General features: G+C 39.5%; 1 protein-coding gene across 6 annotated transcripts; it reads left to right on the top strand.

The window, feature by feature from the left end:
- The first annotated feature begins 23,622 nt into the window (after positions 1-23,622).
- On the top strand, positions 23,623-71,880 carry SAMD3 (sterile alpha motif domain containing 3). 6 transcript variants are annotated; one of them, XM_088840941.1, is made up of 11 exons: positions 23,623-23,718; positions 23,957-24,056; positions 24,703-24,871; positions 27,664-27,771; positions 43,496-43,681; positions 44,135-44,219; positions 47,049-47,216; positions 64,871-65,071; positions 70,132-70,303; positions 70,790-70,872; positions 71,087-71,880. In XM_088840941.1, the coding sequence occupies exons 2-11, from the start codon at positions 23,978-23,980 to the stop codon at positions 71,369-71,371; spliced, it is 1,536 nt and encodes a 511-aa protein (XP_088697067.1). In that variant the 5' UTR covers positions 23,623-23,718; positions 23,957-23,977; the 3' UTR covers positions 71,372-71,880. The 6 variants fall into 6 exon arrangements, with proteins under 6 accessions (XP_088697067.1, XP_088697065.1, XP_088697066.1 ...); XM_088840939.1 differs by having other exon boundaries at positions 23,630-23,636; XM_088840940.1 differs by having other exon boundaries at positions 23,631-23,656.
- Positions 71,881-72,089: the final 209 nt, after the last annotated feature.

Genomic DNA, 72,089 nt, shown 5'->3' with positions numbered 1-72,089 from the left:
TTGCTTCCATGTCCTGGCTATTATAAACAGTGCTGCAATGAACATTGGAGCACATGTGTCTCTTTCAATTCTGGTTTCCTCGGTGTGTATGCCCAGGAGTGCGATTGCTGGATCATATGGCAGTTCTATTTCCAGTTTTTTGAGGAATCTCCACACTGTTCTCCATAGTGGCTGTACTAGTTTGCATTCCCACCAACAGTGTAAGAGGGTTCCCTTCTCTCCACACCCTCTCCAGCATTTATTGCATGTAGACTTTTGGATAGCAGCCATTCTGACTGGTGTGAAATGGTATCTCATTGTGGTTTTGATTTGCATTTCTCTGATTATGAGGGATGTTGAGCATTTTTTCATGTGTTTGTTAGCCATCTCTATGTCTTCTTTGGAGAAATGTCTGTTTAGTTCTTTGGCCCATTTTTTGATTGGGTCATTTATTTTTCTGGAATTGAGCTGCAGGAGCTACTTGTATATTTTGGAGATTAATCCTTTATCAGTTGCTTCATTTGCCATTATTTTCTCCCATTCTGAAGGCTGTCTTTTCACTTGCTTATAGTTTCCTTTGCTGTGCAGAAGCTTTTGATTTTAATTAGGTCCCATTTGTTTATTTTTGCTTTTATTTCCAATATTCTGGGAGGTGGGTCTTAGAGGATCCTGCTGTGATTTATGTCAAAGAGTGTTTTGCCTATACATTCAATGCAATCCCTATCAAGCTACAAATGATATTTTTCACAGAACTAGAACAAATAATCTCACAATTTGTATGGAAATACAAAAAACCTCGAATAGCCAAAGCAATCTTGAGGAAGAAAAATGGAACTGGGGGAATTAACCTGCCGGACTTCAGGCTCTACTACAAAGCCACAGTCATCAAGACAGTATGGTACTGGCATAAAGACAGAAATATAGATCAATGGAACAAAATAGAAAGCCCAGAGATAAATCCATGCACCTATGGACACCTTGTCTTTGACAAAGGAGGCAAGAATATAAAATGGAGAAAAAACAGTCTCTTTAACAAGTGGTGCTGGGAAAACTGGTCAGCCACTTGTAAAAGAATGAAACTAGAACACTTCCTAACACCCTACACCAAAATAAACTCAAAATGGATTAGAGAGCTAGATGTAAGACCAGAAACTATAAAACTCCTAGAGGAGAACGTAGGATTGATTTCCTTTAGGACTGACTGTTTTGATCTCCTTGCTGTCCAAGGGACTCTCAAAAGTCTTCTCAAACACCACAGTTCAAAAGCATCAATTCTTCAGTACTCAGCCTTCTTTATGGTCCAGCTCTCATATCTGTACATGACTACTGGAAAAACATAGCCTTGACTATATGAGCCTTTGTCAGCAAAGTGATGTCTCTGCTTTTTAATACACTGTCTAGGTTTATCATAGCTTTTCTTCCAAGAACAAGCATCTTTTAATTTCATGGCTGCAGTCACTATCTGCAGTGATTTAGGAGCCCAAGAAAATAGTCTACCCAAAAAAATAAAGTGTGACACTGTTTCCACTGTTTCCTCATCTATTTGCCATGAAGTGATGGGGCCAGATGCTATGACCTTAGTTTTGAATGTTGAGTTTTAAGCCGGCTTTTTCACTCTCCTCTTTCACCTTCATCTAGAGGTTCTTTAGTTGCTCTTCGCTTTCTGCCATTAAGGTGGTATATTATGAGGTTATTAATACTTGTCTCAGCAATCTTGATTCCAGCTTGTGAATCATCCAGCTTGACATTTCTCATGATGTACTGTTTTGCCATGTGATTTATTTCTTTTGTAGTTGGAAGTTTGTACCTCTTAATCCCCTTTACATATTTTGTCTGTCCCCTGCCCCATTTCTTCCAGCAACCATCAGTTTGTTCTCTGTATCTATAAACTGTTTGTTTTGTTTGCTAATTTGCTTTGTTTTTAAAATTCCATGCATAAGGGAAGACACACAGTATTTGTTTTTCTCTTTCTGACTTATTTCACCTAGTATAATGTCCTTCAGGTCCAACTATGTTGCTGTTAATGACAAGATTTCCTTCCTTTTTTTGACTGAGCAATATTCTATTGTGTGTGTATTTATGTAGATGGACTTTCCTGGTGGCTCAGACGGTAAAGAATCTGCCTGCGATTCAGAAGACCCGGGTTCTATCCCTGGGTGAGGAAGATCCCCTGGAGAAGGGCATGGCAACCCACTCCAGCATTCTTGCCTGGAGAATCCCATAGACAGTGGAGCCTGATGGGCTGCAGTCCATACACACACACACACACACACACACACACACACCACTTCTTGTTTATATCCTTTCATCTATCGATGGACACTTAGGTAACTTCCATATCTTGGCTATTGTAAATAATACTGTGTTGAACATAAAGGTATATCTATCTCTTAGAATTAGTGCTTTCCTTTTCTTTGGATAAATACCCAGAATTGGAATTCTTGGCTTGTATGGTAGTTCTAGTTTTAGTTTTCTGAGGAAACTCCATACTGTTTTCCACAGTTCAGTTCAGTTCAGTTCAGTCGTTCAGTCATGTCCTGCTCTTTGCACCCCCATGGACTGCAGTACTCCTGTCCATTACCAACTCCCAGAGTCTACTCAAACTTAGGTCCTTTGAGTTGGTGATGCCATCCAACTGGCTCATCCTCTGTCATCCCCTTCTCCCACCTTCAGTCTTTCCCAGCATCAGGGTCTTTTCAAATGACAATTTACATTTCCACCAACAGTGTCCTTTTATCCATATCCTTACCGGCACTTGTTATTTGTTTTGTTTTTGATAACAACCATCCTGACTGGTGTGATGTGGTATCTCATTATAGTTTTGACTTGCATTTCTCTGATGATTAGTGATACTAAGCCTGTCTTCATGTGTCTGTTGGTCATCTGCGTGTTTTATTTGGGAAAAAGTTTATTCAGGCTTTCTGCCCATTTATTCATGCTATATTGAGTTGTATGAGTTCTCTATATATTTTGGATATCAATCCCTTATCAGATATATGATTTATAAATATCTTCTCCCACTCAGTAGTAGATTACCTTTTCATTTTGTTGGTGGCTGCCTTTTGTGTGCAAAGGCTTTCTAATTTGATGTAGTCCCATTTATTTTTGCTGCTGTTTCCCTAGCCCATAGAGACATAAGCGAAAAATATTTCTGAAATCAATGTTAAAGAGATTACTGTCTATTTTTTCTTCTATTATAATTGAATAATGTGCAAAAACTTTTTAATATCAGGAGAAATAAAAATAATAAAAACTGTGTACTATAGTCTTTACTACATTAAAACATATATATAATAGTATAATTATATACATTATACTATATTAAAACATATACATATATTATACTGTATCCCTTTATAATGATAATGTTATCTTTATAGTCATAAATAAAAAAAGGTACACATAAACACACAATTGTCAAGGTCTTCAAAATCTTTGTTTTCTTTTCTAAAGCACTGATAATGCTCTTAAATAGAATGTGACTACAGGCTGAACTGAGGCAACAGACACTGAAGATCTTCCCCCCAGGTTTGATTTTGCCTTATCAGAATTTTTCAGATATGATTATTCTCACATTTAAAAAATTTCTTACTATTTTGGCACCCAACCCATATTTCCATATTTTGATCACAAGATGTTACTAAGACTTCTTTAACCAGAACTGGGCTTCCCAGGTGGCACTAGTGGTAAAGAACCTGGCTGCCAATGTGGGAGATGTAAGAGATGAGGGTTTGATCCCTGGGTCAGGAAGATCCCCTGGAGGAAGGCACAGCAACTCACTCCAGTGGGTTCTTGCCTGGAGAATCCCATGGACAGAGGAGCCTGGCTGGTACATAGTTGGACACGACTGATGGGACTTAACATGCAGGCAATCAGGACCAAATTTGTTTGTTCATTCAACTTATTCAACCAACATTTGTTGAGGAGCCATCCTCCAGCTGAACAGGTAGTGTTCCAGGGTTGTGCATATGAGAGGTGAATAAACCTCTACCATAGCCATGAGCATAGCAGACCCCTGATCCTGGGTGAACTGGAATAGCTCAGACGGTCTTCTGTCCTCCTGTTCCTGCCTGGCCCCAGCCTGCCCAAACTTCCCACCAAAAAGTCCTTTGGGTTTGACATTAATGCTCTATGTGCAAAAAGTTCCACTATTTTACTATTCTTTTAACAAGCTGAAAGGAATAGCTTCAGGGTTTAGGTTCTTAGGAACTCTTTAGGGAACTTGGTTGAAAGAAATCTGCTCTATTCAGTAATTTAATCAACACTATTCTGTATCACAGCTTTGACTACATGAACAAGATATAATAAAATGGAGTCATTATTTTAAACTTTAGTTCCTAAACAGATCACAACTTATTATCAAACATTTGATAACATCTGTATGAATAGATACTTGTCTTATGAATTACAACTAGAGAAAAATAATTTCTCCAGCCATGAAATGTGCCTATATCAGAGTCTGCAGTTAAATCTGTTTAATAATCATTAAAATTGACATTATAGGGGTGTTTTCTGACTCTTTTTCTTTGAGAATCTCCTGTACTAGCTATGTAGGTCATTGACTCACAGGGATCTCTGCATTTTACTAGCTCTGTCTTTTACTAGCTACTCACTTTGCTAGCTATATATTTGCTCACAAGGAGCAATGCAATTTATTACTCATCATTATTCGATGGCTTGCTCTGTGCCAGGCATAGTCCTAAGGGCCAGAACTACAAAGCTGGAGAAGACACAGTCCTTATCATCAAAAAAACACACAATGGGGAAAATCTAGGTCCATTGTTGTTGTTCAGTGTCTAAGATATGTGCGATTCTTTGTGACCTCATGGACCATTATCAAACAATAATATTTCTATGTGATGAGTGTCGTAATAGCACCAAAAAGCATAATAAGACAATATCAGTTCATTTCAGTTCAGTCATTCAGTCATGTCCGACACTTTGTGACCCCATGGACTGCAGCATGTCAGGCCTCCCTGTCTATCACCAGCTCTCAGAGCTTACTCAAACTCATGTTCATCCAGTCGGTGATGCCATCCACCCATCTCATCCTCTGTCATCCCCTTCTCCTTCCACCTTGGGTCCTTTCCAATGAGTCAGTTCTTCGTATCAGGTAGCCAAAGTATTGGAGTTTCAGCTTCAACATCAGTCTTTCCAATGAATATTCAGGACTGATTTCCTTTAGGATGGACTGGTTGAATCTCCTTGCAATCCAAGGGACTCTGAAGAGTCTTCTCCAACACCACAGTTCAAATGCATCAATTCTTCAGCACTCAGCTTTCTTTATAGTCCAACTCTCACATACATCCATGACTACTGGAAAAACCATAGCTTTGACTAGACAGACCTTTGTCAGCAAAGTAATGTCTCTGCTTTTTAATAAGCTGTCTTGGTTGGTCATAGCTTTTATTCCAAGGAGTAAGTGTCTTTTAATTTCATGACTGCTGTCACAATCTGCAGTGATTTTGGAGCCCCAGAAATAAAGTCTCTCACTGTTTCCACTATTTCCCCATCCATTTGCTGTGAAGTGATGAAACCAGATGCCATGATCTTAGTTTACTGAATGTTGAGTTTTAAGCCAACTTTTTCACTCTCCTCTTTCACTCTCATCAATAGGCTCTTTAGTTCTTCTTCACTTTCTGCCAAAAGGGTGGTGTCATCTGCATATCTGAGATAATTAATGTTTCTCTTGGCAATCTTGATTCCAACTTGTACTACATCCAGCCCAGAATTTTGCATGATGTACTCTGCATATAAGTTAAATAAGTAGGTTGACAATATACAGGCTTGAGTTGATGGCTGCAATTCAAGAGGAGGCTCAACAAGAGTGTTTCCATGACTTACCTGGTGGTCCAGTGGTTGAGACTCTATGCTACCAATGTGGGCCGGGGGATGCGGGGGTTTGTGAGGGGTTGGGAGTGTATGAAGAGGGGCAGGTTCAATCCCTGGTCAGGGAACTAAGATCCCATATGCCATACAACATGGCCAAAAAAAAAAGAAGAGCTAGAGAAGTGTTTCCATGGCAAAGTATTTTTTTGTTTCTGGAAGTTTATTCCCTCTGCTTCACTCTACATCATCAGTTCTTAGCTCTGATGCACATGGGAATCTCTTGGAAAAGCTTTAAAAAATGCTACTGCCTATGATCCTTGCTCCAGAAATTCTCATTTAATTGGACTGGTATAGAAAAGGGGCATAGCCCCCCTGGAGATTAACATGTAGTCAAAGGTAATGATAGAAACACTGCTATATCCATCTCCTCCTGTTTCTTCCAAGCTCCATATGGCTAGCCTGACTCTGCTTTTCAAACTTTTCCATATCATGGCATATGGAGAAAAAAAATTTTTTTTAGTGAGCAAAGGGATAAATGCATGAAAATATCTGAAATCTCTGTACACCTGGAAGAAGTCCTATCTATGGCAAAGAGAGATCAGTTCTAACCACCTGTCAACAGATTGGAGGCAACCAGTGTGTTCAGACTGGGTTAAAATAGGCATCTGCCCTGTATTTACAAACTGTATGTCTTCCTTCAAAGCATATTTACACAGTGATTATTAGTGTATCTATGCATTTTTCTTGAAAAGCTATGAGGTCTTACAATGTATTATTAGTGATCAGCACAGGGAATACAAAAATGAAGATAGTTGTCACCATACATGGACTTCCTATCTTTATTAGAATGAAAGTGACTTACAGGTTGGTCTCATTAAATAGAATTCATTTTATTTGCCTTGCTGAACTTGATAAAAAATGCATCCTCATTCAAACAGCTGTGCATCCTTGGGCAAGTCACCTAGCATTTCTGAAACCCCTTTTTCCCCATCTAGGATATGAGAGGGATTTTGCCAGATCTAGAAGATCCATGTAAAGCCTCCACGTCTGCTAGTGGTGTAGCCAGAAGTCAAGGTATGTTGAATAATTATAACCATGAAAATCAGGTTACTGAAACAGGGACTTGAACAATATTTGCACAACCATGTTCAAATCAGCATTATACACAAAATGCTGTAAAATGAGGGGAAACAACCCAAACATTGATCAATAGATGAAAGGATGAATAGATTGTGACATAGACCATGAAATATTATCTAGCCTTAAAAAGGAAGGCTACTACAACATGGAAAGCATTATACTAAGTGAAATAAGACAGATACGTGAGAAAGAATATTCTGATTCCACATATATGAGGTACAAGTGTCAGATTCATAGAGACAGAATGTAGAACAGCGGTTATCAGGGTGACGGATAAGAGTTATTATTTAACGTAGAGAGTTTCAGTTTCAGATGGTAAAACAGTTCACAGTGATGGTTCCATTCAATCTGAACTTACTAACTGCTACTGAATTGCACACAAAAAGGGTTAAGATGGTAAATTTTATGCTACATACGTATATTTAACCACAATAAAAATGTTGAAAAAAATCAGGTTACCACATTTATTTTACATTCTTAAGTTTTATGAAAAATCCTTTCCAGTACAATAGTACTATGTTAATTCCAGTGATATTTACCTGATTATTTTAATAAATTGCTAAAAAGTTTCCCAACAGTATAATTTATGCCTAATGACATGTTGTTGTTGTTTAGCTGCTAAGTCATGTCCAACACTTTTGTGACCCAGTGGACCTTACCCCACCAGGCTCCTCTGTCCGTGGGATTTTCCAAGCAAAAATACTGGAGTGGGTTGCCATTTCCTTCTCCAGGGGATCTTCCCAACCCAGTGATCAAACCCGTGTCTCCTATATAAACAAAGTTTATAAACTTTGACTTAATGGGTCTGTATAAATTGGAAATAAATCTTGATGAATATTTCAATTGTTTCTCAAACTTGGCTAATCAGAAGAACCACTGGAAGTAATTCAAAATATTTATTTCAGGGACTCACCCCAAGCCACCTGAACCAGAATCTTTTGGGAAAAGTTGGGGAATCAATATCTTCATGTAGTACCCCTGGTTGACTCTTATACTGGATAAGTTGGGAAATACACTTCTTGAGTTAAATTCTGAATTCTGAGTTCAATTGAGAGAGAGGTAGGGAATCAGCAGCAGTCAGACACCCCTCAGCGACACCTCTTACCCCTCTCTACCCCGATCTACCTGTTAGGCCCCACCAAGTGACAGCTTCACTAATACCCTTTCCCTGAAAAGCTGATGCTGTGCTGAATTACTGCAGATAGGTTTGCAGCAATGGAAGGAAAATTGTACCAGAAAGAGAACAACCTGAAGTGGATAACTCAACAGGGGATTTGGGCAATTGGATTAAAAGGGTAATATGATCAGTAGTCAATGAAGCTAGGATTAAGCCAATAGCAGACTGTTGACTTAATTCACTTAGGCATCTCTCCTTACAGTTTCATGAGGAATGAGTGCCCAGGCAAGCATTTTTTAAGCTGTATACTAAGTGCCAAGGAATTTGAAATGACCAATTAGTTTTAGGCCTGGTTTCAGGAATACCAACTGTTTTTTCATATTTTAATCTCTTGGAGAAGACCTAATTTCTGAATCCAATTTATTTTTCTTCCTCTTCTTCCAAACTACTCTCACCTTTACCCTGGTGTGCCACATTTGTTCTCAAATGCAATCAAAGAATGGTAGAGCTACCTAGGATAAGAGTTAAGACTGAAATGTACAGAGTTTTACAAATTTACCATGAAACAAATTTTTAAAATTTGTTTAACTCTGCCTAACATGAATGCTTTATTATGTTCCTACAGTCTTTATTTCCAGTATTGGAACAATTATCTTATTGTTACCAAGGAGGATCCTTTGGGACCTTCCTGGTACAAACTCCTCCCCCCACAGCCTCTGCCCTAGCTCATCTCTGAAGTACTTCCATATTAGTATCTGATGCACATTTCCCAAGTTGTTTTAGGGATGTGAAAACCCAAATGAAAGTTGTTAACTATTTGATGATAATGAGCATGTAGTCTCCAGGCTTCCTGGAGCCTAAGGATTGACAATGTTAACCCCTGTTACACAGCCTTGCTACCGCACCATCAGCCAATCAGAGAATGTGCATGAGCTGAGTATACATCCTGGGACACCCCTCTCTCACTTGGCCTTTGAAAAAGTGCTATCTTGGGGAGTGCAGGCTTTTTTAGTATTAAGTATCTACCCTGAACTCCTTGTGTGGTGCCCAGTGTCAGAAGACACTGTGAGTGAGCCAGTGGACCTAAGCTTGGTTTGGTAACAACATTTATTAGTTATCATTCACAATAATCTGAATATTCATTGAAAGGACTGATGCTGAAGCTGAAGCTCCAATACTTTGGCCACCTGATGTGAAGAGCCAAATCACTAGAAAAGACCCTGATGCTGGGAAGGATTGAAGGCAGGAGAAGGGGATGATAGAGGATGAGATGGTTGGATGTCATCATAGACTTAATGGACATGAGTTTGAGCAAACTCAGGGAGATAATGAAGGACAGGGAAGCCTGGGGTGCTGCAGTCCATGGGGTTGCAAAGAGTCAGACACGACTTAGGAGCTGAACAACAAATGATAAACTGATAATCTTTTCTTTTCCTCCTTACTCTAGGCTGGCTAGCTTCCTTGCTTAGTCTTGCTTTCATTCTCTTTCTCTCTCTCATACACACACACACATACAATCTCAAGTACACACACTCAGATTAGCCAGTCAACCATAGATTACCACTTGGTACCACGTTTACTTTTTAGGAAGAGTAGCTTGGTATTAACAAAAAGTTTGAACATTAGAGCCTGTCTTTGGAAAAACCCAGACCTGGCATAAGCATGACCACTGGTCACTCAACCTATAGAAATCTCGTAGGAGAACTAGAGTCCTGTGCCTATTTTGTCCCCACATCTCCCTCCTGTGGTTTCAGTGACACCACATTAAGAAGATCCTCCAAAAAGGGACCCATAAAATCAGACCAACACTTAGTATAACAGATCAAAAGAGCCCAGCTTGGCTCTACCAGCTAAGACTCCTAGGAGGCTTCAGAAATCAACTGTTATGTGCTCTAACAGATGAGTGGTTTTGAAGAAACAGTTTAATAACTGTAATGTTTTAATAGCACCAGCTCTTGCCACCAGTCAGAGCTATAAAACAAACAATTCTCACTTGTACTATTGCACACACATTGAGGTGAGAAAGGTAATAAGAATTGAACTAAGCCAGTGTCTATGATCGGTAAATGTGCCTTTTACTTCATGAGAGTGTGTGTGCTAAGTCACTTCAGTTCAGTTCAGTTCAGTTCAGTCGCTCAGTCGTGTCCGACTCTCCGCGACCCCATGAATCACAGCACGCCAGGCCTCCCTGTCCATCACCAACTCCCGGAGTACACTCAAACTCATGTCCACAAAGTCGGTGATGCCATCCAGCCATCTCATTCTCCGTCGTCCCCTTCTCCTCCCGCTCCCAACTTTTCCCAGCATCAGAGTCTTTTCCAGTGAGTCAACTCGTCGCATGAGGTGGCCAAAGTATTGGAGTTTCAGCTTTAGCATCAGTCCCTCCATGAACACCCAGGATTGATCTCCTTTAGAATGGACTGGTTGGATCTCCTTGCAGTATAAGGGACTCTCAAGAGTCTTCTCCAACACCACAGTTCAAAAGCATCGATTCTTCGGCGATCAGCTTTCTTCACAGTCCAACTCTCACATCCATACATGACCACGGGAAAAACCATAGCCTTGACTAGACGGACCTTGGTTGGCAAAGTAATGTCTGTGCTTTTTAATATACTATCAAGGTTGGTCATAACTTTCCTTCCAAGGAGCAAGCGTCTTTTAATTTCATAGCTGCAATCAGCATCTGCAGTGATTTTGGAGCCCAAAAAAACAAACACGTCCAATTCTTTGTGACCTCATGGAATGTAGCCTGCCAGAATCCTCTGAACATGGGATTCTCCAGGCAAGAATACTGGAATGGGTTGCCATTTCCTCCTCCAGGGGCTCTTCCCAACCCAAGGACTGGACCCACATTTCCTGTGGCTCCTGCATTGCAGGCAGATTCTTTTACTGCTGAGCCATCAGGAAAATGAAAGCCCCAAAACACTAGGGCTTTCTGACTCACAAAGCTTTGAGTCCTTGACTTTGATTTAAGACCTAAATTCTAATATATGTATTATCATATCTGCCTTAAGCATTGGCAGATGGTTTTCTGGTAGATATTATTTCTTTAAGGACATAGCAAAAAGTTAAGAGGTAAGTGTATTCAAAGATAATTATTGTACACACACATATATATGTATATACATGTATGCCATGCTCAATTGCTTCTGTGTGTCCAACTCTTTGTGACCCCATGGTTTATAGCCCACCAGGCACTTTTGTCCACGGGATATTTCAAGCAAGAATACTGCAGTGGGTTGCCAGGCCCTCCTCCAGGGGATCTTTTCTACTCAGAGGTGGAATCCCTGTCTCCTGCATCTCTTTACCACTGAGCCATGGGGGATGCCCATATACATATACATGTATACATAAATATTTATCACTCTTCTCAAAATCTTCTTCTTTCAAGAGTTAACAGACATTAGCTATCCAAGATCCAGCTTGTTTCAAACTTGCTCTATGCTTCCTATACTCTACAATACATCTCAGACTGTTTTACTTTTCTTTCAAGGGAGCAGCATCGACCTGAATAGTTACTGTTCAGAAATATGAATTCAGTGTTGCAAGAACTCCCAATTTTTCAAGAGAAACCAAGATTCCAGATTTATAGGTGAAATCATTCATTTTTAAAATAAAGGAACTAAAACTACTTCAGTAGGCTGGATCTGGTCCAGTGCTCTCTCTTTTAATTTTCTGGTGTGAAAACAGATGGACTGAGTCCACTCTAGCAATGATCTATAAATAACCACTTTTTTCCTTTTATTTTTAAAACCCTAACTTTCCTGAAAATAACAATAACATTCTTCAGTGGAAACAATTTTGAGAGTAGCAAATCAAAAAATAAAACGCACTGATTCCACCAAACTGAGAGAATCACTTTTACCTTCAGGTATGTTCTCCCAGTCTTTATGTTACCTTTGAGTGTTGTTCCAATTTTATTTTCTTTGTACAAATTCAATCATACTATTTTAAACCTATTTTCACAACTATTTCTCTAAAAGACAGTGGTTAATCACTACATAGAATTTTGTTTTAAACTTTAAAGACCACAATTCACTGGTCAATTCCTATTGTTGAAATTTAGCTTGCCTGATTTCCTTACAATTCTAGCTTTTGCTTTGTAAACATCTTTGTGCACATTCTGTGAATATCCTTAGGGTAAATTCTTAGAAATGTTATTTTGGGGCCAAAGTATAAGGATATTTTGATGTATATTAGTAACATTTATCTGTATTTAAGCTGTATTTATCTTTGCATTGTTTTAAAGAATTATTATATTACTTAAAACTACATATAACATATATGTATGTCTACATCTTTTAATTTTTGTGCTCAAATAGATCATTCTAAAGGAAATCAGTCCTGGGTGTTCATTGGAAGGACGGATGTTGAAGCTGAAACTCCAGTACTTTGGCCACCTGATGCGAAGAGCTGACTCATTTTAAAAGACCCTGATGCCGGGAAAGATTGAGGGCAGGAGGAGAAGGGGACGACAGAGGGTGAGATGTTTGGATGCATCACTGACTCAATGGACATGGGTTTGGGTGGACTCCGGGAGTTGGTGATGGACAGGGAGGCCTGGCGTGCTGCAGTTCATGGGGTCACAAAGAGTTGGACACGACTGAGCAACTGAACTAAACTATCATTCTTTATCTTTATTGTACACTCTTACTTTAAATTCATTTAATTCTTTAATTAAGTTTTCTATTAACTTAAAATTAATTTTTTTCTTTTTTCTTATTTTTAAGAATGTATTTATTTATTTTAATTGGAGGCTAATTACTTTACCATACTGTGGTGGTTTTTGCCGTACACTCACATGAATCAGCCACAGGTGTGCATGTGTCCTCTCATCCTGAACTCCCCTCCCAACTCTCTCCCCACCCCATCCCTCTGGGTTGTCCCAGAGCACAGCTTTGGGTGCCCTGCTACATGCATCGAACTTGAACTGGTCATCTATTTTACATATGGTAATATACATGTTTCAATGCTATTTTCTCAAATCATTCCACCCTCTCCTTCTTCCACAGAGTCCAAAAGTCTCTCCTGTACATCTGAGTTTCTTTTGCTATCTTGCATATAGGGTCATCATTACCATCTTTCTAAATTCCATATATATGCTTTAATATACTGTATTGGTGTTTCTCTTTCTGACTTACTCCACTCTGTATAATAGGTTCCAGTTTCATCCATCTCATTAGAACTGACTCAAATGTGTTCTTTTTATAGCTGAGTAATATTCCATTGTGTATGTGTACCACAACTTTCTTATCCATTTGTCTACCGATGGACATATAGGTTGCTTCCACATCCTAGCTATTGTGAAACAATGCTGCAGTGAACACTGGGGTACATGAATCTCTTTCAATTCTGGTTTCCTTGGTGTGTATGCCCAGCAGTGGGCTTGCTGGGTCGTGTGGCAGTTCTATTTCCAAATTTTTAAGAACACTTCACACTGTTCTCCATAATGGCTGTACTACTTTGCCTTTCCACCAACAGTGTAAGAAGGTTCCCTTTTCTCCACAGAATCTCCAGCATTTGATGCTTATAGAATTTTTGATGGCAGCTATTCGGAGAAGGCAATGACAAGCCACTACAGTACTCTTGCCTAGAAAATCCCATGGATGGAGCAGCCTGGTAGGCTGCAGTCCGTGGGGTTGCTAAGGGTTGGACATGACTGAGCGACTTCACTTTCACTTTTCACTTTCACACATTGGAGAAGGAAATGGCAACCTACTCCAGTGTTCTTGCCTGGAGAATCCCAGGGGTGGGCTTCCATCTATGGGGTCACAGAGTCGGACACGACTGAAGTGACTTAGCAGCAGCATTCTTAACAGAGTGAAATAGTTTCTCATTGTGGTTTTGATTTGCATTTCTCTGATAATGAGTGATGTTGAGCATATTTTCATGTTTGTTAGCCATCTATATGTCTTCTTTGGAGAAATGTCTGTTTAGTTATTTGACCTACTTTTTGATTGGGTCATTTATTTTCCTGGTGTTGAGCTTCATGAGCTGCTTGTATATTTTGGAGATTAATTCTTTTTCAATTGTTTCATTTGCTATTATTTTCTCCCATTCTGAAGGCTACCTTTTCACCTTGCTGATAGTTTCCTTTTAATTTTAATTAGGTCCCATTTGTTTATTTTTGCTTTTATTTCCATTACTCTGGAAAGTGGGTCATAGAGGATCTTGCTGTGATTTATGTCAGTGTTCTGCTTATGTTTTCCTCTAAGAGTTTTATAGTTTCTGGTATTACATTTAGGTCTTTAATCCATTTTGAGTTTATTTTTGTGTATGGTGTTACAAAGTGTTCTAGTTTCATTCTTTTACAAGTGGTTGACCAGTTTTCCCAGCACCACTTATTGTCTTTTCTCCATTGTATATTTTTGCCTCCTTTGTCAAAGATAAAGTGTGTAGATTTATCTCTGGGCTTTCTATTTTGTTCCATTGATCTATATGTCTGTCTTTGTGCCAGTACCATACTGTATTGAGGACCGTAGATTTGTAGTATGGTCTGAAGTCAAGCAGGTTGATTCCTTCAGTTCCATTCTTCTTCTCAAGATTGTATTGGCTATTAGAGGTTTTTGTGTTTCCATACAAATTGTGAAATTATTTGTTCTAGAATACCATTGGTTGCTTGATAGGGATTGCTTTGAATCTATAGATTGCTTTGGGTAGTATACTCATTTTCACTATATTGATTCTTCCAATCCACAAAAATGGTATATTTCTCCATCTATTTGTGTCATCTTTGATGTCTTTCATCAGTATTTTATATATAGGTTTTAATTTCTTTAGGTAAATTTATTCCTAAATATTTTATTCTTTTCATTGCAATAGTGAATGGGACTTTTCCTTAATTTATCTTTCTGTTTTCTCAGTATTACTGTATGGTAATGAAAGGGATTTCTGTGTATTAATTGTATATCCTGCAATTTTACTATATTCATTGATTGCTAAGTCAGCTGCTAAGTCACTTCAGTCGTGTCCGACTCTGTGTGACCCCACAGATGGAAGCCCACCAGGCTTCCCTGTCCCTGGGATTCTCCAGGCAAGAACACTGGAGTGGGTTGCCATTTCCTTCTCCAATGTGTGAAAGTGAAAAGGGAAAGTGAAGTCGCTCAGTCGTGTCGACCCTTAGCGACCCCATGGACTGCAGCCTACCAGGCTCCTCCATCCATGGGATTTTCTAGGCAAGAGTACTGGAGTGGCTTGCCATTGCCTTCTCCAATATTCATTGATTAGCTCTAGTAATTTTCTGGTGGCGTCTTTACAGTTTTCTATGTACAGGATCATGTCATCTGCAAGCAATGAGAATTTTACTTCTCCTTTCCCAACCTAGATCCCTTTTATTTCTTGTTCTTCTCTGACTGCTGTGGCTAGGACTTCCAAAACTATGTTAAATAGTAGTGGTGAGAGTGGGCACCCTTGTCTTGTTCTTGATTTTAGAGGACATGCTTTCAATTTTTCGCCATTGAGGAAAATGTTTGCTGTGGGTTTGATGTAGATGGCTTTTATTATGTTGAGGTATGTTCCTTCTATGCTTGCTTTCTGGAGAGTTTTTATCACAAATGGGTGTTGAATTTTGTCAAAGGCTTTCTCTGCATCTATTGAGATAATCATATGGCTTTTATCTTTCAATCTGTTAATATGGTGTATCACATAGATTTATTTGTAAATATTGAAGAATCCTTGCATCCCTGGGATAAAGCCCATTTGGTCATGATGTATGATCTTTTTAATATGCTGTTGGATTGTGTTCACTAGAATTTTGTTGAGGATATTTGCTTCTATGTTCATCAGTGATATTGGCTTGTAGTTTTCTTTTCTTGTGGCATCTTTGGTTTTGGTATTAGGGTGATGGTGGCCTCATAGGATCAGTTTGGTAGTTTACCTTCCTCTGCAACTTTTTTGAAGAGATTGAATAGGATAAGTGTTAGCTCTTCTCTAAATTTTTGGTAGAATTCACCTGTGAAGCCATCTGGACCTGGGTTTTTGTTTGTTGGAAGATTTTTTATTACAGCTTCAATTTCCATGCTTATGATGGGTCTGTTAAAATTTTTTATTTCTTCCTGGTTCAGTTTTGGAAGGTTATGCTTTTCTAAGAATTTGTCCATTTCTTCCAAGTTGTCCATTTTATTGGCATATAATTGCTCATAGTAGTCTCTTATGATCTTTTGTATTTCTGTGTTGTCTGTTGTGATTTCTCCATTTTCATTTCTAATTTTATTGATTTGATTATTCTTCTTTTTTTTCTTGATGAGTCTGGCTAACGGTTTGTCTCTTTTATTTATCTTCTCAAAGAACCAGCTTTTAATTTTGTTGTTTTTTGCTATAGTCCCCTTCATTTATTTTTGATTTATTTTTGCTCTTATTTTTATGATGTCTTTCCTTCTACTAACTTTGGGGTTCTTTTTTTTTTTTCTTTTTCTAGATGCTTTAGGTATAAAGTTAGGTTGTTTATTTGATGTTTCTCTTGTTTCTAGAGGTAAGCTTGTATTGCTATGAACCTCCCTCTTAGCACTGCTTTTACTGAATCCCATAGATTTTGGGTTGTCTTGTTTTCATTTTCATTTGTTTCTATGCATATCTTGATTTCCTTTATGATTTCTTCTGTAATCTGTTGGTTATTCAGAAGCATGTTGTTTAGCCCCCATATGTTTGTATTTTTAATAGTTTTTTTTAAAAACTATAAAACTATTAGATGGTTGACATCTAATCTTACTACATTGTGGTCAGAAAATATGCTTGAAATAATTATTTATCTCATCTGAGGAATTTATTTTGTAGGTGATACGAGGTAGTGTCCTAACAATATCTGTGGAATGGTCACTTCTCTCACCACCAATTTGAAAAAACCATCTTTTTAATACTTCCATATATTTCTGTTTCCATGTTTCTATTCTGTTTCAGTGATCTGTCCTCTTTTTCTTCAATACCATGCTTTTATACTTATTATAATTTAAAACTACTTCTGAGCATCTGGGAGTACAAGTCCTTTTGCCAAGCATTTCTAGCTCTTTTGTGTATTTATCCAATACCAGAACCATAGTAAGTAAAAAACACAAACACATTTAAATATTAATTGGAATTTATAGATTAATTCTGGATAGTTAACATCTATCAAATCTTCTCAGTTACAAATTCAGATTTTGATAGAATTTGACAATGCATCTCACAGCTACTATCTCTGGCAAGAATCCAGAGAATGTAGTTCATGTTGCTGATCCATCAGCTTTGACAGTCAGCTAACCAGAGGCAAGGATGCCCCAGAAGTCTGACTCAAAAGCCGAAAGACTGGGTGTTTGCCACCCAGACATCCCCAAAGACCTCTAACTCTGGCTCATTGCTATTTTTGTTCATTAATTTAATTAAACCTCCCAGATAGACTGCTGTTTAATTTCTTTATAAGTGTAAAAATAAAAAATTAAAGTGACTATTATTGTGCTCACCACTTCTCTCCCTCAGAGTTCAGAGGTGGTATGAATCACAGAGACCTCTGATAAGTATTGCTGAAGAAAAGGAATCAACCAACACTTACTAATAGTTTTCACAAAATCAAGATTCAACCTATAAGTTCCACTATAAGGAATTATTGATCTTAGATTCTTGTATGTACAAAAATGACATTTTGGGGACTTCCCTGGTTGTCCAGTGGCTAAGATTCCATGCTCCCAGTGCTGTGGTCCTGGGTTTGATCCCTGGAAAGGGAATTAGATTGCACATGCTGCAACTAAACGTCCCACATGCTTCAACTAGACCTGGTGCAACCAAATAAATAAATATATATTTTTGAAATGGCAATTTCATCTGGCTTAGCTTAACTTTGGGATTCTCAAGGCAAGAATATTGGAGTGGTTTTCTATTCTCTTCTCCAGTGGATCATGTTTTCTCCATCATGACCCCCTCCACCTTGAGTGGCCCTGTATGGCATTGCTCATAACTTCATTGAGTTATGCAAGCCCCTTTGCATGACAAGGCTGTAATCCATGTCATCATTTTGGTTAGCTTACTGTGATTGTGGTTTTCATTCTGGAGGCTGTGGGATTGTAGTTCTTGATTCTTCTGTTTGCCCTGTGATGGATGAGAATAAGAGTCTGTGCAAGCTTCCTGATGGGAGGGACTTCAGTTCAGTTCAGTTCAGTCGCTCAGTCATGCCCGACTCTTTGCGACCCCATGAACTGCAGCATGCCAGGCCTCCCTGTCCATCACCAACTCTTGGAGTCCACCCAAACCCTTGTCCGTTGAGTCGGTGATGCCATCCAAACATGTCATCTTCTGTCATCCCCTTCTCCTCCTGCCCTCAATCTTTCCCAGCATCAGGGTCTTTTCAAATGAGTCAGCTCTTCACATCAGGTGGCCAAAGTATTGGAGTTTCAGCTTAAACATCATTCCTTCCAATAAACACCCAGGACTGATCTCTTTTAGGATGGACTGGTTGGATCTCCTTGCAATCCAAGGGACTCTCAAGAGTCTTCTCCAACACCACAGTTCAAAAGCATCAATTGATGGGAGGGACTGGATGTGGGAAAAACTGGTTCTTGCTCTGGTGGACAGGGCCATACTCAGTAAATCTTTAATCCAGTTGTCTTCTGATGGGTGCAGTTGTGCTTCCTCCTTGTTCATTGTTTGACCTAAGGTGATGCAGTTCCAGATTCTATAGGCAATAGCTTAATGTATACTGACAGTTCCTATTGGTGTGTTTCACTTGCTTGGTATTGGCTAGCTTTGTACATCTCACTCCTCTTTTGCTCAAGACGTATGAAAAAAAGTTTTATTTCCATAATTTTTGGAAAGATAAATATAAACATAAATATCTATCTTTCTAAAATGAAGAAAAATTAGTCCATGGGGATTCTCCAGGCAAGAATACTGGAGCGAGTTGTCATGCCCTCCTCCAGGAGATCTTCCCAACCAGGGATCAAACCAAGGTCCCTACATTGCAGGCGGATTCTTTATCTGAGCCACCAGGGACGCCTTTATGAATGTTTAGTAAAAGTTAAAGCATTCATTCTCATATGCAGTTTACTTCAAGAACACCTTTTCCTATAATTCATCTGGCTCAGCTATGTAAACAATCTTTCTAAAACACAATGACTTTTTCCCCAAAGCTTATATCTATAAACTCGGAATTCAGTGTTCTAATTCTCCAGTGATTTTCCGACTCTCTCCGTTGTTACTCCCTACACTATATTCACCATTCTAGGAAGAGTGGTCACTTTCAGGTCCCAAAACATAACTTGTTTATGTCTGCCTTGTTACTTTTATTTCATTCGATTGATCTCATTTCTTCAGGCTTCTTTACTATCTAAAGTGTATCTTTCATTCAGATTCTAAATCAAGATGCATTCCTTTCCAGGGAAATGGGAAAATTCAGGCCCTAGTGCTATTTATACCATGCGAATGTGCTCAGGCAAATCCAACTCTATGTGACCCCATGGACTGTAGCCCTCTAGGGTCCTCAGTACATGGAATTTTCCAGGCAAGAATATTGGAATGGGTTGCCATTTCCTTCTCCAGGCAATCTTCCTGACCCAGGGATTGAACCTGCATCTCCTGCATTAGCAGGTGGATTCTTTACCACTGAGTCTCCTGGGAAGCCCTCTATTTATTGCATCCATCATAACTGACTCTATGTTCTGGTTATGTACAGGTCTTATCTTCTTGGTAGGGCACCTAATTTCTTTGGTCTATCTTTAGTTACTTAGCTCTGAGCTATCTAAGCAGTAAATATTTTAATTACTAAGGTATGAAAGGTTTTCTAGTTGACTATTCCAGTTTTTATTCCTCCTGGTCTGGTGATGGTTGGAATAGATGGCAGTCCAAAGCAGATGAGATATTATGCTCCAAAGGAGTGATATTATTGCTTGTGTCAAAGCAAGGCTGCTGCCCAACAGAACTGCCTGGACATTGCTCCATATGACAGCCACATCCCTATTTTTGTCTCTTGGTTTTCCTTCTTTTTCACTATCAGGACCCAATTTTTGCTAAATGGTTGGTTCTTTCAAGTCTAACTATGGCAGGAGATGTCTTTTCCCAGAGCAGGATGATGCTTTGATTCAAGAGAGGGCAGATGCTGCTATCAAAGATTTTAACAATCTGTTTGTTTTCTCAGTTTTTTAACTCTGGGAATGTTAGGAGCCCTAACATCTGAGTAGCCATGATAGGCCTGAGACCTTGCTTAGGCCTAAGTTTCGATTTCCTGGAAACAGGGTGGAGGCTAGGTTCACAGGAACCCCTCCCTAAGAAAATCCCGGCGGCGCCAAAAATAAGAAACTCCTCCCTAGAAAAGTCCCGCTGGCGCCAAAAATCAGGCCAATCAGAGGAAAAATGGAAATCCCCCAGAAAAACCCCACGCGTGCATGAACTGGCCAACGAGCTTCTGCGTGCACATGAACTGGCCAATGAGTTTCTGCCAGCTTGATCTTTTGAACAAAAATAGGTGCTTATGTAATCTGAGACTATAAAAACCGCTGTGACCTGGGCTCGGGGCTCTTGTCCACACTCCACTGCGCTGGAGGAGGCATGAGCCCTAGCTCGAGCTAGAAATAAACCCCATTCTTGCTTTTGCGTTGCTGCGAGTGTCTTATTCTACCAGTATGGGGGGACCAGACTCAGGGCATAACAGGAAAATAAAAGTAAAAATGCAAACAGAAGGGAAAGAGACAAATGTTTTTTCATTTTCTTAAAAAGTGTTTATTTGTGGCTGATATTGTTATATGTTACATTGTTCTTGAAGATTATAAACCACATCCATGGTTTGCAGTATTATTTTCCTCTGGAGTTTTAACAAGTTTATTAAATAACACTTGCCCACATTTAGGTTGCTTTAGCTAAAGTCTTACTTCTTCCTCGCTTCAGTTAGATGAGATTCTTTAATATTTAATATCAATTTATTTAATTGAAATATAATGTAATCAAATAATGAGAATTATTTGGCTGGAGTATCCCAACAGAATACTATTATTAATTTTTTTTTTACTATTGTGTCTTATAATAATTAATGATCATACTTGCACTCACATTTTAAGATATTCAGATGTTTCTGACAATACTGGACATGCAATAAAGCTGCTGGATATGCCTTTTCTCCTTGATATATCTTTTATTCCTTTATGGTGCATAAGATCATAAATAATATATCCATTATTTATGTGAGAGGAACTTGTAATGTTTGTACTTAAAGATGTTACATTGTCTAGGCAGTGATAGTATATTTTATGAAACATTCAAAAAACAGAGAAAACAGAGACATTACTTTGCCAACAAAGGTCCGTCTAGTCAAGGTTATGGTTTTTCCAGTGGTCATGTATGGATGTGAGAGTTGGACTGTGAAGAAGGCTGATTGCCAAAGAATTGATGCTTTTGAACTGTGGTGCTGGAGAAGACTCTTGAGAGTCCCTTGGACTGCAAGGAGATCCAACCAGTCTATTCTAAAGGAGATCAATCCTGGGTGTTCATTGGAAGGACTGATGCTAAAGCTGAAACTGCAATACTTTGGCCACCTCATGCGACGAACTGACTCACTGGAAAAGTGTCTGATGCTGGGAAGGATTGGGGGCAGGAGGAGAAAGGGAAGACAGAGAATGAGATGGCTGGATGGCATCACCGACTCGATGGACATGAGTTTGAGTGAACTCCGGGATTTGGTGATGGACAGGGAGGCCTGGCGTGCTGTGATTCATGGGGTCGCAAAGAGTCGGACACGACTGAGCGACTGAACTGAACTGAACTGAATTTTAAACTTATTATTAACTATTCTGTTTTCCCAGAAATAGATTTTGCAGAATCTAGGAATTAAAAAATATGAGGGGATTTTCAAGGATTCATTCTATTTTCAAATTTCCTTTTATCCATTGATGGCTGCAGGGCAGTATCTTCTGCTCTGCATACCTTTTAATCTTGAAGTTTATAGAATTGTCTTGTTTCTTTCTTTTCTATTTTTTTTTCTAAGCCCTACTCTTCACAAGGAAGCCAGAAGTGTGACAGGAAGGTGTGATTTTTAATTTACACCAGAGTCTCGCAAATAATGACTTTTCACACCCTGCTATTGCTGCTTAGCCTAGGGGAGGAGTTCTGTGGCTACTGTTGTCGTAGCAAATTAAATCCACTGCTGTAATTTGGAAAGATGTTCTTCTACATTTAACCCTTGTTTTCAATTTTCTAACTCGGTATTCATGAATACTTATGGGAATGTGGTTTATTCCTTTGAAGTGTTCTTGTTTTTTAGAAAATTATTTTTGAAGTCTGTTATCTTTTCAGATTGTCAAGAATGAAAGGGAATCAGGTTCTTCCTTGCCACCATTCTAACTGCTGGAAATTGTAACTTATTCAAATACACAAAAATGAAAAAATACAATAATATTTATTTGGAGAACTTCTAGCAATAAAATTTAAATACATGATTTTATGACTCTTTTTATCTTTCCTTGGGATTCCATTTTGGTAAGATTAGCTTTTCCCTCTGTTTTTATAGGAGAGTCAATGTCTTACTGTACAAAGAAATCTGTATCGTCTGGTTGAAAGATGAAATCAACTGGTCTATTGTATAGAACAGTCTTGGGGACTCTATGGGAGAGGGTGAGGGTGGGATGATTTGGGAGAATGGCAGTGAAACATGTATGTTGTCATATGTGAAACGAATCACCAGTTCAGGGTCGATGCATGTTACAGGATGCTCGGGGCTGGTGTGTGGGGATGACCCAGAGGGAGGATAAAGGGAAGAGGGAGGTGGGAGCGGGGTTCAGGAGGGGGAACTCATGTACACCCGGGGCGGATTCATGTCAATGTACGGCAAAACCAACCAATATAATATTGTAAAATAATTAGCCTCCAATAAAAAAAAATCAAATATACTCCAATAAATTTTTTAAAACTAAAAAAAAAAAAAAGATGAAATCAAAAGTAATTTTAAAATGATTTAAATGTTTTAAGTTTTTTCAGTTTCTCTCCAGTCCATTAAGTCATTTGGATTGAACTATTAAAAAACAAAAACAAAAAACAGGAAGGTCTGCCTAAGGGAAATTAGAAAAATTATTGCAATAGGCATACTTGTTTTAAGTTTTCAAATGGTTAGAAAAGAATAGTGACCATATAATTGAATAGTTAAAGAATATATCTTGCAAACAATATATCTCTTTCAGTTAGAATTAGTGACATATTGAATCATTTTCCCATTTTGAATCTACCAACTAATTTTTTTTAGGTTTTCAATGTGCTAGCTTGTACTAGTTATTTTATGAATCATAATGGTCTTCAATAAAGTTCTAGAACTGAGTGGAATATGTAAGAATATTGAAAGGAAGGAAACATTCAGACTCTCTTGAGAATTTGGCTCCTACTTGGTCCTCTTGCGAAAATGAAGCAATTAGAAGCAGTTGTAAGCTCTCTCTCCTGGATTGGGAGCTGCAAGGGGTTAATCAGTCTGGCTTTACTAAGTGTCTCTGTCAGGCTTTTATCTGATCCTTCCATCCTTCCTCCCTTCCTCCCCTGCCCACCCCTTTTGTAAATGTCAACCACTTCCTGATAAGCCTAGTAGTGGTGAATTTCACACCTTTCTTTTCTTTGTGAAGAAACCTGGGTGTTAATGGTACAGGATTGAGTACCATTGTATGTCTCTAGCTGTCTGTTAGTAAACCTGAGGGATGCCTGTGGAAAAAAAGTAGGAGAAGGTGAAGAAATTTGAGAAATGAGACTAAAAAATAGGTTCAAACTGGTCTCATTTTCAAAACGGGTATTTGTTTTATTAGCAACTTTTAGATGTGTATTCGAAAAACAATAATTTTAAGGAAGCTTAGTATTGAGAGTCTCAAAGAATCTGCAAAGGAAAGGCTTAGACTGCTGATTGCTAAAATTAAACAGAAGAACAGTCAGAAAGAAAAACTGAAGACTCCTCTTTTTATTCTACAGGTGTATTTACAGGATACAGTCATGGAAACTTGGTCAGTTGATCAGGTCTGCAGTTGGCTGGTGGAGAAAAACTTAGGAGAGCTAGTACATAGGTTTCAAGGTGAGTTGTTTATACTTTCAAAAATGTTAATTGAGCAGTTGAGATATTGAGTGTCCTCTGTCATTGATTTCTTTTTTCCTAATGCATGTGAACGTTGATGTGGAGTTGCTACAGTAGGAAACTTTCATTTCTTTACCGGCTGTAGCAGAGTTTGCCTTTGACCTAGTATCCATGAGAAAATTATTTCAAAAAGAACTCAAAATAAATCTTGAGTTACTTAAATTACGTATTTGATATATACATTTAATATTGCTTTTGTCCAGGATGTGCCTTTTTAATCAGCTCTGTATAGTGTTGGATTTACAAGTATTGATTACTGCCTGGGAGGTACATTAAGAAAACTTTTCCAAAAAGATTTTTTTTCCTTGTGAAAACAATGTTAGAATCAGAAGAGGGGAGGCATTAATGTGGATGTAAAAAATTTTATTGTGACTCCATGTTGCAGTACTTTCTTAGGAGCAGACATGCATTTGGAATTACGCAATATTAGTGTTCTATTTTTGCAAAAACACAGATAATTTTATAACTGCAGAGCACAAGTTTAGATGCTCTTTTTAACATGAGAGATAATTCTGCCTGGTCAGGGTGCCATGTTTTACGGTATTTTACCCAGTAGACAGGTAGAGATTTTTTCTCTTTTTCCCAGAGGAAGAAGTAAGTGGGGCTGCTCTCCTAGCACTTAATGATCGGATGGTTCAGCAACTGGTAAAGAAAATTGGGCACCAGGCTGTTCTAATGGATTTAATTAAAAAATATAAGCAGAAGAGTCAAGAGCTGAAGTCCCCTGGAGAAACAGCCCTGATCACACAAGCAGAGTAAGTGTTCATGAATGCCCTTATTTTTGATTCTGTGCTTTCCCTAAGATGACTGTAGCATGGTGTATGGAGTTTAAACTTTGTTGAAAATTGTGACCATTTTCAGCTTGTGTGTACAGTAACAGTTTTTGCAAAGTTTTATGAATCAAGATATTTTTTCTTTTAAGGCACCAGGTTTTTAAACTCTTAACTCCAGTTGTTAGGGAAGACCTATAAGCCTGAGGTTCTTGTGTAGAAATCTCTGTAACAAGCAGTTAAAATATAACACAAGCAGAAATGAACTCCTGAGTTTAGGTCTTAAAGTTAAGACTTGAGGAAGGCATCTTTTTCTGCTTCTTTGCTTTCCCCAAAGCTATTTATGTATGTATTTACTTATTTGTCCAGCATTCCTTATAGTAACTAATTTATATTCTTTTCTAGAGGCCTTCATAATATAATTTGCTAAAGATTTTTGCTGCACTGGCTTTCAAGAGTGTTCTTGGAGCCACTGAATGCCATGGTAACATCCCACAGAAGTCTTGTAGAAAAATTTGTGATAGTTTTGAGGTTTTAATTTTTTTTTTTAATCATTGACTTCTGCCATAAAAAGGAATGATAACAAAAATTATAAAATTAAAAAATTCACTTTATAATCTATGCCCCAGTATCATTTCAGGCCTTATGATTTGGCTTTTCAATATTTGAAAAATTTGCCAGATTTCTACATTTAAATAACTACTGCATTCTGATTATTCACTAATTTTAAAAATAAGGTTATGATGTTTGATGAAATCCATTCCATGTTTTTACTTTAGTTTTTTTTTCAGTATATCTGTAAAACTCTATGTTTCTGTCTTGCTTTTTTGTAAGCAATGCAATGTTAGAGAGCTCTAACTTAGGTAATTTGATTTCTAGAGAATTTGGATATTTGGGACAAGGAGGGGGATTAGGTCAGCTTGAAGGACTAGCCCACATTTGGTCTGGAGAGTCTACCATTTGATTTATTCAAGGAATTTCTTCTAAATGTTGTTTTGACACGTCTGTGTAAAAGATATGTGACTTTTGATGCAGTTCCCATTGTATGCCTTTACTCCTCTGCACCATAGGGAGGGAGTAAACCTCATATAGAGCTCAAAGTAATTTCCCAGCATTCTTGGATGAATTGGACTCTTGAGCTGGAAGTTCCCCTCAGTTGACTGGAATCTTGATGTTGCCTTAGACACAGCTTGGAAGAAAACTGACAGCCTTTTTTCCCACTGCAAAGCAGTTTATAATGTTCTCTAGTAAATGAGAACTAACTGGACTGCCAGGAAGTCTGGGCATCATTCCTGGTCCTACCACTGACTTGGATTGATTGAATTAAATGTTGACACTCCTTTTGCTTCATCTGCAGGTTGTGAAAAATAATACATGCTTAATTCCATGTTAATCACACTGATGTTCAGAGTATCATAATCTCTGAGAAAATAGCTCCTCCTTCTCCCACACTAAAATATAGTCTTTTGTTAAATATTAAGCATTATTAATGTGGTTTATAAAGCCATTTTGAAATGTAACCATGACTTAGAACATTGGTTTTCCAGGGGCTGAGTGGGGATTCTTCATTCTACCCAGTAAATAGTTGATTCTAAGGTTTGTGTTGTTTTACATTCAAATTCAATTATTCTGGTGCAAAATCACAATTTCAAGTAGGTTTATAGGTTATAGTTAGTTAAAATATTTATCGGCTATATTTGCTTCTTGACAAATATGTAGGCACTTGACAAATATATTGTCATGTGGGAGTCATAGTAATAGAAAAAAATGTATAAGAATATGCTATTTTTTTAGTTAAATAATTTTAATAAGTTCTTAATAAAGATGGGAAATTTTATGTAGTAAACAGAACCCAGAAACTAGGTATTAAACCTGGATTACAGATCTCTGTTCTGATACTAGCTACTCATCTAACCTTGGAGATTTGCTTGACTTTTCTTACTTTCAACTGTAAAATGAAGTGGGTAGAATAAATGATGCTTAAGACTCCCTCTGAAGAGTTTATAAAGTGGCAGCCTAGATCAGAGTTTACAGATGGGTTCTAACTTTAGTGTTTCATTTAACGGCTAACAGTTGCATGGTATGTTACTTTGAAAAAAATTTGCAGGCCACATATGGACAGGATACTTGGCATCAGACTCAGACTTAGGCAAATGACAGGAATATATAACAGGAAGGAGTATATCCAGTTGCTTTTTGTATTGCTCTTGTTGAAGCCGGTAGAAAAATCACTGGACAGGAAGTTGGAAAGTTGGAAAACTGAGGTAATGGGTGCTGTTACTGAGTAGCTTGTGGTGGTAAGCAAGTTGCCTTTCTTTCAGTTGTATCACTTAGAAGATGAGGGAGTTAGTGAAGAGTGATTCAAAGATCATGAAATTCCACAAATAATAAAAGGTGCCCCTAGATGGCAGGGAAGAGAGAAAGGATCTGATATAGAGTTCATTTTTTTTTTTTTTTTTGCCAAATAATAATGTTAATCAACAAAGGTATATTCTGTTATTACCATTGTTTCTTAAAGGAAAGGATTATCAATAACACCATTTTTAAATGTGATGGATGAGTGAACTGGCATCATCCACCTCCTGGCATGTATAAACTGGTAGTGAGTGAGATGGCCCCAGAGGGTTTTTCTTTCAATGCTCTTAGTCATTACTCTAATGTGGAGCTTGGAATGGACACAGAACATAGTGTTTACTCTGAGCTGATTTATACCTTCAGAGTCATTATGACAGCAACAGTTGAATACCCTAGACCCACCTTTTCTATTTTGGTGACAGGGATGAAGAGTCCTCCAGTCCAGCCAGTGGTGGGAAACAGATGCCATCTTTCTATCCCGCTGACAACCTTGATAATGGATTAATTGATCACAGAGTACTGAAACAGAGGTGGGATGGACAACTTCTAAACATCTTTAAGCCAACTGATAATATTTGTCTTTATTTTTATGAGGTTTCATGTTTAAATGTACTTATAAGTGGAAACTGTTTTTCTGGAAGGGATTTTTGTAAATCAAGTGATGAAGATATTTGGTAAGAGATGAAGGTCAATTTTTTTAATCTTTGCATTGAACAAGTTAAGTTTTCAGATGATATTATGTGTCTTTCAAGGACATGTTGTTAAGGAAAAAGATGATTTTTATGTCATAAACTGTCCAGAGTGATTGGCAGTAGCCACAAATATGGAATTTGTTCTGCAAATAGTGTCTTAGTCTTATAGAATTAGCTTTTTGCGGAGTCTTTTTTTTTTAATTTGAATTAACAGTTTTGACCACTCCTCACAGAGGCACTGCTTTGTTAAACATTTCCTTATATCCCTACACTGGGTTTTATGAGCTTTAGTCAAGGCAATGGCAAGCCACTCCAGTACTCTTGCCTAGAAAATCCCATGGATGGAGGAGCCTGGTAGGCTGCAGTCCGTGGGGTCGCTAAGGGTCGGACAGAACTGAGCGACTTCACTTTCACTTTTCACTTTCACACATTGGAGAAGGAAATGGCAACCCACTCCAGTGTTCTTGCTTGGAGAATCCCAGGGACGGGGGAGCCTGGTGGGCTTCCATCTATGGGGTCACACAGAGTCTACGACTGAAGTGACTTAGCAGCAGCAGCAGCAGTAGCAGCAGTCTTTCAACATATGGGCTACACTGGAACAGAGGGAAACTATATATCTGGAGAGACGACCCGGGAATGTGGCACTAAAAGCCCTGAGGGGGCCTGTAGGTAAGATACGGTCCAAGAGTCATGGTCGCCAATCTAGCATTTCCCGGCCACCTGCCCTGTGCAGTTCGGGCATCACCCTGATACCTGTTCTTTTCTGCAGTGGCTGAGCAAATGCTTTTCTTTAAGTGTGCTGTCATGGAAAGGAGAGATGTCAGCTGGCACCATGTGATCAGGCGATAGTCAAGCCAGAGTGTCATCCTTCATAGTTTCACTTTCCATTAGCATCTCATTTAGTCCACACAGCAGCCCTGTCAGGTCGGTATTATTCTCTCTTTCTTGTGAATGAGTTAAACTGAGATTTAGAGAAGTCAAGGGGCTTCTATCTAGTTTCCCAAATGGGCTGTTCTCACCTCAGCACTGGATATACTGCCATCGGCACGGGAGTTCAGGGGACCAAAGGCAGCAGCCTTAGCCCCTGGCCGCCCAGCCCCAGCAGCCCCGTGAGTGAGTGCAGGGAAGCTTGGCACCTTTGACCAGGAGCTCTTGCAAATGGGCTTCGTCTCTGGGCGTCCTCTCTGCCCTCTTTCTCTCTCCATCACCTGCAACCTTGCACTCTCATCCCTGGGCTCAAAGGCTCCAGCTCTTCAAGTGGTAGAATCCATCTTCTTTCACACTATTGGCTCCCACTTGCAGGTGATGAATGAGGAGGTAGAGACAATATCCTAGGTAGGGCTTGGTCCCCAGTGTCTTCCTGGTCTGAACTGTGGTTCAGAAGATGTAAATATGTTTTAATGGTGGCTTCATTCACCTTTCTGTCCAGGGGTGCTTGTTGATTCCCAGTGCCATCTTTTGATGTGGTTCCAGGTGTGTGGAGTCAGTCGGGGGTCTTCAACTACCCCTTCATGAAGCTGCCAAAAGTTGCCAGTCCCTTCTCTGACTGTTCAGTAGAGACAGGAAGAGCAACGATTAGCCCCAGTGGTCCAACACTGACACCACTGTGAATCAGTATTCAAACCAAATCATGGGAATAATAACCACAAATATGTCTGTCACAGGGCTCCTGTGAACCATTATCTAAAGATAGATAACACCTGCTCAGGGCTAAGCACAGGAAGCCCTGGAAAGCACTCAGAGAACCACGGTCTACTTAGCATGGCTCCAGGTAGGAAGCTCACTTTGCTGAGGACCTCTTTCCTCTCCCTTCTTGCTGCCAGTAGATGAGGATGCCCCTTTCTACAGGTTCTCTGGGTCCTTTCTTTTTCCTAAGCTCTCTGATGATATTCCATTCTTATATAGTCCTGCAGTGCTGGCTGAGTCAGATTATTATGCCTGTTTTTTCACATGGCTGATCAAAAGCACAACCAGTGCTTCAGGGTATTTTTCATTCTTTGTAATGTCTGGCATGGAGGAGGAAAGAAAAACAGAACTGTGTTAGAAATGGAGAAAAATAGGAGAGTTTGGAAACCGGAGTCTCATATCTTTCTTCTAATCATAAAATATCTTCTATGTGCCTGTTGGCTGCTCATCACAAGCACCACAGTTAAGCATGTCCGAAAACTGAACTCATGTTTCTTGCTTTAGTGTATATTTAAGTGTAAGAAATACAAATTCGCTAGAACCCAGTGACAGGGATAGAGACACAGGTGCTGGAAAGCCAGGGGTCAAGCTGTCCCTCACTCTCACGGAGCCGCGTGATGGCCATCTCCATCTGTCTTTTGCTTCCCTCATCTGCTTCATGCCCTTGCTTATTCCTTTGAGGATGGATTTATCCTACTATTCATGTACACTCTGTCCCATTCAGACTGGCTGGCCTATGGCAGGCTCACCACAGCACTGCCTCCAGGAAATTCTCCATGAAAAGAGCTCAGATCATCCCAGGTAACAGACTCAGTCTTTCAGTATCTGGGGAAGAGGAATTGGTGGGGGGGGGTTCCAGTGCAGGTCAGATGTCCCCTGCTGGGCAGTCAGCAATGTGTGGGCAGATGAGGACAAGGCAGACGTACCTGTTTTAGATAGTTTTGCTCTGATTCTGCCATTTATTCAGGGCTATGGAATGGGGAGGGATAGAAGATTTTTTCCCCTCGCACATCCTATCTCAGAGACAGGCTCCATCATCCAGCCATGTGAGTTAAAATCCGATTCCTGGTTGGGGAACTGGATTCCACATGCTGCAACAGAGTTCATATGCCACAACAACAAAAAGAAATCCTCATGTAGCAACAAGTATCAAGGATCCTGCATGCCACAGTTAAGAACTAAGACCTGGCACAGCCAGGTAAACAAATATTTTCTAAAAATCACCTATCTCCTGCCCTTCTGCCCAGGGTGCTATTCATTCAACAGGTGTTGATTTAAGAGCCTATTGCACAGTTCCTGGGTCAGGCTGTATTCTTCCCTTCCCTTCTCTACCTGTTCATCATTGAAGATTCTGCTCAAAAATTCCTCTTTCTGAAGGAAATGCCCCCCGGCCCCGCCACTGATAGTCCAACTCAGGCAAGGAGCCCTTTTTCTACTGTGTAGCATCCTCTACCAGAGAAGGCAATGGCACTCCACTCTAGTACTCTTGCTTGGAAAATCCCATGGGTGGAGGAGCCTGGTGGGCTGCAGTCCATGGGGTCGCGAAGAGTCGGACATGACTGAGCGACTTCACTTTCACTTTTCACTTTCATGCATTGGAGAAGGAAATGGCAACCCACTCCAGTGTTCTTGCCTGGAGAATCCCAGGGACGGGGGAGCCTAGTGGGCTGCCGTCTATGGGATCACACAGAGTTGGACACGACTGAAGCGACTTAGCAGCAGCAGCAACAGCAGCATCCTCTACACACCCCTTTCTTTACTTATAAGACTAGATAATGGAACTGATCACTTTAAAATCTGTATTCCCTCCATAGTTCAAAAGCATCAATTCTTCGGCGATCAGCTTTCTTCACAGTCCAACTCTCACATCCATACATGACCACAGGAAAAACCATAGCCTTGACTAGATGGACCTTGGTTGGCAAAAGTAATGTCTCTGCTTTTTAATATGCTATCTAGGTTGGTCATAACTTTCCTTCCAAGGAGTAAGCGTCTTTTAATTTCATGGCTGCAATCAGCATCTGCAGTGATTTTGGAGCCCCAAAAAATAAAGTCTGACACTGTTTCCACTGTTTCCCCATCTATTTCCCATGAAGTGATGGGACCAGATGCCATGATCTTTGTTTTCTGAATGTCGAGCTTCAAGCAAACCTTTTCACTCTCCTGAGTCGGACACGACTGAGCGACTGAACTGAACTGATTCCCTCCATAGAAGTGATACCTGGGCAAAAACCATACCCTTTTTCCCTTGTGAGCAGAGCATTTGGCATAGTACCTGGCAAACAGAGGCTAAATAGGAGTTTTTTATTTGAAATGAGGATGTATGGTCCAATGAAAGACTGAACACACCTTTACAAGACAGCATAAGTATTTGAATAGCATCAATTTCTCTTTAGATATTTTTGATACAATTCCTGCTAAATATGCTCATTTTTTGAACAAAATTAAACCCCAGGAGTTTTTGGGCCACTCATACATAGCAGGCTAGCAAGCTGATGTTTAGCTACAAGGGTTTCACGAAGCCATGTGCTTTAATGAGGTGAGAAAGGATGGTGGATCGAGTGCCAGGTTTGGGATCTCACACACCTGGGGTGGGAATCCAGACTGTTACTTGTTGTCCAGTGGGTCTCCGCACATTGTGTGATGGGAACCCCCACCTGCAGGTGCGTAACAGTGAAGGTACCTGGCAGCTGTTATAATCCCACACAAGGTGGCCGTCATTATTCTTGTGATAATTTCTCCTATGTTCCCCAAAAGGAACATGTGTTTTCCATCCAGATCATTTGCAGACAAGAAGTAAAAGAAGGCTCTAGAGGCAAGACATTCACATGACTTTGACTCTTGAAACAATGTGGGTGTCCCAGTGGATGAATTTCAAGTTCCAAGGAAACACATGCTGCTGTGACACAAAGCAGCTTTCTTTGGTGATAGGTGATCCCATGCTCTTTGCTGAATTGCTTAAATGCCCTTTCTTGATGGAAAACTTATAAGGTCCTGTCCTCAGCATGTGTTGGCGATCCTTTAGAAAGATATTTTTTCTTTTACAATGCCATTCTTCATTTTTCCTCTACACTGTTTGAAACTGTTTGTTTGCCTTTTGGTACCTAAGAAGGCATGAAATCAGGTAAACAGGTAGAGGTTTCCTAAATGCCACTTTAAAAACACTTGGCCTGAACTTTAAATATATGTGTGTGCAGATGTTTTGCTTCAGCCTTTGGGTGTAATTATAAATTAGTCACAATTTCATACATGTTTTTAAATTATTTTAACGATGACTTTTTTTTCTAGGCCTGGTTGCTATTACAAAATACTGTAGATTGATCTTACCCACCTGCTTATGCTCAAGAGGGCAAATATCAGTAGGTCCACACTTGACATATTGTTTGTAGGCAATGCCACATACACAGCTGAAATAAGGAGCAGCACCCTTGTGTGTGTGTTTTATCCATCACATAATAAGGGGAGGTTCAAAGTACAGCAAGACCACCCAAGTGATACATTGTCACATTTAGATGCTGAATCCCAGGTCAGTGAAACAAGAGTGCAGTGCTACATCCCTCATCTCCTACCCTACAGATTCTGTCTGGCCCAGAATTCTTTGTGTAACATCTATTAACAGGACCCACCTTAGGGACTGCTGACTTAATGGTTTCTTACCTGAGTCAGGGTCCATTCATTCATTCCATAGTAAACATTTAGCTAGTGCTTACTGGATGCCAGGCCCTGGGAGGCACAGAGGATACAGTGGGGAGCAGGGCAGGCCAAGCCTCCCACCTCACAGAGTTCTCATTCTAATAGTGAGGAAATAATAAATACCTATGATATTACATTGTAAATATATTTAAGTGCTATGAACGCTGATAAGGTGAAAAAAAAGGGAGAAATAGAGGAAATGGTGTGTGTAAGTGCATGTGTATGTTAGCTTCAGGAGGGTTTTCAGGGCAGTCTTTTGACTTTGACTAGATGTTGCTTGAGCAGAGACCCAAATGAGATGAAATGAGGAACATTGGCTTATCAAGTTAGAGCAGAAATTTGCTTCAGTGGAGGATATCTGGACGCAGCCAAACAGGAATTGCAGGGAAAACTAGGCTGTTGTGACTGATATAAATAAGTCTCTGACTCCTGCTCATTCTTATTAACTAATAGGAAGTCTTCAGAGAGATCAAAGTAAACTTGATTTCTAGTCTCTTCTTCTCTTTCGTTCAGTCCAAAAGTTACTGAAAATACACCATGAACTAGATATTATATAGACAGTGGGTTAAGTGGGGGCAATTTTGTCCTGGCCTAGGGGAACTCAGATTCTGACAAGAAAGATACAGAAGTTAATAACTGCAATATTGAGAAGGAGACAGAAATAGAAATGCACGGGGTATAGAAATAGCACAGAAAGAAAGATAAATGAGACTTTTAGGGAAGTAAGTATGGAGAAGGCCCCTGGGGGAGGTCTTCTCAAAACTGAAGGCGGCAGGGGTGGGTGGGTGGTGGATTTGAAACATAATTTGAATTTCATCTGAAGAAAAATGGAGCAAGAGAAGAAAAGAACATTCCCAGAAAAGCAAACAGCACGCGCAAAGGCACAGGCACCTGAAATGGAGCAGGACATTCTATTCGGAATACGTGCTTTTGGAATGTGAGAGACCGAGGCAGAGAAAATGGACTTGCTGGAAATGAAGAGGGGCGGTGTTTAAGAGGCAAGAAGGCCCTGTGCTGTGCCAATGGACAGGACAGTGCTCTGTAACTGTGACTGAACATTAGAATTTCCTGGAGAACTTAAATATATCAGGGCCCTATACCAGTGCTTGTCAAACTCCAATATAATTAAAAATCATCCAGGAATCTTATTACAATGCACGTTCTAATTTAGTAAGTCAGGAGTGGGACCTGAGATCCAGCATTTCTAACAGGTGCCCTAAGTGATGCTAGTGTTGTCTCACGACTATCCTTTGCAGTAGCAGCAAGGCATTTCTGGGTGTAAAATAGATTAAATGCTTGTGCCTCTCCTAAATTCATATGTTGAGACCCTAATCCCAATATGATCGTATTTGGAGGGAGGGGCTTTGGGGAAGTAATTAGACCCTGAGGATGGACTCCTCATGGGTGGAATTAGTGTCCTTATAAGAGGCGAAGAGGCCAACAGGACTTCCCTGGTGGTGCAGTGGTTAGGACTGCATGCTTCCATTGCAAGGGGGTGTAGATTCGATCCCTGGTCAGGGAACTAAGATCATACTTGCTGTGGGTCATGGCCAAAAAAATAGTACTTTTTTTTTTATAAAAAGGAAAGAGACCAGAGAGCCAGCTCTCTCTCTTTCTGGCATGTAAGGACACAGTAGGAAGACAGTCTTCTGTAAACCAGGAAGAGCACATTTGCCAAGAACCCAGCTTTGCTGGCACCCTGATCTGGAACATCCAGACTCTGTAACCATGAGAAATTAATGTTTGTTCTTGAAGCCACCCGTGTGTGTATGTGTAGTTGCTCAGTCAGATCAACTACATATCTGATACGTATCTGACTCTTTGTGACCCCTTGAACTGTAGCCTGTCCATGAAAGTTTCCTGAACATTTTCCTGAAATTTTCCATGGACAGTCTCCTCTGTCCATGAAATTTTCCAGGCAAGATTACTGGAGTGGGTTGCAATTTTCTACTCCAGGGCATCTTCTCAAACCAGGGATCGAAACTATATCTCCCACGTCTCCTGCATTGGCAGGCAGATTCTTTACCACTATGCCACCTGGGAAGCCCCTTAAGCCACCGGTTTAGTGGTACTTTGGTATAAATCAAGTTGCTTCAATCTTTAGAAATAGGAAACTTTTATTTGTATGAAGCTACATGGTTGAGGAACTGGCAAGTCACAGCCTAGATGGCACACAGTTGGGACAAGACTACTCAGTCTCTTTTTTTGGCCCCAAAAGTCACAAAAAACCAGCACTGTGGGCCAGATTTGAAAAGTGAGTTTTTCCAGGCTCATCCCTATTTAGCAGATGCTCTGAGGATGTAAACTGTTCACATGAGGTCAGGGTTCAAAAACCTAGTAGTATACAGGCGGATTAATAAGAAACTGTCCTGAACCACCTGATTTGGGTAATTATGAACTACAAAATTGTAGTGCTGAACATTTTGCAACAACTGCATAGGTAATGTCTCATTACTTTTTCTTTTTTATGAATGAGAAATAAAAAAGAAAAAGAGGGACTCAGATATGATAGCTCTATGAGACCTGTTTTTGTGACTGTCGTGCTAAAAATTGTAAATATTGAGGGTAAGGTCACATTTCTGGATCTTTGTCCATCTGTCAATACCAAGAAGAATTGGGGAACAGGGAGAAATAAAAGATGTATTTATTTTATGCTTCTTTTCTTGATTAGTCAATACCCCCAAAATTCCTGGCTCCTTGAATCTCTCACTGGCAACCAAGGACAGGGAGGGTTTGAGAGATGTCTGTCTGTATTATAGCACAGTGCTTGATGCCAGCCACATCTCTACCTCTGCTTTCTGCTTGATTACATGTTCACACATGTCTTTCAGAAACTAAATTCCTCTGGAAATTTCATAGATTAAATGGCAACTGTGATAGCCCAGAGCTATAAAACATAAATTAAAAGCACACATCAAATGATGAGAATGTGGAGCAAACATTTTCTGAATTACTGGTGGTTGCAGCAACAAAACAGCATTTCTTTCATAGTCCATGCATGTCTTGCTGTGACATCGTTCTATATTTTCAGAGATGGCATCTCACCTAGCTCATTGACATGTATATCTCTACTGGGTTTTTCAAAAACTTCTTGTTTACTTTGTTTTCTTAGCAGTGGAAAGTCTTGCCTAGGTAAAGTAAAGCAGGTGATTCACAGAGTACCGGTCTAATAACACAGAAGCAACATTTCTGTTGAACTTTGTAGTTTGGTGAACTTCGATCCCTGTTTTGAAGATGTGTATTATAAGGTCCTTTTATGTCCTACAGTTAGATGACAGCAAGTTCTTTAAACAGATGTCTATACCTTCTCTTACTTGACTCCATTCTCTTCTTCTGTGTTCCCAAAACACTGAAGCTTTTAGATGTGGTTACATGGCATTTTGTTTTAGACTTGATAATAGAAAACTGGACACCCTGATATATACCATTTTCAGTGTATAGAGTCTGCAAGTTTCTGTGTGGAAAAGAATAAAATGAATGTAGGCTTGTGGAACACAGTCTTTCTATTAAATCCCTGGAGAGCACAGTATTTGTCACTGATTTGTCTTTCGATGCTGAGAATGCTACCACTGATAGAGGTGGTTCTTTACATGTGAAGACCAAGCCTGCTAGTGAGAATGGCTGTTCTTCACAGGAAAGACTTCCACTTGTCTCCTGCTCTTCTTCCTTAAGGACCGGAAAGCAATACCATTTTATAGGACTAGAAAAGCATCACAGTCCCTCAAGGTAACAGGTTATCTCCAAGCTGGGGACCCCTAGAGAAAGGTGTCATTTGTGGCCCAAATTTTAGGAAAGTAGACCTGATTCGTGACTATGACGCCAAAAGTCAACCAGAATTCAGTTGAGTGTGACATGAACTCTGTCCTTGGTTCTATAAAGAACCCACATGGGATGTAGCTAAAGCCTGGTGAGAAAACTTCGGGAGGGTTTTCTCAGTGGTGGTTGATTTTTATGAAGTTTGCATAGCCAAGGTCTAATTCTTAGGTATCTTTTGTGTATACAGAGGGCTGTACTCCAATCCCTAGATCTGCCTCTCTTGCATTGGGGTCCCACACATTTTCATATCTCAAACTTGAGGACTTAGTGATGTCACACTTCTCTCCGCTAGCACGTCAGCTTGATGCCTTCCTGTTCAATGGTTCCTTTATCATGGGTGGGTTGTTTTTAATATAACAGAACTCCCCTTTTCAAAAGATGTCAATTTCATGTGTGAAAACACAAGTTTAGGCAACTTATGACTGTCTTTGTTTATCTGTCATAGAATATTATATTTAACATTTTTACATCTCTCTCAAATGTTCCTGAAGCTTTCTATAACATGTTGTTATAGAACTGTTACTAAATAACTATAACTATATAGCAGTTATAGTTCTAGAACTGTTAAAGAACTGTTATAGAACTGTAGAACAACTGTTTTCATTCAACAATGGCATTAGGGAAATCAAAACAGGTAAGAAAGCAAGACATAGTTGATGAGTACCCATGGAGCCAGTGCTGGACCAGGCCATGTGGGGGATTTAGACAAGGAAGACCACCAGAGAGCCAGGAGAGAGGGGAAGACATCTACCTGGGGAGAAGACCTAAAATGAACCTAGAAGAATGAAGGAAGCTTTGGGCATTCAGGGTGAGGGAAACAACTGTTGGCACATGCATAGTGTGTCCTGGAGATTTAGAAGGCTTGAATCTTGGCTGGATCTGAGAAAAAACACTGGATGCTAGCTGATAATAAAATGGCACACAAAATTGGACTATATAATGAGCTGTCCTAATTGTTGAATAAGTTATATACACTGGTGGTAAAACAAGTAATCCTTGCCCACATGTATGTCTCTCCTGCTCCCTACCAAGGCTCCACTTCTGTTTCTGTATGTTGAGATTTTTCCTTAACAGACTGGAACTCCATTGGCCCTTTTCTGCATAGGGCCATCTCCCTTATTCTAGGTGAGGCCCATATTGTCTGTTTCTTGGGAGTAAAAATAATTAGATGATTTTTCATTCTTAATAAAGTGTTACAGTCAGTGAGCTTCTTCCTGAGAACCTCTATCTCATAATTTTAAAAAAACACTTATTTATTTATTTGGCTGCATCAGGTCTTAGTTGAGGTACGCAGATCTTTGATCTCCCTTCCGTCATGTGGATCTTTTTTGTTTGCAGCATGAGAACTCTTGATTGAGGCATGTGGAATCTAGTTTCTTGTCTGGGGATCGAACCTGACCCCCGTACCCTGGGAGCACAGAGTCTTAGCCACTGGACCAACAGGAAAGTCCCTCATAATTTTTTAAATTGGCACATATTGCAATAATAATATTGATAATTATCAAATGTGTCCGCTTAAGTTTATTGTTGGTTTCATTTTATTACAAATATAAAGTCTACATAGACACTGAGTGTTTAGTGCAGTAGACTGATTCAGTTAGACTGGGAATCATTCCTAGCCGTTAACATGTTTTAAAAGCTTTATTGTACTGTGAACCCAGCGTTGTGACCCATTGAATTAAAGACCTTTGTTTTCTGATATTATCTTGTTAAGGGGCACTGACTCTGAAGTGGAAACAGAAATATCAGCATCCTCTTAGTTTGGGATTATTTCTGCTCCATGTTCTTACTTTGAGCTGACTTCCACAGTGTTCTGCTCAACTCTACCTCAATAATGATATGAATAATCATAACCTCAGAGTAAGGATTTTTAAAATGCAATGCAGATATAGAATTTTAATATTTTTATGAATGGGTGGTGATTATGCCTGCAGTTATCTGCACTCAATTAGAGTGTGTTTTTAATTTCTGATTCTATTATTCTGTATAATATTAGTTTTGACTTGTGTTAGTTAGCATACTTTGCATTCTGTTCACTTCCAAAATATCTTGTTGTTTTAATGTAAAGAAAAGGAAAATTTGTTGCCTCTGATTTTGTCTAATTAGGAGCAAGATGGACTGTCTGGCTTTGATTGAGCCTATATGTGTCTAGTCACATTCTAGGCATTTGACAGAAATAAGAACATGCTATATATACAGTTCTTACCCTGATGTTGAAGAGAAAAGACATATATAGAGAAAGAAGATAAAAATTGACTCAAGACCTATTTTATAGCATTGGAATGTAGAAGTTATTCATTGATGAGATACTATATAAGACTAGCAACCTCAACAGTCTAAAGGGGTCATGCAAGCTACCCCGCGCCCAGGGTTAGGGCGGTGGCCGAGAGGAGCTGTACCGCGTTCAGGAGGCGGTGGCTGCTTGGGCACCGGAGGGCCAAGAGGAGCTGATCTACATTCAAAGCAGGAGGCGCGGCCTTGAGGAGATACCCCTCGTCCAAAGTAAGGTACAGCGGCTGCGCCTTGCTGGAGCAGCTGGGAAGAGATACTCCACGACCAAGTGGAATATAAGAATCCAGTGTTCTGGGGAGGAAGAAACAAGATGGCGGAGGGATAAGATGGCAAGACCACTTTCTCCCCCACAAATTCATCAAAAGAACATTTGAACGCGGAGTAAAGTCCACAAAACAACTTCTGAATACTGGCAGAGGACATCAGGCTCCCAGAAAAGCAGCCCATTGTCTTCTAAAGGAGAGAGAAGAAATTCAGCTCCACCCACCAGAACACCGACACATGCTTCCCTAACCAGAGAACCCGGACAAGTCACCCGTCCAACCCCACACGCAGCGAAGAAACTACGTAATAAAGAGAACTCCACAAACTGCAAGAAGAGGGAAAGGCCACCCCAAGCAAAGCAATATAAGCAAGATGAAGAGGCAGAGAAATACCCAGCAAGTAAAGGAACAAAATAATTGCCCACCAACACAAACAAAAGAAGAAGATATAGGGAATTTACCTGATAAAGAATTTCAAATTTTGATGGTGAAAATGATTCAAAATCTTGAAAGCAAAATGGAGTTACAGATAAATAACCTGGAGAAAAGGATTGAGAAGATGGAAGAAAGATTTAATAAGGACTTAGAAGAAATAAAAAAGAGTCAATATACAATGAATAATGCAATAGATGAGATCAGAAACACTCTGGAGGGAACAAACAGTAGAATAACAGAGGCAGAAGACAGGATAAGCGAACTAGAAGATAGAATTGTAGAAATAAATGAAACAGAGAGGAAAAAAGAAAAACTAATTAAAAGAAATGAGGACAATATTAGAGACCTCTGGGACAATGTTAAACGCTCCAACATTCGAATCATAGGAGTCCCAGAAAAAGAAGACAAAAAGAAAGACCATGAGACAATACTTGAGGAGATAATAGTTGAAAATTTCCCTAAAATGGGGAAAGAAATAATCACCCAAGTCCAAGAAACCCAGAGAGTCCCCAACAGGATAAACCCAAGGCGAAATACTCCAAGACACATAGTAATCAAATTAACAAAGATCAAACACAAAGAACAAATATTAAAAGCAGCAAGGGAAAAGCAGCAAATAACACATAAGGGGATTCCCATAAGGAGAACAGCTGATCTTTCAACAGAAACTCTTCAGGCCAGAAGGGAGTGGCAAGACATACTTAAAGTGATGAAAGAAAATACCCTACAGCCCAGATTACTATACCCAGCAAGGATCTCATTCAAATATGAAGGAGAAATCAAAAGCTTTACAGACAAGCAAAAGCTGAGAGAATTCAGCATCACCAAACCAGCTCTCCAACAAATGCTAAAGGATCTTCTATAGACAGGATACACAGAAAGAGTGTATAAACTTGAACCCAAAGCAATAAAGAAAATGGCTACGGGATCGTATTTATCAATAATTACCTTAAACGTAAATGGGTTGAAATTTTCAAAAAGGCTAGGAAACAATTCTCATAGCCATCAATAGTTCAGTGTTGAGTTCATGAATAGTTTTTAAAGTTTGGGACAAACTGTAGTATTTGCTATTTGAAGTACTATTTGTAATTGGCATATTACGATGTAACGTTGGTCTTCATTTCCATCTTAAAACGCCTAAAAATGCCTAACAGGTTTTTAGATTTGTGAATTTTACTTGAAATGTATGTTACGATGTTACTAAACCTGCAGAAATATTGAAATATTTCAGAGAACTTATTCACTGTACATTTAATTTATTTTATTTATAAAAGTTATGAACTGTAGAAAGTTTTACTTGTTGGGTCAAATGCTTGTTGCTTCAAATGCTTGTTGCATTTGAAGTGCTAGTTACAAGAAAATCAAATACCTTCAATGTATAAATGCTATTAAGTTTTTAAAGGACTCTGGAGTATAAGTAAGTTTGTTTAAAGAAATTTAGTCTGTTCAACTTGAAAAAAATAAATAAAATTGGAAAAAAAAAATAAAATAAAAATAAAGGGGTCATGCAGTTAAATAGACTTGAAATTCATAGGGAAAGGAGATAGATGTTAAAATGTTGTACTGAAACCAAACTTAATGCCTGCACAGTTACAGCACCTTTCAAAATCTTGGGAAGGCACAAAATACAGCCAATGAAACTTGCCATTACTTTAGAATCTTGGTCTAAGTCGATAAAGGAGAGATCACGCGAGAAAGAAATAAGAGAATAAGAAAGGAAATAGGGGTTGTAGACGAGTAATTGCCCCCTAGTACCTTCCCAATAAACATTGCTTGAATGAATGAATGAAATAAGAGGGGAACATATTGGAAAATAGTTTGGTCTGAGGCACAAATTTCTTCTGGGAATTGCCTGTTGCTGTATTGAATCAAGTGTTGAATTATCAGTGTGCTTGTTTTAGCCGGGACGTGTTTTCACCACCAATATAGTTATTGCCAAAGGGGAAGAAAGGAGAAAGATCTTATCACGAAAACAGAGCAGAATTCTTTCTCCAATTTCCTTTATTCCTCATGTTTTGTTATATGTCTTGCATTCTTACAACATATGACCTAAAATTCTAAAGGAAGCTGGTCTTTCAAAGCTCATCTGAATTTTGTTTGGGCTACTAAGTAGTCCATGCTTGTGCCAGAAGATTAACCTACTTAGGTTAATTTAGAAAATCTTTCTTTGTCTTCAGCTTGATTTACTTCTATTACTTCACTTCCTTTCCAATCAATCCTATTAGTGAAATGGACTGAACGCTACCTCTTGCCTCTGGTAACTTGCTTGAAAATTTTAGGTTTTACACACTGGATCAATCACTGATTTTAAGGTTTTAAAGTGGTTCTGATATTTAATTTTATAAACAAACTTACTGAGATTTAACTTTCATAACATAAAATTCACCTATTTAAAGTATACAGCTCAGTTAATTTTAGCAAATTTATGCCAGTGTGCAGCCATTGTCGCAATCTGTTTTGAAACGCTTTCATCACCCTAAAAAATTCCCTGGTGTCCTTTTTTCAATCAGTCTCCTCTCCCACCCCAAGCCCCAGGCAACCACTGATCTGCCTTCTGTAGCTATCATTTTCTGTAGCCTTTTGTAGAAACTTCATTTGAGAGATCAGAATATCTAATACTTATTTTAAATTTAGAGACCAAGTTTACCTTATTAAAATAGCCAAGAACAACTAAAGTGACTCATTAAGTGACTCGTGTACTTCACTACAATATTATTTATTGTAGTGAAATAAGTAATAATACATTAATTGAATTAATAAATTAATTTTATTTTCAGCCAAATAAATTAATTAGAAGAATTTTCTGAATCAGATGCAAAGTAAGACTTTATCACATGCCTAATTTGCTTTGAATTGCAATTTACTCTCTTTTAGTTAGATATCTTGTTCAGTTTTAAGCTATGCATTCCCTATTGCCTCCTCAAGATACATGGATCAGCATTCTTCCCAACTTCAGACTGTCTTCTATAGCCTATGTTGTTATGATATTTTTTCCAGAATGACAAGTATTTGTGTGTGTGCAAAGGGAAAGAAAACAAGAGATACTCGATGAACCTTTAAACATTTGTACAAAGATGACTGGATGGAAGATGGGTTGACAATGTCCATATATTTAGGTCTCAAGAATGTGGTTTCTATCATCAGTTCTCAGGGTATCAGTTCAGTTCAGTTCAGCTGTTCAGTTGTGTCCGACTCTTTGCTACCCCATGGACTGCAGCACACCAGGCCTCTCTGTTCATCACCAACTCCTGGAGTTTACTCAAACTCATGTCCATTAAGTCGGTGATGCCTTCCAGCCATTCTCTCAGGGTATAGAGAATTAATAAGTTGCATATATTTGAAATAGAATTTCATTCTTTGTGTTTTTTATTTCACAGAAGGAATGTGAGACACATTCTAGCAAGGAATAAAGCCTTACAATGGACTAAGTCCTACGTCTTACCAGAGTTTCCTTATGATGTCAAGTGCATGCTAGCAGAACAGAAGTGTCCTGATCACAGCATGAGGATAAGGATCATTGAGTTCCTCCAGGCGGACATGACCAAGTATCTGGAAGGCTCACTGTGAGTAATAACAGGGCAGACTTGCTGCCTTGGGAGAGGGCATGTTTTCAGAATAGACTTGAAGTCATTTGGAACCCATTCTCTTCAGATTTTGCATGACAAATTGGTAACAAGTCCAACATTGCCCAATATTTGAATGTGTGTGCTATGTTCAGTCATGTCTGACTCTTCTGTTACCCCATGGACCCTCCAGGCTCCTCTGTCTGTGGGATTCTCCAGGTGAGAATCCTGGAGTGGGTTGCCATTTCCTCCTCCAGGGGATCTTCCCAACCCAGGGACCGAACCCATGTCTCCTGTATCTCCTGCAATACACTGAGCCATCAGGAAAGCCCTTATTCGAGTGTCTACATTATCACATAGAAATATTTGAAGAAAAGTGAATGTAATTTGGACTCATAGGGAGGAACACGGGCTTCTTGAACTGAAAAATGTCCTCTCTGTTACTCTGAACAGGTACCCCACTACCCAGCAGTATAACAACGTGGTCAATGCCCTACTGCAGGCCCACCCTTTCCTGGATGAGGACGGCTGTGGCTTTGTAAGTGACCACATGGCACCATTCGGTTACTCTCAACCCTCCTTAAAATAAGAGCCTTGTGCTGTCCACTAATTTCAGGCCTCATTCCCTTTCCCTCAGTCTCTCTCCCTGTTTATCTAGGTCTGTCTGTTTCTCTTTCTCTGTCATTTTCTGTCTGGTCTCTCTCTAACTCCATTCCCTTGACCATCTCTTCTGTCTCTTGCTCTCAGTCCCCATCTTGTTCTTAGTTTTGGTCTTTCTCTCTCTGATCTGTATTTTTTTTTTTTTATGATTCCTATGTCTTCTTTTAAAAAAAAAACAAAACATTTTTTTTTAGAGCAGTTTTAAGTTCACAGCAAAATTGAGAGAAAGATACAGAGATTTCCCAAATAGCCCTTGCCCCTACACATCCCTAACATCTAACATCCCTCGTTATCAATGTCCACCACAGAGAGGTAATTCATTACAACTGATGAACCTACACTGACGCATCATAATCAGCCAAAGTCTATAGGTTACATTAAGGCTCGTTCTTGGCATTGTGCAGTCTGTGTGTGTTTAGACAGATGTATCCATGATTATTGTATCATATATAGTATTTTCACTGTGCTAAAAATCCTCTGTGCTCCACCTGTTCATCCCTCCCCATCTTCCTCCGTCCTCCGTGGTCTTCTTTCTCTCTGTTATCCTCTAGAAAGATGATCAGAATCTCTCTCTCAAAGCTATCTGGAAGCTCATGTTTAACCGTGAGTCTCTAGGAAGGATCTTCAAGAGATGCCATACTAGAAAGAGAAGCTGTGACTGCACCTACATCCATGCTTTCATCACTAGAATGGTTCTTGCCTTTCTTTAGACCCATGCAGCAGTTGTATAGTTTTGAGGTCTTGACCTGCAGCCTCACTTGATTCTTTCATGGCTCTGCTGTTCTGACAAAAAAAGATCCTCATGGTGTTCTGGGGCAGCAGTTCTCAACTCTGGCTGCACATCAGGATCCCCAGAGATGCTGATTTAGTTGATCTGAAGAAGAAACCTTTGCATCTTTAAAAGTACCCCAGATGATTCTAATGTGCAACCAGAGTTGAGAAATACTGTTCTAGAGGTTTCAGTATAAGCTTTGCTCTCTGGATCTGAAGTCCCTTGGCTTTAAAAGCTGGGGATCTCCATTGCCCAACAGTGTAAACATACTTAACTCTACTGAACTGTACACTTAAAAAAGTCAAGGTGGTTAAAAAATTTTGAGTGCATTGTGACACTGGAACTGTATGATTTAAGGGACAATTGTGGAGAATTATAGCTCTTATACCTAAAGCTATAATGTCTATTAGTTCTTATATCTCTAGGTGACATACATACATTGGCAATTGTATCTAAATAAGATGAATGTCCTTTGTACTTTATTTTCACAGACATCTGTGAGAAAAATGTTTTGCTGTACTTTCTTGGAGATGTGGAATATAAGAAATTAGTTCCAATCTAACATTTAAGGTCTCTGTTTGCTTTCTTCCCTCCCTTGCTTTGCTTTTTTTCTTTCTTTCTCTCTTTCTTTCTTGGAAAAAGTTCATTATATACCGATAGAATCATAGAATTTTCTGAGTGGGAGAGGGCCTTCAAGATTATTTTTCACCACCCAGCCTCAGAAAAGACATATCTAGAACCAGTAACTTTGAAGTCAGACTGGTATTCAGCTACCCTTGCTTCTAGTATGATATCCTTTCAAAAAATATTCTGTTGTATACAAAAGCATACTATAAAGTAAACCAAAATTTCTCAAAAAAAAAAAAAAAGTACAAACAAACCTGGGGTCCTAGTATTGATAATTACCTGACATGACATGAATTCCTTCTACACTTAAGATATAATATTTGCCAAAAATTAGTGTTACTGTTTATAGAGTTAGTTGTGTTTTAAAGAAATAATCTAAATTTGTTGTTTCAATAAGTTATACTTTCGTGGGGTTCAAAAGCTATAAAAGGATATAAATGGAAACGTCTCCCTCCCACCTCTATCCTCCAGTCATCCAATTTTCCTTCCCAGAAGTAACCAGTATTATTAAAGATTCCTCCCAGAGAATCTTTGCCTATATGTAAGCAAATACATATCTATCTAATTACATTTTGACCTTTAGTTTCGTGGTTATCAAATGAGACAAACAGAAAGTTATGAATAATGCTTACTTTGATCTTGTGTGCTTTTTGCCCAAACCTTTTCCCAGTGATGTTCACTAAAGATGGCTCACTGTTAAGAGACCTGCAAAGCTGCTTAACACATTATGGTCCAGGTTTGTACACATGCAGTGAAAGGGGAACCTTTGGGGCATGGTAGGTGTTTGCTCAAACTCTCCCCACAAGTGTATGTGAGGCTGTGTATCTAATGTAACAGTGGAAGATGTAGAAAATTGTTTAGAATATTAATGTGAGAGAGAGAGCACACAAGCGAGGAAGCATTTGGTTGTTTTTAGGACTAATTTTATTCTTAACTTTTAAAAATTTAAGTATAATTGATTTATAATACTGTATTAGTTTTAGGTGTACAGCAAAATGATTTGATTATATATGTATGTATATATAAATATACAACTTTTCAGATTATTTTCTATTATAGATTGTTACAAGATTTTGATAGTCACAATTTTTTATTTCAAAAAATTTCAAATCTAAAACAGAAGTTGAAAGACTGTTACAGCGGACACCCATACACCTTATAACTAGATCAAGGTTTCTCAGTCTGGCCAGTATTTGTGATGAGAAGATATTTTCAGACCCAAAGGTGATAGACAACAATTTTATTGTTTCTATAGGCTTATTCAAACCTCTTTGAAGCTTAACTGCCCTGTTTTATAATTTTACACAGTTTTTATGGAAACGAGCCCTCAAAGATCGCTTTAAGTATGTTCGAAGACCCATAGAAGATGATGAACAAGTGATGAGAAATAAGTGTAAATTTGGACACCGAAGAGGCCAGACAAGGAAATCTCTTGCTGATATAAAATTCAATGAAATTAAAATTGTCCAGATAAAAGTAAGATTGAATATTTAATTGTTCTGACAACTTATTGGTTGACTGATTAAGGAGTAACAAATACTAAAATAATTAAAGCAAAACAAAATATCCTTTTGAAAATTTAACATGTGGGTCAGAAACCAAGAAAATCTGTTTTGCTTTTGTGAATGAGAGTATTTCCAGAAGAGGGTCTCCAAAAACCTGAGCAGAGGGTTTATTGAACATCTCAAGTTTATTCTTTCACAGTCTTCAAAAGACCTGGAGAAACTCTTAAGTTCTGGATCTTTGAATAATTTCTTTACCTCTTATCCTAAAATGTGTTTTACGTTCTTGCTGTTCTTATTACTGCTGCTGCTGCTAAGTCACTTCAGTCGTGTCCGACTCTGTGTGACCCCACAGATGGAAGCCCACCAGGCTCCCCTGTCCCTGGGATTCTCCAGGCAAGAACACTGGAGTGGGTTGCCATTTACAGAAAGTTTTTAATCCTCATATTGTAGGGGTCAAGTAGCCTCTGGTTTCAAGGTTTGGGAAGGAAGATAATCCACACACATGGGTACGAAACTCCGCAGTGTTCTTGCTTTGTACAGAGACAGCCCTGAGGAGCTTTGGGCCAAGGGCCCCTGGCAGCGTCTGGAGATTCCCTGCTCTACAGTGGGTTTGCTGTACTGTAATGTTGATGTGGGTCCTAATTATCTGAGGTTCTATAGATATTATCTACTTCATGGCCCCCAGATGTTCTCAGAAACAAAAATGTCCCTTGCTAATAAAATAGACTGAGCACCTTAGGAAGAATGTCCTAACTATCAAGTTCAAGAAGCTAAATCTCATGTCCCCCGAAATACTATTTTTCCCTCAATCCAGTATGAATGAGTGGGCTTCCCTGGTGGCTCAGTGGTAAAGAATCCACCTACAGTGCAGGAGCTGCAAGAGCCTCAGGTTTGATCCGTGGGTCGGGCAGATCTCTTGGGGGAGAGCATGGCAACCCACTCCAGTATTCTTCCCTGGAGAATCCCATGGACAGAGAAGCCTGGCAGGCTACAGTCAGTCTACAGGGTCGCAAAGAGTCGGACATGACTGAAGCAACCTAGCACTCACGCAGCACAACATGAATATGTAAATCTAACTTTTCACTATAAGCACATTTATGCTAGTGAATGTACTCGGTGTAAATATTCTGTTTTCTTTTTCAGCTGGTATAATTATTTAATATTAATAGAGTAGCCTATCAGATTATCTCAATTTTATTGTCACTACTTATAAGTCCCAGGGGACGGGAGTATTTTTTAAACATATTTTGTAAACTATTCATTCTAGCATTATACATAAGAAAGATTTTAGATCAAGATGTATTTTAAAATATCTTCTTATGTAACTTTCAAAGTGTTTTCAAAATGACAGTCCAGTTAAGGTAATACAATTTTATATCTGCTTTTTGATGAAAAGACAAGACAGATGAAAGGTACACAGATTAAGATGTGATTTTATAGAAACTTTAACTGCAATATTCCAATTGTAAACTAAGATCATAAGATAGAATTAGATTTGTTTAAAAATATATTTTATATTCTTAAAGAGCCACTTTGTAAAGGAACATAATTACATTATGCATAAGTATTCTCAAAATATGTGATTTTCCTCATAATACAAACGGAGTTCCTTTATAAATGAATTAATATTTTACAAATTCAGTTTTATTTCTTTCCCTCTGATGCATGTTCCACCAAAATTCACTGGAGTAGGATGAAAGGTAAAATTGGAAAAGCAGTCATTGTCCCCAGCAAGGGTAAGCCCTCGGGGTCCGAGGTCACCCTGACAGACACAGGCTAAATGGCAGCTCCTCTCTTGTGTTGCAGAGAAGGCAATGGCAAGCCACTCCAGTACTCTTGCCTAGAAAATCCCATGGTCGGAGGATCCTGGTAGGCTGCAGTCTATGGGGTCTCTAACAGTCGAACATGACTGAGTGACTTAACTTTCACTTTTCACTTTCACACACTGGAGAAGGAAATGGCAACCCACTCCAGTGTTCTTGCCTGGAGAATCCCAGGGACAGGGGAGCCTGGTGGGCTGCCGTCTATGGGGTCGCACAGAGTCGGACACGACTGAAGTGACTTAGCAGCAGCAGCAGCAGCTCTTGTGTTGAGCCATCATTGACCCAGTCTGTACAGTCATCTTTCCATTCTTTCTCAGAACCACCTCAGTTCATCTTGTAACTGTGCCCTTTGTGGTTCCTATCTTGGAGTCTCCTAGACATGCCTGCATCTTAGATTGAATCCTACTGGAAGGACTGATGCTAAAGCTGAAGCTCCAATACTTTGACTACCTCATGCAAAGAGCTGACTCACTGGAAAAGACTCTGATGCTGGGAGGGATTGGGGGCAGGAGGAGAAGGGGACAAAAGAGAATGAGATGGCTGGATGGCATCACCAACTCGATGGACATGAGCTTGAGTGAACTCTGGGAGTTGGTGATGGACAGGGAGGCCTGGCATGCTGTGATTCATGGGGTCACAGAGTCGGACATGACTGAGCAACTGAACTGACTGACTGACTGAACGGCCATGCCGGCGTCTTTGCTACAAAAAGAAGAGGGATTGAATGTATCAGGGCCCAAGATGAGTTAAGTTGCAACAAATTTTGATTTTGACCTTCCTGCCACCTGGGGCAAAAAGAGGTCATTGTTAGCACCTAAAGAGACAACGTTTTTCCTGCCAAGCAAATCTAATTGCTAAGAATTTACTTTTCTCCCTCTTACAAATGGAGCTACACATTGCTGGCTCTTTAAACACCATAATGTCTCTGTTTGTGGCCTAATGTTCTGTAAAGCCAAGTGCTTCAAAGGACGGGAAACATTTTACACTAGAATATTACAGAAACAATATATTTCTGTATTTTGTACCCTCCATAGTGACTAAGCAAATGGAAAAACACTACGAAGAGTGGAGGGACAAGTTCAGTGAATACACCACTTATCTCATGGGATTTTAGACTTCAGATGAGTTGCCTAAATTATTTCCAGTCTGCATTTTGAATTTCTTATAGCTCTTTTTAAATGTCTTTATGATTTCTGAAATTAAAGATAGTTGGATTAAGATATATTTTGGCAACTTTCCCTTCTTTTAAAATTTCTTGACTGGGCACAGCATTTCCATAATATAGAAAAAAAGTTATTCCTTTTGCTAGAGAGATGGAAAATGCTGATGTAGGCAACAAGCCAGGAGGCAGGCCATCCCCTCAAAGGCAGGGAAGTGGGTTTCGCTAAACTGGAGAAAAGTTTTGGGGCTAAGTAAGGAAGGAGAAGAATTTTTCACTTGTTTTGTTTCTGTTGGTGGTTAGAAGGAATTTACCAAAATATTGATGGTAGATGCCTCAGTGAAGGACAGTGCATTTCTTACTCCTGTCATGTGGGCTTCTGAAGATGACCAAGCAGCTGCAGAATTTGTGTGAGTCTGAGGTCACAGATCTTTTGTCCGCAACCCTCCTCCTTCCTTAATCTCTGAGGTCAGCGTGAAAGTGAAAGTGAATTCGCTCAGTCGTGTCCGACTCTTTGCAACTCCACGAACTGTAGCTTGCCAGGCTCCTCTGTCCATGGGATTCTCCAGACAAGAATACTGAAGTGGGTTTCCAGTTCCTCCTCTAGGGGATCTCCCAACCCACAGATCCAACACATCTCTTGCATCTCCTGCATTGGCAGGCAGATTCTTTACCAGATGAGCCACTGGGGAAGCTCCTATAAAACCCAAAGTTTCAGCAGCATCAAGCATCCACCTATGAGTCTTAAAAAATGCCTGGGTTCCTTACATTCTGCTACTAAAAGGAATTATAACCATGGTACGCAGAGTTATACTTGTCAGAATCTCAAGCTATGTTTCTAGATCAATCCTCCAAAAATACTGGATTTAAATGTGATGTTTAAAAATCCTTTGCCAACCTCATGACCCCATGTCACTGCTGGTTGTACATTCACTCAAATGCAGCATAAGCAACACTGCTTCTTAGGCATCTGAGTTTTAGCTTTAGGTCCAAGCAACTTGTAGCCCTGTGAATTGATCAATCTGTTTCACTTGCTTAATTGCCTTTTGTTATACTTCTTAGAGTACTTACAAACAGAGACACAAGTAGATTCTCAAAACAGTAGAATTAACTGAGCCATATATTTTTTTATTGAAGTATAGTTGATTTAGGGCTTCCTTGATAGCTCAGTTGGTAGAGAATCCACCTGCAATGCAGGAGACCCCGGTTTGATTCCTGGGTCAGGAAGATCCGCTGAAGAAGGGATCTGCCTGCAATACAGGAGACTTGGGTTCAATCCCTGGGTTAGGAAGATACCCTGGAGAAGGGAAAGGCTACTCACTCCAGTATTCTGGCCTGACAAAGAGTCGGACACAACTAAGTGACTTTCACTTTCATAGTTGATTTACAATGTTTCAGGTTTTAGCAGTGATTCAGTTATACATATACACACATACATATATGTATATATCTCATTTTTCAGATTCTTTTCCATTATAGGTTGTTACAAGCTATTGAATATTTTTCCCTGTGTGTATAGTAGGTCCTTAGTTGTGCATTTTATATACAGTAGTATGTATATGTTAATCTTAAACTCCCCATTTATCCCTCCTTCACCCCTTTGCCCCTTTCATAACCTTGAGTTTGTTTTCTATGTTTTTGAGTCTATTTCTGTGTTTTAACTGAGTAATTACTTAAGTTGCTGACAATATTATCCTGTTTAAATGATGAAGACACATTGGTCTTAAAAGCTTATAGGAATTGTATGTATGCAGTGTAGTGGAATTAACTTTGTACTGTATTATTTTCTTGTGAAAAACCTGAGGTGTTAAAGTTGAGTGACTCAAACTCTCACCTTGTGGCACATTATCATCATTGTTCTGTGCCAGGCCTCTGTCTAGTTCTATTCATTTCTTTTTGTGCTCATTTTTTTTTAAGTATGAGAGTCCTTTTATTTTTAATTTTTATTTTATTTTTTGTTATGCTACGTGGCTTGTGGGATCTTAGTTCCCCAACCAGTGATTGAACCTGGGCCCTCAGCAGTGAGCACACGGAGTCCTAACTACTGGACCACCGAGGAATTCCCATGTGCTCATTCTTCTGTGCCCTTTTCCCCACCTCTGCTCTTGGGCAGCCCTTCTCATGTGTTTCATCTGTATCTTTTTGTTTGTGAGGTGTTCCAAAATGTCTACTATAATTTTGGGCTTGTAGATATTTGACTCAATGTGAATGACATTCTGGGCTTCATGAGTGGTGCAGTGGTAAAGAATTTGCCTGCCAATACAGGAGATATAAGAGGTGGGGATTCAATCCCTGGATGGGGAAAATCCCCTGGAGGAGGAAATGGCAATCCACTCCAGTATTCTTGCCTGAAAAATTCCATGGACAGAGGAGCCTGATGGGCTATAGTCCATGGGGTCGCAGAGAATCAGACATGATTGAGCACACACACAAATGCCGTTCTATACCTTATTTGTATCTCACATTTTCACTGACACTTTTTAAGTCTCATTTATGTTACCATGTGTATTTCTACCCCATGTTTGTAGCAGTTTTTACAAGTCCTTGCTTCAAGCCCCTTCCCACATGAATGGTACTACAGAGAACACCATTATACCTGGCTGGTTATGGATGCAACTGTATGTTATTTCTTTGGTTTGTCCACCCAGAAGTGGAACTGATGGGACCGGCATACGTGTACTTAATTTGATTAATTGCTTTCTAGAATGATTTTGTTAGTCTCAGTCCCATAGTACTGCATATCTTTATTTTCCTGCAAGTGCTTGGCGTCAGCCAGCCTTGTGAGTTTTGCCAAGACTAATAGGTATAAACTAATATCAGTCTTGTGATTTGCACTTCCCTGGATAACTAGTGAATCTGAGCATCTCTCCATGTGTTTGTTCAGTTCAGTTCAGTTCAGTCACTCAGTCGTGTCCGACTCTTTGCGACCCCATGAATCACAGCACGCCAGGCCTCCCTGTCCATCACCAACTCCTGGAGTTCACTCAAACTCATGTCCATCGAGTCGGTGATGCCATCCAGCCATCTCATTCTCTGTCGTCCCCGTCTCCTCCCACCCCCAATCCCTCCCAGCATCAGAGTCTTTTCCAGTGAGTCAACTCGTTGCATGAGGTGGCCAAAGTATTGGAGTTTCAGCTTTAGCATCAGTCCTTCCAATGAACACCCAGGATTGATCTCCTTTAGAATGGACTGGTTGGATCTCCTTGCAGTCCAAGGGACTCTCAAGAGTCTTCTCCAGCACCACAGTTCAAAAGCATCAATTCTTCGGCGATCAGCTTTCTTCACAGTCCAACTCTCACATCCATACATGACCATGGGAAAAACCATAGCCTTGACTAGACAGACCTTGGTTGGCAAAGTAATGTCTCTGCTTTTTAATATGCTATCTAGGTTGGTCATAACTTTCCTTCCAAGGAGTAAGCGTCTTTTAATTTCATGGCTGCAATCAGCACCTGCAGTGATTTTGGAGCCCGAAAAAATAAAGCCTGACACTGTTTCCACTGTTTCCCCATCTATTTCCCATGAAGTGATGGGACCAGATGCCATGATCTTTGTTTTCTGAATGTTGAGCTTCAAGCCAACCTTTTCGTGTTTGTTAGAGTTTTTAATTCCTTCTTTTAGAAAATTACCTCTTTAGTTCCATTGCCCCGTTTTTAATGGGTTGGCATCTTTTTCTTCTTAATTTGTAGGAAGCAGTCCTTCCCATATTCTAAGTCACAAAGATATTCTCCTGCTCTTTCTTTTAAGTTTACAGTTTGCACTTTCATGATTAGATCTTTAAGTCATCTGGAGTCTATTTTTGTATATGCCATTAGGTAAGGATCTCCATAGAATTATTGCTCTTACAACCAATTATTTTTTTCATTGGCTTATGGTGGCAATTTAATTGTATGTTAAACTTCCCCCTAAAAGACTTGAGTGTGGTCTGGGCACTCACTCTTACTCCATTGGTCTATCAGTCTATTCTTAATGCCATTGCCATAATTCATTTGATTACTTAATGTTTATTACTTAGTATCACTTAGCACTTAGTGTATAGATATTTCTGGGGCAGGTCACCCTCATTTTCTGGAATATGGAGAAGGACAGTGGGTCCTTTTCTCAAGAACTTGTCCCTGGGACTCCTTTGTGGCACTTGACTTCTTACAGAGAACTAGAGCCTGGACTAGGGGTACAGAGGTGGGAGGGCAAGTGGTTGTAGGACCAAAGGAAGGTTTTGAGCATCTGCCAGAGCAAGGAGCACAAGAATAAGTTCTGTCTTGCTCTCACGAAGAGCCTGCTGTGACAAGCTGAAGATGGTGTATGGAGGAATCCTGCATTTCACACTGACACAGCCTCATGCACATCCTTTCCTGGGAATCTCTTCATCCAGAGGATTCGTTGGTGATCCTCTTGGGTTTCTGCCAAGTGCCTCATTTGAAACATCAGGATCTAAATATACTTTTGAAATGCTTTTTTGGCTAAAGTACACATTTTCTTTTCTTAAATTATTGAGATTTCTTTCAGCCAGTAAAGCCTTCAGCTTATTACCATAAACTTGTTACTCATGGAATATAAGCTGACTTTGATAATAGTCATTGCTTCCATCAAGTTTTTCTGAAAAAACTTGGCTTGAATCTTTCATGTGTCCAGTTCTTCATATCTGCACCTGATATTTTCATCCACTTTGAAAAGATTCTCCTCTGTCTTTATGGAGTAAATGAACTCTGAATTGCATATTTGGTGAAACTTTATTTTGGTTTCTTGAAGCAGTACAGGACTTTGAATTTCCCACAAAGGCTTTGCTTTTCTATTTGTTTTCCTAGTTGCAATGACCTTCTCTCCGTTTGGAGGCTATTAATGTGATCTTTAAATGCACAGATTATTTTATCTTTATCAGCTAATTTAATCCATACTTTTATCATTTTAGGTAACTTAATCTTATCTGTTTCTTCAGAAGTCCTTTTGATGACATTCTGTTGGAGGTTTTTCATTTTATGCATGATTTCTGTTCATGCTAAGTCATTTCAGTCATGTTCAACTCTGTGTGACCCTATGGACTGTAGCCTGCCAGGCTCCTCTGTCCTTTGGATTTTAGAGGCAAGAGTACTGGAGTGCGTTGCGATTCCCTCCTCCAGGGGATCTTCTGACCCAGGGACTGAACCTGCATCTCTTATGTCTCCTGCATTGTCAGGCAGATTCTTTACCATTATTGCCACCCAAGAAGCCCTTAGTTTAGTCACTCAATCGTGCCTGACTCTATGTGACCCCATGGACTACAGCCCACCAGGCTCCTCTGTCCATGAGATTTTCCAGGCAAGGATACTGGAGTGGGTTGCCATTTCCTTCTCCAGGGAATCTTCCCAAACTTGTAGCTCAGTCGGTAAAGAAGCCCTTATCCAGCTCCAAATTCCTACAATCCCTGTTGTCTTCTCTAGGAATAGCAGTCACTCTAGTCTTCTAACTGGTTGTTTATCATATGTTTAGTGATTCTATTCATTATTGAAAGTGACATTAAAATCTCCAACTACTGTTATTGTCTCTTGCTTCCTTCTGTCAGTTTTTGCCATGTGACATTTGGGCTGTTGTTAAGTGTGTGTAAGTTGATAATTGTTATATCTTCTTAACGATTGGCCCTCTTCCCATCATAAAATATCTTTCTTTGTCTCTAGGAACAATTATTGTGTTGTTTATATTGTCTCATATTAGTATAGCTATTCTCTCTCTCTTTTGATTACTGCAATGGCAAGCCACTCCAGTACTCTTGCCCGGAAAAATCCCATGGATGGAGGAGCCTGGTGGGCTGCAGTCCGTGGGGTCGCTAAGGGTCGGACATGACTGAGCGACTTCACTTTCACTTTTCACTTTCACACATTGGAGAAGGAAATGGAACCCACTCCAGTGTTGTTGCCTAGAAAATCCCAGGGACGGGGAAGCCTGGTGGGCTTCCATCTATGGGGTCACACAGAGTCGGACACGACTGAAGTGACTTAGCAGCAGCAGCAGCAGCATAATATATCTTTTCCCATCTTTTTACCTTCAACCTACTTATGACTTTGAATCTAAAGTATGTCTCTAGTAGACAGTATATAGTTGGATATGTTTTTTTATAGATCCATTCTGTCAATTACCTAATATGATTACTGATAAGGTAGGAATTATGTCTACTATTTGTTTCCTATTGATATATGTCATCTCTTCTTACTTTTTACCTTATCCCTCAATTACTGCCTTCTGTTGTGTTAAAGTAGATATTTTCTAGTATATTAATGTAATTCCCCTTTTTGTTTCTCTTAGTAAATAAGCATTTTTAGTTATTTCCTTAGTGGTTGCCCTGGAAATTACAACTAATACCTTGATTTATAATAATCTAGTTTGGATTCATACCCTTTTAATTGTAATAGCATATAAATCTTTGCCCCTGTATAACAATACTCTTCTTCCCTTTTGTCTTGTTAGTTAAATTTTATACAGTGTATGTCCCTCAACACAGAATTTATAACTATTGTTTCATGCAAATGGTTTTTAAACAAGATGGGAGAGTTAACAACCAGAAAATTGATTTAAACTGTCTTTTATATTTACCTATGTCATGACCTTTACCAGTGCTCTATTTTTTCATGTTGATTTGAGTTATAGTCCATGTTCTTTCATTTTAGCTTGAAAGACCACCTTTAGAATTTCTGGTAGGGCAGATCTGCTAGTGACCAATTCTCTCACTTTTTATCTGAGAATGTCTTAAATCTGTCCTTCATATCTGAAGGATGTTTTGCTGGATATAGAATTTATATAGGGGATTTTTTTTTTCTGGTTTGAGATTTGGGTGTTCTAGCATTCAGTTATCATGGTTTTGGCCATAGATAACAGACAATACCGGAGAAGGCAATGGCAACCCACTCCAGTACTCTTGCCTAGAAAATCCCATGGACAGAGGAGCCTGGTAGGCTGCAGTCCATGGGGTCGCTACAAGTCAGACATGACTGAGCAACTTCACTTTCACTTTTCACTTTCACACTTTGGAGAAGGAAATGGCAACCCACTCCAGTGTTCTTGCCTGGAGAATCTCAGGGACGGGGGAGCCTGGTGGGCTGCCATCTATGGGGTTGCACAGAGTCGGACACGACTAAAGTGACTTAGCAACAACAACAGACAACACTGCCTGAAATTGGCTAAAATGATAAGGAGAGCTATGGTGTCACATAATAAGAAACACAGAGGAAGATGAGCGTGGGTATGATTTCTGCTCACCAAGTTACTCAGCTTGGCTCCTCCAGGCAACCAGCAGGACTGCACTTCTCCACTCCCTTGAAGAGAGATGTGGCCGGCTGTGAGACTGACTCTGACCAATGAAATGTGAGGAGTGTCAAGGGCGTTGAAGATCCAGTATGCCGTGCTCCATCTTCTCCCTTTCTTTGGCAGTGGTGACTGATTTTCTAGATGGTAAAGCCAGTTTTTTCGGATGAGGAGGATGAGAGATGGGTCTGTCCCATGAGAGATAAACTGCTGTTGCTCTAACATCTGGGGGTTGTTAGGTAGAGCAGCAGCATCTTGCCTACCCTGAATAATGCCAGCAGCTCCAAGCTCAGCATGTCAGGCTTTGGATCCACATCTCAGTGATTCTTCTGCTCCTGGCAAGCTTCATCAAGTGATGGAGTTCTAAGGACTTTTCTCAGAGTATGAAAAATACAAAACTAATATTTTGCCCAATTCTGATTTGCAATATCAAAATATACTGGGAATGTCACAGAAGTTTCCATAGAGAGGTTAATTTATGCTTCTTAAAAAAACTTATGCTGTATCTAGGACAGCAGCATGAGGATTTAATAAATGATTGTGGGGTGCCCTTGCATACAAAGTCCTCCAAACATTAGTCAAATAGATAAAGAAGTGAGCTAGCTAACTAACTAACTGCCAGGTGTTAAATTACTAGCACTATACTTATACAGTTTCATTGTCTGAGTTGTCTGAGATTTCGCTTACCCGTGGTGGACTGTGTTCTGAAAATATTAATGGAAAATTCTAGAAATAAACAATTCATAAGTTTTAAATTGAGAGAGAAAGACCACATTCACGTAAATTTTATTACGGTATATCATTATAATTTTTCTACTTTATTTTTAGTTATTGTTGTTAATTACTAACTGTGCCTAATTTATAAATTAAATTTTATCATAGGTCTATGTGAAGGGAAAACCAGTCTGTCCGTAGGGTTCAATACCATCTGTAGTTTCAGGCTTCCTGTGGGGTTCTTTGAATATATCCCCTGCAGATAAGGAGGGGGCTACTGTAATTCATTTCTCTTAAAACATTTTATTTTTCTATATATTTGGGAATATATGTACCCCATGACTTTGAAAGTCATGTAGTAGTTCTCTGTGTTAGCTTTCTTTGGCTTAGAAATCAAATGGATTTGAAAGCCATGGAAAAACTGCTTGGATAGTCAAATGCTAAGGACATCTACTAGGTTCCTTTGAATCTCTTTTAGGGCATTTACTGTTTGCTTCTTACTGCACCTGACACATGATAATTTATTGCATAATATTCTAATCATTTTTCTAGCCTTTTCCACAGTTGTTTCTCTCACGGTGCAAGACGGAACAAGATAGCAAAAGTTGAAGAAAAACGTTGACAGTTAATTGCATTCTGGATATAATGCAATTACTGCCATCAGCAGGTGGCACATTTGCTAATACTGTGAAGGTTTAAAGTCAGCTGTGCACTTGGGAACATGGGGCAAAGTCAAAGCCCTTTCCCTGCTGACTAAGACACATGACTGTACGTTAAGGGAAAAAACTGCTCCACAAGGAAGCATCGTCTTCAAAGTCACTTTGATGACAATAGAAGTAAAAACAGGGATGATTGGAATTTGGTATGAAGAAAACCCTATCATCTAACATAGCACTCTCCAATAGAAATATAATATGCACCAAAGATATAATGTAACATTTTCTAGTAGTCACATTCAAGAAAAGTGAAACAAAGCAAGTGGAATTATAATATTAAAACTATATTTTACTTAACCCAATATTATCATTTCAGCATGTAATCATTATGAAAATTTGTTAATGAGATGTTTTACTTTCTTTTTTTGCATACTAAGTCTTTGAAATCCAGTGTTTCCAGCACATGTATTAATTTGGTCTAGCCACAATTCAAGCACCCTATAGCCACATGTGGCCAGTGACTTCTAGAGTGGATGACTACCTTAGAGGAATTAGAGGGTTAAACGACACTCTCCAGTATACACCATAGTTAGCAGGAAGCATGACCAGTTACTAATGTCAAACCCTTTTTGCATTTCTAGGGTAAATCCAAGTTAGTTTTTCCTTGTGCAACTTTGTCCAGGAATGAGATTGACCTATAATTATCTTCTCTAATACAGTTCTTTCAGGTTTAGGATTCAATGTCATAGACAGAGGCTTCATAGAGGCCTTTGTAGAATGGACTGGAATACTTCATAGGATTCTTTTTTTTTTTTCTTTGACTCCTTGAAAGAATTTATGTAAATTTGGTACACACTCCGTTTTGAAAATTGAGCAAAATTTAACTGTGAAACCATCAGGTCTTGGTATTTTCTTTGTGGAAAGACTTTTATTTATGTAAGGTTGTAGGAATTTCTTTTTGGTCTGCTGGTATGTTACATTTTTTCCTAGAAATTTGTTCACTTGTTCCATGTCTTGGTAATCATCTTATGTTCACAGATAGTGGATCTACCTGACACTTTCTTAATATCCTTGTAGAAGTCCTAATTTTTCCCATCTTTTATAGGTAACATCTGTTCATATTTTGGTCAGATGACAGTATGTCAACTTGTTGATTCAAGTGTAGTTCAGCCAAGTGTCCTGTCAACTAATTTTTCGAGAAAAAGTTTTTTTGTTATCTCCTCAAAGCCTATTGATTGCCTTAGGGATTTTTGTTTGTTTTTCTGGCTGAACTTTAAGGCTTGCAGGATCATATTTCCCCAATCAGAGATTAAACTTTGGGCCGCAACATGAAAGAGTCCTCATCACTGGACTACCAGGGAATTCCCTGATTGCCTTAGATTTTTGTTGTTGTTGTTATTTATTTTTTAATTAAAGGATAATTGCTTTACAGAATTTTGTTGTTTTCTGTCAAATCTCAACATGAATGAGCCATAGGTATACATATATCCCCCCCACTTTTGAACCTCCCTCCCATCTCCCTCCCCATCCCACCCCTCTAGGTTTATGCAGAGCCCCAGTTTGAGTTTCTAGAACCGTACAGCAAATTCCCGTTGGCTATCTGTTTTACATATGGTAATATAAGTTTCCATGTTACTCTTTCCATACATCTCACCCTCTCCTCCCCTCTCCCCATGTCTATAAGTCTATTCTTTTTATCTGTTTCTCCATTACTGCCCTGTAAATAAATTCTTCAGTCCCATTTTTCTTGATTCCGTATGTATGTGTTAGAATACGATATTTCTCTTTCTCTTTCTGACTCACTTCACTCTGTATAATAGGTTCTAGTTTCATCCACCTCATTTGAACTGACTCAGATGCATTCCTTTTTATGACTGTGTAAGATTCCATTTTGTGTGTGTACCACAACTTCTTGATCCATTCATCTGTAAATGGACATCTAGGTTGCTTCCATGTTCTAGCTACTGTAAATAGTGCTGCAGTGAACAATGGGATACATGTGTCTTTTTCAATTTTGGTTTCCTCAGGGTATGTGTCTAGGAGGGGGATTGCTGGATCATATGGTGGTTTTATTCCTAACTTTTTAAGCAATCTCCATACCATCTTCCATAGTGGTTGTATCAATTTACATTCCCATCAGCATTGCAACAGTGTTCCCTTTTCTCCACATCCTCTCCAGCAATTATTGTTTGTGGACTTTATGATGATGGCCATTCTGACAAGTGTGAGGTGATATTGTGATTTTGATTTTTCTAATAATCAGCAATGTTGAGCATCTTTTCATATGTTTGTTACCTACCTGTATGTCTTCTTTGGATAAATGCCTGTTTAGATACTTTTCCCACTTTTTGATTGGGTTGTTTGTTTTTCTGGTGTTGAGTTGTATGAGCTGCTTGTATATTTTGGAGATTAATTCTTTGTCAGTTGTTTCATTTGGTATTATTTTCTCCCATTCTGAGGGTTGTCTTTTCACTTTGCTTATTGTTTCCTTTGCTGTGCAGAAGCTTTTAAGTTGAATCAGGTGCCACTTGTTTCAGTTCAGTTCAGTTCAGTTCACTTCAGTCGCTCAGTCGTGTCCAACTCTCTGCGACCCCATGAATCACAGCACGCCAGGCCTCCCTGTCCATCACCAACTCCCGGAGTTCACTCAAACTCACGTCCACAGAGTCGGTGATGCCATCCAGTCATCTCATTCTCGGTCGTCCCCTTCTCCTCCTGCTTTGTTTCTATTTCCATTACTCTAGGAGGTGGGTCACAGAGGATCTTTTGATTTATGTCATCCAGTGTTCTGCCTCTGTTTTCCTCTAAGAATTTTATAGTTTCTGGTCTTACATTTAGGGTTTTATCCATTTTGAGTTTATCTTTATGTATGGTGTTAGGAAGTGTTCTAATTTCATTCTTTTACATGTAGCTGTCCAGTTTTCCTAGCATCATTTACTGAAGAGGCAGTTTTTGCCCCATTGTATATCCTTGCCTCCTTTGTCAAAAATAAGGTACCCATAGGTGCATGGGTTTATTTCTGGGCTTTCTATCTTGTTCCATTGAACTATATTTCTGTTTTTGTGCCAGTGCCATACTATCTTGATGACTGTAAAATAAGCAAAATCAAAACAGTCCAATAAAGTACAGTAGATTGACCCAGCAAACAAAGGAAATAAAAAATTATATCTACCAGTTAAGAACAACACTAACTAAAACACAAACTGGAAAACAAAACTAAAGCAAGGTGCCAAGTGGGGAATAAAGCAATGAAGACAAAACTAACAAATATGTTGGGAAGAAAGGAAAGAAAGAATAGATATGCAAAGTTAAATAAAGATAGATGAAGAAGATTTATATAGATTAAAGATTAATTGCAAAGGGGAAAAGAACAGTAGGAAAAGCAAAGGAATAAATGTAGAAAAAATAATAATAGGCTTAAAAAGTTTAAAATTAAAATTAAAAAAAGAGAGAGAGAAAAAGGAAAACTCCATAGAACTGCAAAAGCCCAATATAGTGGCAGAGGTATATAGCAACAATAAAAAACGTGACTGAGAAAAGAAAAAAAAAAAAACCTCAAGAGCTTAATTAGATTACATAGTGCCAATAAAATCGACAACTACAACAGAGCAGGGGGCAAAGGGGGAAAAAAGAAAAAAGTAAAAAAAATCGAAAAGAGTCTACAGAACAGGTGAAAACATAGGGATAATAAATGTTTGTCTTGAGTCACTGCTGTCAGAGTGCTTTCCCTCACTGGGAGTCACAGTTCTCCTTACCTCCCTAGGATGCCTTCCAACTCTGTGCTGGTTTCTGGACCTGCTGTGGGGGCAGCTCAGATTCTGATTTGTCCTACTCTTGTGTGTCCTTACCGCCAGTGTCCACAGCTATTAGAACTAGTGTGTTTTCTTTTGTGGGAGCTCTCAACATCCTTTTATGTATTCCATAGACACGGAGTCTGCCTAGTTGATCGTGTGGATTTAATCTGCAACTTGTACAGCTAGTGGGAAGGTTTTGGGTCTTCTTCCTTAGCCACACTGCCCCTGGGTTTCAATTGTGGTTTTCTTTCTACCTCTGCATGTGGGTCATCCACTGGGGTTTGCTCCTGAGGCTGCCCTGGAGGACTTGGGTCTGCCCCAGTGAGGGCCAGGTGTGGAAGTGGTTCTGCTGCTTGGGTCGCATGGGTTCTGGCAGCACCAGGTACTCAGGGGAGATGGCGGTTAGGGAAGCAGGAAATATATTGCTCTTAAAGGATATGGTAACCAGTATTGGCCAATACACTCCAGTATTTTTACCTGGAGAACCCCCCTGACAGAGAAGTCTGGCAGGGCACAGTCCACAGGGTTGGAAAGAGTTGGACACGACCGAAGTAACCCTGTGTGCATAACACAAAACACTTTTGCCTGTGGCAGCTCTGACCCAGTGAGGGTTGAGGGTGAAGGTGGTGCAGGTGCTTGGCTTGTGGGGATCCTGGCGGCGCCAAGTGTGCAGGGACATGGACTGTCTCCATCGCAGGAGTTATGGCTCTATCAGAGTCTTTTATCATGCCTCTTGTAGCTGGTGATCAGAAGGCCTCTTTGGCCAGTTTTTTTTCCTGTAGCTCCTCTTATTCAGGTACTTAGAGGGCTCCATTGCTTGGGGTCCTTCTCTGTTGTGCCACGCATCAGGTACATAGAAGGGTCCCCCTGGCTTTGGTAGATCGGCGCACCAGGCACTTACAGGGGCACCCTGGGTGGGGTCCTACTCTGTTGTTCAGTGCATCAGGCGTTTGATGGGCCAGCCTCTCTATTGTTCAGCTGCCAGATGTTGGTGTGTGGGGAGAGGGAGGCTATGGTGATGGCTCCACCCCTACACGTGACTCAGCAGTCTCGCCTTGCTTCCATGGCTGCCTCGCTTTCCTCCACAGGCATTTCCCACCACAATCTCCTCCCTCCCCTTCCCTCGATCTGTCTCTCCACAGTCAACAGCAGCCCTCACCCTGTGATTGCTCCACAGTCCCTAAACTCCTGCTCCCAGCTGCTGCACCTTCTAGGGAACCTGCCTTCCGGTCTGGGGTATGTATGGCTGCAGCAAGGACTGTCTGATTCTCATTCCATTTAGGCTGCCACAGGTCAGCTGTTTCACTCTCAGCCTTAAATGTTTCTCCTCTGACTCAGACAATTGCCCGGATATGGGGACTGGACGCCTGCTTCAGTTCCCCCACCCACCAAGGGCAGGTCCATCCTAGAAACATTCCTGTTTCTCCCCCTAGTTCCTTTGTCCTCCCAAGTTTTGCGATATTCTACATATTCTTTTCACTGGTCAGGTACTCCTGTCTGCTCTTAGCTGGTGTTCTACTTCTGTGTCTGAAGTTCTATTCCTGACGTATCCGTGGAGAGAGATGTACTCCACGTCCATCTACTCCTCTGCCATCTTGTTCCACCTGCCTTAGATTTTTTTTTTCACTTTAGATTTTTAATGAGAATATGTGGGGTACCTTTTAGCCACCCCACGTGATCCAAGGTATCCAAATGTATAGGGAATATAATTGACAACTTCATGATTTAGTATCACAATATACCCACTGTATTTATTTTGAATTTGGATTATATGGCATAGTACTACAACTCCAAATAGGCATTTAAAAAGGAAGAATGCAAACAATAACAAAACTTTATTAAAAACCTTTTTATCTCTTTTTAATATTTTGCCTTCTAAAATTTAATTGCACAGGAATAAATGACATTCTTATTACATGTTAAACTTCTGGATAATCTAGATATCCATGTAAAAGTGTGTGTAGGAAATGAATAGCTCTTAAATCTGTCAAGAGAACAGATTATAACTCCAAAGTTGGTAATTAACTATTTGATTTGTTCACAGCATCAAAGATTTGTTCACAGCATTTGTTAGTCAAGGTCAAGCATAATGTTACATATGAGGGCATTACTGAGTATGTAACAACAGCTCATAATTCAAGTCTTCATGGAGTGTTAAACTGCCACCTGAAACATGGAACACATGATATTTTGAAAATATTTTGCAGGAGGAAGCTGTTTGTTTAGATTCTGAGGTAAATGAACATCTTACCTGGTTCCAGCAAGAATATGTGAAAACAGAAAAGGACTGGAGTGAAATTGAAAAGAGGATGAGCCAGACTTTGGAAATAAGAAGAAAGTTGATTGGCGGCAGAACACCTCTGAAGGACATTCTTAAAATGTTTCCTTTCCTGCAGTGCCCTTATCAGGTATCTTTATTTACCTATAGTACTCTGATTAGTGTGTTCCAATGGACTTTTCTCTCTTTCCTCTTGGAGCAGTAACAGGACTGTGTAGAAAGATGATGGGTGTGAATCTCAGTAGAATGTGTGGGGTCCAAGGGGCTACAATGAGGAGCATTTGATAAGAGTTTCTGGAATCATTCTGATAACATGCACTGGCTGTCATCAGATTTGAAGAGTCGCCAGTGGTGCCCCAAGGCACCACCCCCCTGCTTTGGCAGACTTTGACAGTGGGAAACGTTTTCGCTTTGCATGCGTTTAGACAATCAAGATAGGTTATTAGGGTGCTGTTAGCCTGCAGCATTACTCACAATCTATTTCCTTTATCATCCCAAATTATTCCATAAAGTGAAAGTGAAAGTCATTCAGTTGTGTCTGACTTTTTGCGATCCCATGGACTGTAGCCTGCCAGGTTCCTCTGTCCATGGAATTCTCCAGGCAAGAATACTGGAGTGTGTAGCCATTCCCTTCTCCAGGGGATCTTCCCAATCCTGGGATTGAACCCAGTTCTCCCACATTGCAGATAGATTCTTTAAGTGGTCTTAAAATATATGAAGTTTTTATGGGTAAATCAAACATCCTTCCGTTTAGTTTATTTAAGATGGCTATTAAAGGTCCTATTATAATTTTACTGTAATTTTGGCTATAGTATATAATGAAAGATTCATCACAGTTTTATCTGAGAATGCATTTCATGAAGGAATGCTATGGGTGCAAGAAACCAAATGAAATGAAAAGTTTTACAGACTTTTTTTCTCTTCCCCCCCCAAAAAAAAACTGAAATAAGAATTTGTCTGCTTTTTTTTATTTTAATAATAATGTCTATAGAGAACATCTGAATGTTTATTACATAGCAGGCATGTTCTTAGTGCTTCACATGGATTATTTTAGTTAATTCATTTTCAGCAACCCTGCCTTATTTATTGCTTCAATTCTCTCTCAGTTGCTAGGAACATTAAGATCTGGTAGCCTCTAACTGTTAGAAGAGTATGACAGATTGACATATGCATAAAATATACTTTTAAAGCAAAACTTGTTAAACCAATAGTCTAAAGTGTTAGAAAGTGAAAAATTGAAAGTGAAAGTCACTCAGTCATGTCTGACTCTTTGTGACCTCATGGACTATACAGACCATGGAAATCTCCAGGCCAGAATACTGGCGAGGGTAGCTTTTCCCTTCTCCAAGGGGATTTTCCCAACCCAGGGATTGAACCCAGGTGTCCCAGGTCTCCTGCACTGCAGACAGATTCTTTACCAGCTGAGCAAGAAAAGGAAGCCCAAGAATGGGTAGCCTATCCTTTCTCTGGAGGATCTTCCTGGCCCAGGAATAGAACCGGGATCTCCTGCATTGCAGGTGGATTCTTTACCAACTGAGCTAAGCATGTTCTAAACATTGTGGTGGTTCCCAAAGTACCTAGCAGAGTACTGTGTATGAAATACAAGTGAAATACTGATCATTTTAAATACTAAATGAGTCAGTAGATGGTTGATTCAGGCAAGAATCATTCAGTTTAGTTCAGTTCAGTCGCTTAGTCGTGTCCGACTCTTTGCGACTCCATGAACCACAGCACGCCAGGCCTCCCTGTCCATCACCAACTCCCGGAGTTCACTCAAACTCATGTCCATCGAGTCGGTGATGCCATCACTGACTGGTTGGATTTCCTTGCAGTCCAAGGGACTCTCAAGAGTCTTCTCCAGCACCACAGTTCAAAAGCATCAATTCTTCAGCGCTCAGCTTTCTTCACAGTCCAACTCTCACATCCATACATGACCATGGGAAAAACCATAACCTTGACTAGACGGACCTTGGTTGGCAAAGTAATGTCTCTGCTTTTTAATATGCTATCTAGGCTGGTCATAATTGGTGAATGCTAAATCTTGCAGATGAAAATTATAGTAGGAACAAGATATTTACATTAGCTCAAGGGATCACCCTGTAAAATTCATACAGTTCAGTTCAGTCGCTCAGTTGTGTCCGACTCTTTGTGACTCCATGAATCGCAGCATGCCAGGCCTCCCTGTCCATCACCAACTCCCAGAGTTTACCCAAACTCATGTCCATCGAGTTGGTGATGCCATCCAGCCATCTCATCCTCTGTCGTCCCCTTCTTCTCCTGCCCCCAATCCCTCCCAGCATCAGGGTCCTTTCCAATGAGTCGACTTGTCTCATGAGGTGGCCAAAGTATTGGAGTTTCAGCTTCAGCATCAGTCCTTCCAATGAACACCCAGGACTGATCTCCTTTAGAATGGACTGGTTGGATCTCCTTGCAGTCCAAGGGACTCTCAAGAGTCTTCTCCAGCACCACAGTTCAAAAGCATCAATTCTTTGGCAATCAGCCTTCCTCACAGTCCAACTCTCACATCCATACATGACCACTGGAAAAACCATAGCCTTGACTAGATGGACCTTTGTTGGCAAAGTAATGTCTCTGCTTTTTAATATGTTATCTAGGTTGGTCATAACTTTCCTTCCAAGGAGTAAGCGTCTTTTTAATTTCATGGCTTCAAGCGCTATCTGCAGTGATTTTGGAGCCCAAAAAATAAAGTCTGACACTGTTTCCACTGTTTCTCCATCTATTTCCCATGAAGTGATGGGACTAGATGCCATGATCTTAGTTTTCTGAATGTTGAGCTTTAGGCCAACTTTTTCACTCTCCTCTTTCACTTTCATCAAGAGGCTTGGTTGCAACTATATTTTAATCAATGATTATTATATATATATATATATGAATTAACCTGGAAGATTCCATTTTAACCGAGCGATCAGTTACTATCTTCAATATTGGGACCAATGACCATCCTCCTCATGGAGAAGTGCCAGCGTTCTTGCTAAAAAATATGTAAATCATGAAGAAACATCATAAGAACCTGGAATGAGGGGGTGTTCTCCCAAGTAATTGGCTTCTACTTTTCAAATATGTTAAGGAATTTAAGGAAAACCGAGATGCTGTTTCAGACTGAGAGACCAAAGAAACATATCTAAATCTCATGTGTTCCTATATTAAATCTAAGATTTATAAAGAGCATGATTGCAACAATTGGAAAGTTTAAACATTAGATTTTCCTGATTTTGATGGTTATGCTGTGCTTGTGTAAGATAGTGTCCTTGTAATTCTTAAGTACAAGGAATAATAATATGCACTGAAGAATTAAGGGTTAAGAGGGCATCCTGTCTACAGCTTATTTTGAAGTCAATCAGAAATGTTAGCCTTGGGCGAAGTTGCATTAAGGCCATTTGTGACCTCTGTTTACTCTTTCTGCAACTTTAATGTCAACCTGAAATTCTTTTTTTTTTTCAAATGTTAAAGAAATTCCTAGGTTCTACACCCAAGAAAGTGGACTCTCTACCTTGTGTTTCACTTCACATCTCCCTGCTCTCTGAGAGAGTTTCTTTTTAGGGTAGTAGTACAGATTAGTGCCCACTGAGGGTTGCCTGATAAAAGAACTGCTATGCCTTTATGAGGATGTGCATTCCAGTTTTCTGATAACTTTCAGACCTAATCTTTGGGCAATTTATGATCCACCAAAACATTCGAGAAGCAATGAGACCCAGTGGGTAGTATATAACTTTTTTTATAGAGTTTTAGGGAAAGTGATGACTACATAATTCCTTTTAGTGTGGGTGATGAAGAGTTTTATAATGTCACTCTGTCAAAAAAAAATTGGGGAGGGAGTGGTGGTGGAATTCTCCCAAGAGAAGAATTTAGGTGGTAGTAGGAAAAAGTGATTCTGAGTAAAGGGGTTTCCATACAGGTTAACTGGTTTTGCTTTCATCTCATAGTTGAATCTCGTACATTTAGATTGTTTTTCATCCTTTATTTCTGTCTGATGTTATAGTGTCTCTAAAGCTCTTTTCCCTTTAGGATAATAGGGTTAGGGATTTTTTCAAGGTTTGCTTCCTAAAATCGGATAGATTTCTTCTTGTGCCTCTTCCTGGAGAGTGCCAAAATAACACTGTAGCAATTAAAAGACGCTTACTCCTTGGAAGGACAGTTATGACCAATCTAGATAGCATATTATCGGTGAAGGAAATGGCAACCCACTCCGGTGTTCTTGCCTGGAGAATACCAGGGACGGGGGAGCCTGGTGTGCTGCCGTCTATGGGGTCGCACAGAGTCGGACACGACTGAAGCGACTTAGCAGCAGCAGCAGATAGCATATTAAAAAGCAGAGACATTACTTTGCCAACAAAGGTCCGTCTAGTCAAGGCTATGGTTTTTCCAGTGGTCATGTATGGATGTGAGATTTGGACTAAAAAGAAAACTGATTGCCGAAGAATTGATGCTTTTGAACTGTGGTGTTGGAGAAGACTCTTGAGAGTCCCTTGGACTGCAAGGAGATCCAACCAGTCCATTCTTAAGGAGATCAATCCTGGGTGTTCATTGGAAGGACTGATGCTAAAGCTGAAACTCCAATACTTTGGCCACCTCATGCGACGAGTTGACTCATTGAAAAAGACCCTCATGCTGGGAGGGATTGGGGGCAGGAGGAGAAGGGGATGACAGAGAATGAGATGGCTGGATGGCATCACCGACTCGATGGACATGAGTTTGAGTGAACTCCGGGAGTTGGTGATGGACAGGGAGGCCTGGCGTGCTGTGATTCATGGAGTCGCAGAGTCGGACACAACTGAGTGACTGAACTGAACTAAACTGAAAGAAGTGTAAGATTCTAGAATCTCGGCTGGGTAACACAGACAGCCAAAATATTCATTGTATTCATTGTGGAGGGATTTCTTTTTTGTTTGCTCTTTCCCCCAGTTACTTTGTTACCCTCATTTGCTTGAGTCTGTATCCAGATTTAGTTCTGCAGGCTTAGCTGTTTCTCATGTCCACTATTTATCTTTTTCTGTTCACTTCAGGCTTCTCCTCTTTTCTCCTCCTCTGTCTTAAGTTTACTTCTCCACTAAAACTGATCAAATATCTAGTATATAAATTAGCATTCAAAGCTTAATGTAATTCTACAGAGTAATTTAATTCCTTGTAGTCCATAGGTTAGCATCTTTTGTGATCTTTTTCTTTTTTCAGCTCTTCAGAGAATTCCAACTTCTTACAAGAACAGATATTTATAAGAAAACAAGGCACGTTTTGGAATCCTATTCAGAAAATATACTGGCTTCTCTTTCTTTGGTGGACAACCCAATCAATATTGCATTGCAAGAAAAGATGAAACAGCATACAGATGAAGACATGTTGAAACGTTAGTAAACCTGGGGGATAGGGTGATCTGGTCTCAGTTACCTGTATAATTCAGGGGAATTAGGAAAACTATATTTTTTAGAATTTAGTGAAAAAATATGAGGAAGCAAAAATAATTTCTCAAGTAGGAGCTTAAGAATAGATTTTAAAAGTACACGTGATATTATATTTAGGAAACTAGTAACCTGTTAATTTCATATAGAAGGTAATTTACAGGCCACAGATTAAGTATAATGAAATCATTCTGGCAGGTGAATAGAGAGTACAGAATTCTTACCTCTTCTTGGCTGTGACATGGAGGGCAGAACAGGAGATCTTCAATGTTTACTACAAGGAGATGTTTAAAAAATAATGCTAAGGAAACTAAGATCTAAGAAAGCTAATTTGTTCTTTAGAAGGTAACAGCAACAAAAAAAAAATCCACACATTTTAATACTGGCTTTACTTACAACATTTACTTGGACTGTAAGTATGTTTGCTTTGACAGATATGAAGATGACAGCCACTTGTTTACTCCTACCGGATGTTTTTGGGGAGGATTCCAGCCTTTTTGTCATTGTGAATGACAAGGTATGCAGTATGTCAATGATCATTGGTTTGATATTTAATACAATAAATTGAAGCAGGATGGTGGCCTATTTTAAAGTTATGTTTTGTCATATTTGCAAATATGCTAAATTGCAACAAGTGCGTTTATTGTAATATCATGGTTAAATTAAGGCACATTGTACTATTGAGCTATTTTACATACCACAGGGTGGTGACTCTAATATTTTTTATTCAGGTTCAAGTGTCCACGCCTGTGTTAGAAGTTAAGAACCCTTTCAACATGGATGTCTGTGAATTTTCTTTGTATTTAGAAAAAGAGAGGCTCACAAAGGTGAATGACTGTATTACAGCCTTGGCTGCTCTCATAGCTTCCTTCCATGTGTTTGGGATTGAGTGTCCAAGAAGACTGTCTCAAACCCTCAACTTCCTAGAGACACTGATTTTTGATGTGCACAGTCCATATTCTCCTTCTATGAAAAAAAAGGAAAAGGAAGTAGGATTTCAACATCCAGTTACTTAAGAGCATGCCAAATTTTTTAAGCAGAATGGATCTCTGGTGGCTGAAACTATTAACCATTGTTTTGATTTAGTAGAGGTAGGTATTAGAAAAATCTTCTTGTCACTGAGATTCAAATGAATATTAATGCCTTCTACCTTTACACTTTGACGCAAATTCTTTATTGAAATTCTGTAATAAAATATGACTTAAAGAGCTGTTTATTTCATGTTTTAAGAAATTCCAATCGAAGTTAACACTTTCAAGGGGGCATTAGTTTAATAAAAGACACTATGCTTCAGATTTTCTTAAAATCCTTCAAATTAGGGTATGACTTGCACTTAAGGCAATATGTCCACTTTTGAAATGACTTAATGCCTAGGAGTGCCAAAGAATTGATGCTTTTGAACTGTGGGGCTGGAGAAGACTCTTGAGAGTCCCTTGGACTGCAAGGAGATCCAACCAGTTAATCCTAAAGGAGATCAGTCCTTAATATTCATTGGAAGTGCTGATGCTGAAGCTCCAACACTTAAGCCACCTGACACAAAGAGCCAACTCGTTGGAAAAGACCCTGATGCTGGGAAAGACTGAAGGCCAGAGGAGAAGGGGATGACAGAGGATGAGATGGTTGGATCGCATCACTGACTCAATGGACATGAGTTTGAGTAAGCTCTGGGAGTTGGTGATGGACAGGGAAGCCTGGCATGCTGCCGTCCATGGGGTTGCAAAAAGTCAGACACAA

The sequence above is a fragment of the Moschus berezovskii genome, chromosome 10 (assembly GCF_049115385.1).
Source record: "Moschus berezovskii isolate FMDL1 chromosome 10, NW_MosBer_1.0, whole genome shotgun sequence".
In the NCBI taxonomy this organism is placed as follows: Eukaryota; Metazoa; Chordata; class Mammalia; order Artiodactyla; family Moschidae; genus Moschus; species Moschus berezovskii.
Note: the sequence above shows the minus strand (reverse complement) of the source record. Positions and strands in the feature narration are given on the sequence as shown.

Coding starts and splice junctions, on each gene's coding strand:
- SAMD3 (XM_055433438.2), top strand. CDS start 23,807: ATGTGTATTCGAAAAACAATAATTTTAAGGAAGCTTAGTATTGAGAGT. Junction 24,872..27,663: donor GCCCTGATCACACAAGCAGA/GTAAGTGTTCAT, acceptor TTTTGGTGACAG/GGATGAAGAGTCCTCCAGTC. Junction 47,217..64,870: donor TTAAAATTGTCCAGATAAAA/GTAAGATTGAAT, acceptor AATATTTTGCAG/GAGGAAGCTGTTTGTTTAGA.